The following is a 71,732-nucleotide window of genomic DNA, read 5'->3' on the forward strand; positions in this document are numbered from 1 at the left end:
CACAGAGGAAGCAACCTAGGCACAGGTTGGTTGGCCGCCAACCACCACTGCACACACCACCATGCGCCAGTGGGAGTTAGAGAGATGACCTGTGTGGATCGATGGTTTCTCTCAACACTTATATTATTGGATAGATCGGCTCAATGTGATACCAACCCTATGCTCGCCAAAGAAAACGAAGGTCGTTAAAACCGTCATTGAAACCGTGCACGTAAACTTGGGAGCAAGGTTCACCAAACAAAATCTTCCAGAGACAGTGGGTCTACCAAACCAACACGATTTTTATAAAGACTCTAGATACCATGCAAAACTATAAGAAATAGAGAGGCATTGAACTAAACCGTGCATTTCTGAGACAGCATGAGGCTTTAATTATATTGAGAAAACAAAATCAGTAAATAGAGGAGATATGGTATCCTATAATAATTAAGATATGATACGGGAATAAATAAAATGTTCCTAATAGTACATATATAATCTTAATATTTCTAATTATAAAAGATACGCACCTAACCTAAGGCCTTGTATATCCCATACCAAAATCTCATGCTTCCACCATGTGTCTTCAAATCTTAATATTTTAGAGTACCTTAGATAATCTCTTAGGATTTATTCTTCTTTAATATTTGAGTTGTTTCCTTATTTAATTAGGATCTTTGTATTAAAATATAATTTATAGGTATATCATATCAAGTATTTATTGCCATTAGCTCATATAAAATGGACTCTGTTGTGTAGTCCATACACAGCTTTCAGCATTTCCTCCATCTTTTTTTCTCTTTCAACATTAAGAATGGCAAGTATGTGTTTAATGATCACCACATGCAGTGAGTGTAGATGTCACTCCCCCCCACCCCCTCTGCAGATATCATGTGAAACTAGAAGGGAAAGGAGAAACCATTAAAGAGGGGAAGTGTGACATGCCAATACTTCTGACATTTTTATGAAAGCAAGAAAGCTTGTTCAAGAAGCTTAAATAAATGTTCAAACATTTAAAAAAAAAGGAGGCTAACATCACTATTGATCTATCAGTGTAATGAACTTAAAAAGCCTTCTAAATGTATACCTGTGCTGAAATTGTTACAATTCTAGACTGCAACTCAGATGCAACATTTGTAACATCCTTGACAAAATTATTGTTTGCAGGATCTGCAAGATCAGTTTCTGCAACATTTGCCACATATATAATAGGTTTCATGGTGAGTAAGCAGAGATGTTTTACAGCATCACTTTCAAAATCTGTTAAGGTCACAGATCGTGCAGGCTTTCCATCCATAAGCACCTGTTGAATCTTTTCCAATGCAGACTTTTCTGCCTCTTCCTACAATCAAAATTTTCAAAATCAAGTTGAAGGATGCATTTCAACTAATAAACACAAATTGATGACATGTGGTAGCAGTTAAAGACTATAACCTTGAGTTTAGATTGTGAATCCCTTGCCTTGCCCTTCTTTAGCTTTTCAATTCTTTTCTCAATCTGCATTGCTTAAAAAAGGAATATCTTAGCGTATCAGTCAAGTTTGTCATATAATTTCATAGCAAGTGTTTGTGCATGCACAGATAGAGTTCAAAAACCCAGAAGCACAAGGAAAATAATATAATATCATCCAAACAAATTAATAGATCTGACAAATATCATAAAAAGTCAAATGTTCAACACATTTAGAATGATAAATAAGCAGTAAAATGATGTAGAATGATAGTTAGTAAGCTGACCTGATCCAAATCTGAGAAAACGAGCTCCAAATTGATAACATCGATATCAGACTTGGGGTCAACTTTCCCACTCACATGAACAATGTCATTGTCTTCAAAACATCGTACAACCTGATTTGATTATTGAAAAGCAATAGATCCATGAATATTTTAAACAAGTAAAGGGAATAAAAACTACCCTGTATTTTTTACCACATCAAATGTTTCCAAACTCCAATTTAAGATTGGCAGTGTACATAGCTACTAAATTAGTTCATAAAAAAGGAAACAACTACAGAGAACAAAAAAATTAGATGTAATACTTGAGGCTGAAAATATGATAAAAAGAGATTAAGAGATTATCTCTTAGTTTATCCTAGTTATTTATAGAAAAAATTACATCAGGAATACCAAGAGGTACAAGAAAATGCTATATCTAGGCAATTAATGCTAATAAGCAAAACAGCTTTTTGGGACAGACTACTTATCCTATCTAAACAAGCAATATAACAAAGATAAATTATTCCAACAGTAATCATCTAAGGCCATGATAACAAGGAAATGACGATAGATACACACCTGAAGTATAGAATCCACCTCACGGATATGCGACAAAAACTTGTTACCCAACCCCTGCAACAGTTGAAAAGAGAATTGAGGTCAATGCAATGCAAATGCCAATTTACTACAAAACATATGAGAATTTATTGAAAGTAAGATAAAAACAACTGTTTGTTGAGACCAAAAACAAAGAGAAGAGAAATTAAAAAAACCTCGCCTTGACTTGCACCCTTGACAAGCCCAGCAATATCCACAAATTCTATAGATGCTGGAACAGATCGTTGAGATTTGCTGAGATCAGAGAGTACATGAAGACGAGAATCGGGAACAGCAACAATCCCTACATTTGGCTCTATTGTACAAAATGGAAAATTAGCAGCTTGGGCCTTTCCGTTTTCCACCTAGATAAACAAGACCATTATATTAATTAATAATTGATAAATTATGATAAGCTTTGGAACTAGGGTCACACACAAAACATCAATAAAACAATCAGCACAAACATTGAACAGAAATTAAACAAACTAGATAAAACAATCCTCACAATATTTTGCTAGTTAGTTGATTACAAAGAAGCATAAGTAGTTACTGCAAACTCAATTCTAATATAATAATGACATTTGTATTTTTGAAAAGTAGCCATTCACAAGTTCATATTTGTCCATTGCTATTTCATGGAGAAAACTTAAGAATTGATTCAAGGGTTGACTATCCACTTACCAGGAATAACAAATCCAAGCCATCATTTCAAAAACTGTAATTTCAAAATCTCATAACATGTATTCTGCTGTTTGGTATGATTCAATCATTTTGAAATACAAGTCACCCCATTACAAGAAAGCTCACTCTGAAGTATATAAGTACGACTTTTGAAACAGTGCACTTAGATTCAACCTCGATGTCAGACTTCTCAAACTTCTAAGGGATCTACTAAGCAATTCCACAAAAATCTGTTGCACACTGATAGTGAACTGTAGATTTTGTGTGCATTTTTAAAAGGATTCATTGACATATTTATAGATTACTTTGGTACTCTACAAATATGTGGACAATTAGAAAGGAATTTAAACAAATATGCACATCTATTTCCCTTTGCAATAGCTACAGTTAAGCATATCTTCACTATTTAATATTCATAAGCAGAGAATTCATGTCAAAATGTTTACTAAGTATATGCAGTCTATTTTTGCCATAGAAAGTTGAATCTCTAGTCTTAAATCAAGCCAAGTGGCAATTTGTGATCCTTGTAGCCAACCTCATAGGGATAAGGCTTTTGTTTTTGTTGTTGTAAAGTACGTATTTCAAAATATCAAGGAAAGCTTGAAATTCTTACACATTGAGCACTTCTCATCCACTTTAGTCAAACATTCTTGCATTCTTACAAAAAAACAGTTCTTCTTTTATGGTTAAAGCAGTAATGCAATATCAGATGCTTTTTGTTCATTACTAAGAACAATAATCTTCATGTCCTCATTTCCCTCCCCCCCCCCTACCAAAAACCCACAATTGAAAACTTATTGAATTCAATTTTAGATATGTTGCCAACTAGAATTGAGTCTAGTGGAAGGAACTAGTCCCTCAGAATGTGGTGAAAAAGGTTTGAATTTCCAGGATATGTGTCCTGCACTACATAGGAACACCCCCATAAACTCAACTTGTTAAAAGCATCTCAAATAAATACCCATCAAAGAAATTTACACCCAAATGAGTTTATGACCAATACGTAAACCCCCCAAATGCCCATAAACTGCATGGATGAAAAACAAAGAGCATAAAGACTCTTCCTTTGCCGACTAGAATTTGATCAAGCAGAAGGGGCTAATCAACGTGGCAACACAAAGGTTCAAATCCCAGCTTAAAAAAGCTTCCACATTTAGTGTCCCACAATGCCTCAAATAGGGTCACAGGATACATGAGGGGGTAAATTTTCATTTCAAGGAATACCCAGAGAGAGATAGAGGGAGTGGCTTACAACGGCATTGAAGAGAGTGGATTTGCCAACGTTGGGGAGGCCAACGATACCAGCCTTGAGGCTCATGCTTATCTTGGATGAAGAAGAAGAGAACCTTCGCTGAATGTCATAGAAGCGAGTCCGTGTGGTGGTAGAAAGAGTGTGATTTGTGAAGAGGGTTGACTTCAATGGATGAACTAAACTTGGAACCAAGTGAAGATGGTTGCAAGCTGCTCGAGCCATCACTTGCAAGAACACACACACGCAGAGAAGATACAATGCAGTGTGTTTCTGTTATCTGTTCTTCTTCTGCTGCCTTGTATTATTATGGTGGGTGCTTTCTATGCCCTTCGTTTCTGATTAGGTTTTTCTGCAAAATTCTAAAGCATATTTTAGGGTAAAGTTTTTATTATTATCTATTTTTATTCCCTGAAAATTGAAGAAACCTCGTTTTGATGTCTAGATTTTTAAGAAAAAAAATTGAGAAAATGATATTTTTTAGTTACATTTGTTTATATAAACTGAAAATGGTTTTGAAATAATTATTTATCTCTTAAATTTAGTGTTTAAGAGCTATACACTTCTACTAAAAAAACTACAAACTCTTTTAATTTAAATATTTTTTTTTAAAATTTGAGATATGAATATTGTCTCCACTTTGAAAAAAAAAAGACAAATATAAGAGTAGAGTAATATGATTAATTAAAAAAAAATCTCAAAATTAATCGAAGAATAATAAAATATCTATTAATATTAACATTTTTATCTAAATTATCTTAAATCTATAAATTATTGGTATAACTTTGAGAATAATTAATCTTTCACACTAAATTTGATGATATCTTAAATATAAAGTATGATTAAGTAAGATGTTCTTGATAATGGAATTTATAAAGGAACAAACTTCCAATTATTTTGGTTATTTTTTATAACATCTCATATATTTCATTGCATTGTGATTTAGTTAAACTATATCAATATTTAGTTTGACCTAAAGAGATGAGAGGTTAATACTATTTGTCGATTGATTTTGTGCAACATTGATTTGTTTTTCGTTTTTTTTTTTTTAAAAAATTGCTCATTAAATAGGATTAACATCTTTCGATATATATAAGATTTATGTTCTCTCTTTTAGTTTGCTAGATGAATAGGAACAATGTTATCTTTGAAGTTTTTTGGACACAAAATATTTGGACATAATTTCAGCACCATGTAGCATTGTCTGTGTCCGTTCTTTTTCTTGGCGAACGATTTTAAATAGGCGCTGAAAAATATAGTCGTTGCAATTTCGCTTTTGGTCGTTGAGCAACTTCAATTCACTTGAGTGTTGTTCTTGCGTCTGACAAGCTTGATAATTAATGGTGTATTAAATGAACTTCATACAACATTAATTGTTTTTTCTTCCTTACACAACCTCTCAATAACTTGATGTATTTATCTCTTATTGGACAACATGCATTTACTTTAATTTGTGTAAAGCGTATGGTTGTATGAAGCATATAGTCTTTTCAAAGTTGACAATTCTAACATTAGAGAGTTGTTAAATAAAGCACTTTTACATCTCCATTAAGGAGATCATTCAAGTGACTTGTGCTTGAACAAATCTTATTGGCAAACGAAAGCAATTAACATTTTCCTACAACATAGAATAAGCATGTAAATGTTCAAGTAGTACAAGGTTAGGTTAAAATATGTGAGCATCGTTTGAGAATATTAAATGTTTATCAAATGTAGAATAAGATTGTACAACGTTATATCATCTAACAAATGAAACACTTGTCTCTTACAAGATCTATTGTTAAATGAATATTATTGTCTTACATACGAAACATTATCATGTTTTATATTTAGTTGTTTTTAGCACTTAATCAAAATCATGAGTATTGGACTTTTCACTAACACAATCCTTAAACAATAGTATGAAGTTTGAATGAAAAGGTCTACTCCAATTCCAAACCAAAGGGGCCTAATAATGGCATCTCAAGTTCAAGTATTTAGAAAAACTATTAAGTAGAGAAATAAATATATTCTCAAACTAGTATTATTAAATAGGAAACTTTGGGAAATCAACTTCAAGGATAATTAGAGAAAGAAGCCTTAAAGAAAATTGATTCCGTAAAAAATGAAGTTGAAGGATCAAAGAAAGAAAACGTTGTAGAAAAAAAAAACTATTAAAATGTATCCAACTATGCCACTTAGTGAGAATATTAATTAGAATGATCAATAATACATGAAACATGAAACAAGTGATGAGAAAAATGCACGCGGAAGCAACACACACAATCACGAATCAACTGCAAAAAATAAACAACACAAGATTCAACGTGGTTTGATCGCCAACTGCAACCTACATCCACACGGGCAACTATTAGGTTTACATTATATCCTGTTGCACACCAATTACAAGTACAATGATCTCTTTAATTAGAGATAAATAGAGATAATAAAGGGACATAGTGATTAAACTCACTCACTAAAACATGGTGTCTACTCAGCCCAACCCAATTGGTCCTGACTTCATACCCAACAACAAGGCGAATGTCAACTATGATAGTGATAAAATTGGAAAACTTGATGATAAGAATTCAAAAGGTAACATCAATAATTTTTTTCATTTTTACTCATTAGTGTTTTAGTCAACTTTGTTTACTTTTGTCCAATTTTTTAAAAAAAGTGAAAGTTTCGTACTATTTATCTTTTTTTATTCTTAATTAGGGGAACCAAAAATGAGGAAATGAGAAAAAACATTATGTCTTGATATTGTTGGTAAATCTTAAACATCAATAATTAAAAATCTTAAACAAGAAATACAATTATTAAAAGAAAATGATATCTTATTAGAATACAAATTACTAGAACTAGAAGGAAAAGAAATAATAAGATATAAAAAAAAGGTACTGATTCAAATAAAAATTATATAGAAGAGAATAATACGAAAACTTATATTAGTATCTTAAGTCTAATTACCACTCATAAATGACATACTGAAGTAACCTTAATAACCAAAGAATAAACTTTTAAGATGATAGCCTTAATAAATTCAGGAACAAATATTAAATTCAAGAAGGAATAATACCTACTCAATATTATGAAAAAATCGTAGAGAAAGTAACTAGTGCTAATGGGAAAAAAAAATAATATTCAATACAAATTATCTAATGTCAAAATATGTAAGAATACAATTTGTTATAACACTTTGTATTAATAAAAAATATGAATACCATAATGATTTTGGGAACTCTCTTTTTAACTTTATTATATCATTTTCAAGTAACAGAAAAAAGATTAATAACTTAGACCTTTGGAAAAGAAATATGCTTTGAATTTATAAAACCTCCTAGAACAAAAGAGTTAAATTTATTAAGAGAAACTTCAATATCTCCTATAGAAAGTGAGAAAAAACAGATAAATTTATTAAATAAAGAAATCATATTTAGAAGAATAGAGGAACAACTAAAAACACGTAATCTTAAAAACCTTATTAAAGATTACGAAGATAAACTAAAAAATGAATTATGTGAAAATAATCCTTAGCCTTTTGGCACAGGAAAAAATATACCGTCTCATTACCATATATATAATTTTGATGAAAAAGAAATACCTAAAAAACCAGACTGATATAATTAATTACAAACCATTAAATAAAGTATTAAAATGGATTAGATGTCTATTACCTAATAAAAATAATACATGATGCCACAATATTCTCAAAATTTGTTTTAAAATCAAGATGTTATCAAATCTCTATAGAAGAAAAAGATAAGTATAAAACTGCTTTTGTAGTACCCTTTGGACATTACTAATGGAATGTAATGTCCTAGGGACTAAAAAACGTGCCTAGTGAATTTCAAAATATTGAATAATATATTTTAGCCTTATATGAAAATTTCTATAGTATATTTAGATGATGTTTTAATATTCTCAAAAAAAATATTAATGAACATAAAAACATTTGGAAGAATTTATAAAAATAATTAAAGAAAAATGAATTAGTGATTTCAGAGAAGAAGATAAAAATATTTCAGACAAAGATCAGATTTTAGGATATGAAACATATCAATGTACTATCATAGAAAGAACATTATAATTTACAAATAAATTTCCAGAAGAAATAAAGGAAAAACATCAGTTGTAAAGATTTTTAGGATGTGTAAATTATATAGCATATTTTATTTCCAATATTAGAATAATGTATGCACCATTATATGCAAGAATAAGAAAAAACCCTCCAGCCTAAAATGATGATATGACCAAAGCCATAAAACAAATAAAAGAAATAGTTAAAAAAATTACTCTGTCTAGGAATACCTGATCCGAAAGCCTTTCTTATTGTAGAAACTGATGCCTCTAATTTAGGATATGGGAGAATTTTAAGACAAAAAATTTCAGAAGAATTAAAAGAGCAAGTAGTCATATATTATTCAGGAATTTGACCTTTTTCTCAACAAAAATATTCTATTATAAAAAAAGAAATACTTTCAATAGCTTTGTGTTTGCAAAAATTTAAAGATGATTTATTTAATATATTTTTTTTAATTCGTACTGATTATAAAACAACTCCAAGTGTTTTAACCAAAGACGTTCAAAATCTGGTTTCTAAACATATTTTTGCAAGATGGTTGACTTTATTATCTTGTTTTGATTTTGAAATAGAACATATTAAGGGAAAAAATTTAGGGTTTAGGGTTTAGGGTTAATTTTTTGCCAAACTTTTTAACAAGAGAATTTTTACAGGCTTCAATATGAATATCAAGCCAAAAGGAAAAAGATGATTATGATCCCCCACTGGGATCAAATAAAACATCTAGTTCAATAAATAAAGCCCAATATGGTTCCTCACTGAAATCCAATAAAGTCTCTTCATCAATATCATTAAGACCATCTTCTTCATTATCTTTAAGACCATCAACACCCATAAAACCAACATCTACCTTAGCAGAAATTATAAGAACTCATCCTCAAATATTGAATACATTAATCCCTTCAAACATATTTACCCCCACTATATTACCAAAAATGTATTAGTCAACCCAAAAGACTTTACCAACAAAACTCCTATCCCAACAGATTCTCCAAAATCAATACCTTCAGATGAATATCTAGAAAAATCCGAAAGTATGTCAATATTGATATTAGAGAAAGCATGGATTACTCCAAACCCCAGACAGATAGTTGAAAACCTGTTTCCCCAAGACTTCCATTATTTACCCATAGACTTATGCAACCAATAATTTTTTATGAATTTATATTGGTGGATACAAAATCCGTAGAGATATCTCACCAAAAGGATGATGAAGAAAATATTAAATTTTCCAAAATAAAAATTCTGCAAGTCTTAACCCCTTAAGAGTGGAACCAACCTCTCCACAATAAAAAATCGTTTTCAAGGATGTTTGATCCACAACAATACAGTTATTATGATTATATGGATGCATGGACCAACGTGTTTTTGTTTCTCTAGAGAAACATTCTTGGTTCATCTGGTTTAAAAAGGGAATATCTTTAAAATTTTCAAGATGGTTTATAAAAGGATTTGTTGACTTTGGACCATTACCCTCACTATTTCCAACAAAAATAAATGAAGTGTATTCGTATTTTTGACAAAAACTCTACTTTTGTACCAAGATATATGCTTATATCTTTCACAGCCTTTCAATCTACTACTTGGATAGTAGCTTGGAATTATACTATGGTACAACCATATGAAGGGGGCGAAATCAAGATGTTATCAAGAAAGATAAAGATAAAATGGAGGGAAAAGTTCAATAATAAACTTGTGTGTAAGCACAAGATTCAAGAATGGATAAAGCATAATGCTGGTAGTAAAGATAACCCTGCACTTAAACAAGATGTATTATTCTTAGTAGAGAAGCAACAATTAATGGAAACCTTAGCGTCAACAACCTCAAAAGAAGAGTTTGAAAGAGCTCTTTAGAAAGCCACCTCATCAAAAGGCTCAGACAAAGCCAATACCGACAACGAGTCATCACAGTCCAATCCTTATATCGACAATAAAGACATGTACTAATGAAGATTCTATTTAGGGATGGCAAAGCGGGACGGGCCATGCGGGCTGGCCCGCGACCTGTAGGTAAAAAACGCGGGGCGGGCTAACCTTTTCAACCTGCTAACCCGCATTAGCCCGCGGCCCGCGCGGGCCAGCAGCGGGGCGGGACGGGCTGGCCCGCTAACCCGCAAGAAAAAAAAATGTCATTGTTTTAATGTGTGCAGATGACGGAGAAAATTATAATTATGAAAAAATGAATGAAATTTCTTCTAAGGCGACATCCAATGTTATTGAAATGGAAGAATGACAATAATGTTTATGTTTAATGTTTTTTAATTAATGTTTATGTTTATGTTTAATGTTTTGGAATTAGGTAAGTTTAATGTTTTGGAAGCGGAAGAATAGTGATATTTGATATTTATCTTAATGTTTAATTTTTTTATGTTTGACTATGTTTGAAAAGGAAGAAAAAAAATGGATTTGATAATAACAAATATATAGGTTTAATTTGACAATTTTTTAAGAACAAAATGTAAAAAAAAAAATTATTTAATTTAAAAAAAAACGCAGGCTGGACCGCAAACCCGCGGGCCAGCTCTTATGCGGGGCGAGTCGGGAATTCTAACCCGCAATAACTTTGTGGACGGGCCAACCCGCCCCGTATTTTTGCGGGTCAAGTGCGGGGCGGGCCAATGCGGGGCGGGCTGGCCCGCTTTGCCACCCCTAATTCTATTACCTGTAAAGTGTCAAGACAAATTAAAGAGAATCCAAAAACAATAGAAGGAGCATCTGACAACCGTAGACGTGACCAATGTCAAAAGATTTTTAAGCAAAACATTAAAAGCCAGAAGATTCTTCAAGATAATAATAATTTGAAATTTGAATATCATTATAAATTTGTTTGAACAATAATGTAACACACTAGATGTCGTATGTAATAATATAGTATGTCGATATAAAGAAGCTTTTCCAAACAAGAAGGACGAAGTTGAGTTATGAATACTATCACAAGCTTGTTTGAAAATTTTATAAAATAACTTGTTTACAACTCTCTTCATGGTTTTTGTAAGTCTTTTACAATCTTCTCCTTTTAGTTTTTCCAATACAATATATCTTATTCTTTTATTAAGCTCTTCCATTACATGCTTTATACTTATTTCTTTTATTACCTCTTTTATTATGATTCCTAAGATCCTGAATATTTTTGTTTTATGTAAGGAAATATAATTAGAACAAAATTTACGTCTTGATTCAGTACAAAATGTTTAAAATTATTTCTCAAAACTTAAATTTTTTGAAAAGATAAATTAACTTAAATTATAAAGTTAAAGGACAAAAATATTAAAAAAGAGAGAATAAAAGACCGAAATGAATCTTAAAAAGTAAACAAAAGACAAAAATGTATAATTTAACCTTTTTTTATATGAATAGAAAATGATAATTTATTTCTATAATTGTAAAGTACATAAAAAGTATAAATTTTGGACGCACGTATTTTTATACTTTATTACTACATTCTAAGAATAAACTGCTTCTATTATATTTATGGAGAAATTGTACTCACATAAGTTTCACATTTTCTAATTTTAAGACAACAATCCACATTTATTTTATTAATAAATAATATGCATAAATTTTCTAATTTATAATAAATATTCATATCTCTTAAATTTACAGTCAATTCTCATATTTCATTTAAAATAACATGTTAATTAAAAATAAATAAAAATTATAAAAAGTAAAGTTTTTAAATTTAAAATACTAAAAAATTATAAAAAATATAGCGATTTAATTATAAAAAGTTCAACTCAACTTTTAAATGGTCTTCTTAACTCATTTATATTTAACTTTTATTCAAGTCTTGATCTATATAATATTTTAAATAAAATAAAAAAATAAAATTACATATCTATGATCTATAACAATGAGTATTCTCCCTTTGTCTACATACTTTTTTTTTTATAATTTAAAAAATGACAAATTTAAATTTTTAAAAAATAGAAAACATAATTTTAGAATTTTAAACTAAAAATTAAAATTTAAAAAGAAAATTAATAAAAAAAGAGGATTACTTAAAGCGTAAAACAGTAAAATTTTATATACACAGGAAAGAATAAATACTATATATTATATTATATAAAGACATCACTTCTTTAGAATAAATACTATAAAGACATCACTTCTTAGAATAAGAGAATAAGTATTTTTATGACAAAATATTATATAAGAAAATAATATTTAAAATTTATCTATACTATATATATATAAAGGATTTTTCCTGTACACAATTTTTTTTCGATTCTACATTTATTTAATATATTTTTTTATTAATATAATGAAGTATTTTGTCATTTTATACAAATTATTTAAAAAATAAAATTATTTTTAAATTTTTTAAATTAATATTAATGTATAATTTTTAAGACAACAAAAGAAAGTATACTCTCACACAGACCAAATCTCACATATAAAATAAAATAATCTTTACTTTCAATCACTTTCTACATTTTATTTTTTGTTTTTTAATTTTTATTCATCTAAAATTATTTTTATACGTATATACATTTCTATCTTCGTAAAAATTAAGTAAAAAAAAATGGTGTCTCTCTTTTCACTATTAATAATAATAAAGTGAATTTCAAATAATTGCAATTTCACCTATTTTTTAAACCATAGAACCAATAAAAACAATAAAATAACTTTGTAGGTTTTGGTATCTTCGTTAGAACACACAATCCCACCAAAAATGTTCCCTCAGTTAAATTAAAAAAAAATTAGGTACGCTATCTCAACCATAACACACACTCTCTCTCTCTCTCTGGTAGGGTTCTTCTCCATTTTCCTCTCTCAACCCAAACCCATTTCCTTCAATCTCTCGCATGACCTAATTCACAATAACTCTTCCTTCCAGAAGCGCGTTCAACTTCGCTTCTTCCTTCGCGTTTCTCTCTTCCTTCATGGCTGGGTTTGGTGCCGCTGCTACCACCACCCGTGATCACAGACCATTGGGACACACTTCCAAAGGTTCCTTTCTTTCTCATTATTTTCTTTTATTCTGTGCTGTGTTTACTTCCCCTGCGTTTTTATTTGTTTTTCTTACGCGCTTCCTGTAATTGCTTCTTTCTTGTTTTGCGTTCTTTGATTCTGCTTCTGCATGTAGATCTGGTTCTACTTAGGAGTTTGATCGCGAGAAAAAGACGGGGATTAAACTATCTGCTCTGCGTTTCAATTTCTTTTTTCTCAACATGTTTAGTTCACTGCAGCACAATGAGTTCTTGTAATGTCTGAACTGAGGTTTAAAGTTTTGCTAGTTTTGAAAAGAACTTATTGTAAAGTCCGAATTGATGTTCTTTTCTTGATGTCTTTGGTTATGCTGTTGTTGGTCCCTTTAGTAGGTAAGTGTAGTGTATGTCAGTGTTTATTGAGTGCAGAACTGCCAAGATTGCAAATATGCGATTTCATTAGTTGTTCTATTTGAGAGCCTTGTTTTTGTATGCTCATTGAAGATCGTGTGGCGTTTCATCATCGGTACTTTTGTTTCAGAAGGTGTTTGGTTTGTCTTTTTTATTGGTGGGCTTTTAGATGTGTGAACTGCAAACTGTGTTTTGTATGTTAAAACTGTTGAAATGTCTTTGATTTGAGTTTCTTCTCTTTTGCAGAAGGTGAAGTATTTGATGCATCACAGTATGCATTCTTTGGTAAAAATGTTGCTGAGGAAGTTGAGTTGGGGGGGTTAGAAGATCAGGATGAGTATAAGGCCATGCTTGCTGTGGAGTTCAACGAGGAAGATTTATTTCTCAATAAAGAAGAGGTATTATTCAGTCTAATTATCTTACTTTTTCTAAAATTTAAAGTTTGTGCAACAATGCCTGTAGCTTTTTACAAAGATAACTTATCCGAGACTTATAATTCAGTGAAAACATCTATCACACTGCATCATTTGAATTGCCAAACCTGATATTGATGCATGAAAATTGAGTGCTTTCTTTAAAAAATGATATCTTAAGTAGTTACCAAACTAGAGTCATTTGCATGATCTCCAAGCTTTCTGAGTAGTTGATGTATTCAAATGAGGTGGTTGTGAATCGATATTCCATTTCAGCACTTGACTTTATAGTTGCTGTCATTCATGACCATTTTAAAATTTTTGTTGTGTTGTCTTGGAATTTTTAGTTGTGGTTTACTTAGTCTTTGCTAAAACATTATATTTGACTTTTATCTAGTTAATCTCAATTCCTAGTCAATGTGGGACATAACAAATTAATATTTGCAAATAAGATGCTAGAATTTCCTCCAACTAACTGACATTTCCACATTGCAGGCAGAGGATATAAGATCACTTTCTGATATTGATGATCTCACCACCACTTTTTTAAAGGTAAGGTTCTGAAACTGTGATATATCATGCTTTCTTTGGATGCTGGGGAGTGTTTGATAAAACTCTACATATAGGTTTACTTAATGAAAGATTGGTCTTAATGAAACATATCTCCATTCCTTAATGAAATCAAGAATCAATTTGGCCAAGTGATCAAGATCTTAAGGAATGATAATGCCAAAAAATACTTTTCTTTTTGGTTTTCCTACTCTTTTAATTTTGAACTCACATGGCATTTTACACCAGTCCATGTGTCCTCATACACCTCATCTTAATGTAATGGTATAGCAGAGAGAAAGAATATACATTTAGATGAAATTTCTCTTACCTTAATACTTGGTGACATTGTTCCTTTAATCACTGGGGTGATGCCATTCTTAGTGCCTATTATCTTATTAGTAGAATGCCTTCTTCTTTGGACAATACAGTTCCATATTCCATTGTGTTTCCAAATGGACCTCAATTTCACATTTCTCCTCGTGTCCTTGGTTGTGTTTTGTACATGACGTCTCCAGGTTTGGATAAAGTTTCAACCCGAGCTATCAAATGTGTCGTTTAAGGATATTCTAATCTAAAAAAATTATCAATGTTATTCACCTGACACTAAAAGATATTACATGTTTACAAGTGTCATATTTTTTTGAAGAAATTCCTTTCTTCACTTCTTCCCTACATGTCCAATAGGTCTTGCCTACACCTTTAGTTGAGCCTTTGGTGTATCCTACTCCTTACGTTGTTCCAATATCTCCAAATAATTTAAATTCTTCTCATCAACCCAATTTACTTGCACCATCTCCTCCTCCTCTTATCACCTCCCAACAACTTAGTCCAATGACCGGTTCAAAGCCACATGGTAAATCCTTTTCATCAAGTCGTTCACCATCGTTGTTCCGTACTACTTCTCTTGATAATGAAGATTCCATTTGGCCTATTGCAATTAAAAAGGTACTCATTTTACCCGCAATTCTCATCCTGTTTACAATTTTTTAAGCTATCATTGTTTGTACTCTCCTAATTGTTCTTTTATCTCCTTTGCATCTTCCATTACCCATTCCTAAAAATGTGAAACACTTGATCATCATGGATGGCGACAAGCCATGATTGATGAAATTCAAGCTCTTGAACATAATGATACGTGAGACTTAGTTCCTCTTCCACTTGGAAAGAAGGTTGTTGGTTGTTGTTGGGTTTACACCATTAAAGTTGGGCCAAATGGTGAAGTTGATCACCTCGGAGCTAGATTGGTGGCCAAAGAATATACTCAAATCTATGACCTTGATTATGGTTGTACATTTTCTCCCATTGCCAAAATGACTATTTTGCGTATTTTCTTTGCAATGGCAACTATAGTCGTTGGCATCTCCAACAATTAAATATTAAATATGCTTTCCTTCATAGTGATCTAGAAGGGGGGATTTACATGGAGAAACTTCTTGATTTTGTTGCTCACGAGGAGTCTGACATTTATTGAATTTTGACATGTATTTTGAAATGTTTAAATCTTGTGTCTGTCAAACAAAGTATACTTAGTGTCTGTTCAAGCAAAAACGTATTTAACTAGGTATACTTGCTTGTGGCTGTTCAAACAAAACTTATCTGACAATGCATCTGAACAATACTTGCGTCTGTTAGACATAACATATATTAAAAACGCTTACATTTGTCTAGTCACACAACTTGCTACATTGGATACGTTATGTTTGACATGATTTGACATAAAAGTTATTGTTTATACTTGGTTGTTTAACCACACAATCAAAACTAAACACATGGTCTCTTCAACTTGGATCTAACAATTTGAATTTCATCTTCGTCATCCCTGCACCATCATTTTCCACATTTCTAAAAATCTTCTTGGAATTTTCCTCTAATCTAGCCATTTGTTTACCCAAATTTTCTATTCTGGTTCTGATGTCATCTACTTTAATGTCTCTCTTAAAAAGTGAACTTTAAGCTTAACTCAACCTCATAAAGTCTGTTTGTAAGGTTAGGTTTGCTCTTACTTATATACTATAATTTAAATTCCATTCTCTATATGATTTCAATCACTAATTGATTTTGTGTTCAGTTTAATGTTTTGAAAATAATTCCATTCTCCTTTAGTTTAATGGATATTAAGCTTTTTTTTAAAATTTATTTCAGTTGAACAAGGTTGTTACTGGACCAAGAAGCCCAGGAGTTATTGGTGAACGGGGATCAAGAGAAAGTGAGTAAGCAATTGAAATGAATTTGGTACTTTTTAACATTTATCATTTTGTTATAATATATATTTTTTAACACGTTTTGATTGGATTTCAATATGTTTAAACACGACACTATCATCTATTTGTGGCTTTAAATTGTGATAGCAAATGATAATATTGTGGTGTCAAAGTAAGAAAATGTTTGTTACGTCCTATCATTCTTCTTTTAGACATATGATGATCAGTGGCCCTAACAAAGTACAGTAGAATTTTTTTATTGGAATGTATATTAAGAACATAAAATCCTATCCCATTTAATTTAATACATTTTTTAAGTAATTAGAAGCTTTTAGCGTATTTATTATATATTTAAAGTGCAAAATCCTATCACTTGTAATACACATTTCTAGGGACATTTTGTTTACAAGGCCAGTTCTAATAATTTCTGCGAAGTGTGTCTTACACTTACTTGATGTCAATATACTGTACACAACAAAGTTGGAAGAAAGAAATTGACAACGTCACTTAAAGAGACTATTTAGAAGTATCAATATAATGTAGTTGAAAGAAAAATAATTTGTATATTAATTATGTAGGATGTACAATCACTTGTCTCCCTTCTCAAGGGTAAAGATTAAAAAAGGGAAATAACAGGAAAAGGGAAACAAAAAATCCCATGATATCCTAAAAATAAGTATCCCATTATATCTTAAAGACAGATGTGGAAATAGAGATTTACGTTAATTAGATGGAGCATGTCCAAAACACTTGTAATGAAGCTATATTTGGAAAGCTGCTGATGTTTCTGAGGTAGCCTGATGACTGGAAGGCATCTCCTTTATTCTGGTGCTATCATCAATTGTATTATGTTGCAAGTATAACACATCTTGCTTTTATTAGCATTTAAATTCGTCCTCCTTGAGTGAAGGTCTTGAAATACACAATAAAAATGAAAAAGTTTCTGAATAGTCCAAGACTTGCGTAAGCTTATTTCTAGAAATCAAATTATTAGCCAATTTAATACATAAATAATTAAAACAAAATAGTCACAACTATGAATAAAGGAGAAAAATGTGAAGCCATGAGTGCTGTGTCTGCACAGCTTCACTTTTGGCATGGTTGAGCAATTGGAACAACCACAACTGATCAGGTTTTTTGTTGGGGAAGGAAGTTGCTTGGTGGATAGGAAGGTAGGAGAAATGTAACATTTATTACATAGTTATTTGAAACCAATTGTGCATGAAGGAGAACAGTTTATTGGGCTTGGGTTTTAACCTAAAGCCCATTGACCCAAGAAGAGTTTTGTGTGACAGAACCCAAAATCACGGTATGTGACGCAACAAAACACAATGATTCCACTGTTTCCGTTATCTTCAACGACAATCCCACTGATCCCACTTTGGCATGATCTTTGGGCTCTAATCGGATATGGTTGGTGGAACCATTAAATCGTGCTATTTCATGTTTTTAATCGCGATTTTGACTACAGTGCTGCTACTCCTTTGGGGGTGTATGGTCTTCAAAGTAACAAATTGGTATCAAAATTATTATCTGAAAAATTTTACAAACACTAGAAGGAAAACCAGGAACAAGATGTATACTGTTTTTCATTTTTGTCTTGTTGTGAGGTTCAATCAGGGTTATATTTGTATTGGTAAGAACAAAATTAAATTAAATAAAATAGATCTGGATATATTAATTGTGTAGGTAGGATGTACAATGATTAATCTCCCTATTGAAGGATAAAGATTAAAAAAGAAAATGACAGGAAACTGGGAGATAGAAAATACCACGATTTCTTAGAGATAACAAATATCTCATGATATCTTAAAGATATATCACACGCATCTCAGCAAATTTTAAGATGATTTCTTCAAGTGGAAATCCATAAATAAAAAAGATATGTAAAATTGTCTTAAATGTTTGTTCTTTGGCAATTTTGTGTCTTCTCTTTAATCTTGGACACACACAACCTTGGTTACCAAGTGAAATATTATTACAAGTCTGTTCAAATTAGTGTAAATCAAAAGAAATTTGGGTTATGGTGATAATTACCTGATACTTGAGAACATGATGTTCTAAATAATCTAAAGGTTTTGTGGTAGTTTTTTTTTTCTGGGTGCTTGTGCTGTGTACCTACGCTCTATAGAGCTTTGTCAATGAGAAACTTGTTAGTTAACATGCATTGTCATTTAGAAATATTAAGTTGTTTACATGCGTTGATTTATATGCGGATCTGTTGGCTTCTGCTGCAAGCTATTAGTATGACGATCTTTTAAGTGGGTAAAGTTCCACCAATTATAGAAGGGGCCTGTGAAATGTTAGGTCAGTAACATTTTGGTTGAGATTCAACTGTGGTTTTCTTGGCTCTTTCAGTAGTAATCACACTAATAAATACAAAGTTGTGCAGTATGTATTTATAGAGGAGGTTTCTCTGGTTTTGTGATAATGCAAGAGGTGTGTAGTGTGTGTGTGTGTGCGTAAAATCCATTTGCATTTTGACAATGGTGTAAAAAACACAAAGCAATGCATCAGTAAGGTTCTTGAGAATTTATTTGGTTGATAGCTTCATAACGTTTTCATTTCCATGAGATGAGGCAGATCTAGCTTCACAACGTACTCATCATGCATATTTTCAATTGACTGAATTATTTCTTTTCCTATATTTGACAGATTCCTCTGCTTCTGAATGGTCACAAAGGGATGACATTCCCTACTGGTTTGATCAGCATAGCTATGACAGTGAAGGGCAAGGATCTCAGGATGGCAATAGATGGTCATCACACCCCCATTCTTCTGTAGCTCAGCTACATGACTCAAAGCCCTTGTACAGAACATCTTCATATCCTGAGCAGCAGCGACAGCTGCAACACCAACTCCAACATTGCTCTAGTGAACCTGTTCCTAACTGGTTTGATCAGCATTTTTATGATAGTGAAAATACTGAGGATGGAAACCGATGGTCATCACATCCACATTCCTCCACTGCCCAATTACAAGAATCAAAGACCTTGTATAGAACATCTTCTTATCCTGACAAGAGACAGGAACTTACTCGGTTTTCTAGTGAACCTATTTTGGCACCAAAATCTTCATTTACTTCGTATCCTCCACCTGGTGGTAGGTCCCAACAGTCTTCCCCAAATCACAGTACAGGTCACTTGAACATTCCTTTTCATGCTGGTGGAGCTCATGTGGCTTTGCCGTCACAAAATCGTTCTCATTATTTCAATTCTGCACTACAGTTGAGTGGATCAAAACATGAGTCACATTTTAGTGGAAATGTGCGGCCATTTACAACTGGCTCCCCACTAAATTATCGAATGCAGAATCCCTGGGTCAACCAATCTGGGTTGTATTCTGGAGATCATCCAAACCTCAGTAGTATGTTGCAGCAACAATTACACCATCAGAGTGGATCATTATCACCTCATCTATTGACCCAATTGCAGCAGCAACAGCAGCATAGACTGCTTCATCCCATTCAGAAATCAGGACGCTACATGTCAGGTTTCCAATCCCATTTATTTAACCCTCAGCTTTGTTCTGGATCATCCATGGTTAGCAAATATGATCATATGCTTGGTCTTGCTGATACCAGAGAACACAGGCCAAAGTCAACAAATAAGGGTAAACAGAGTCATCGTTTTTTGCAACAAGGTTCTGATGCCAGTAGCCAGAAGAATGAAAGTGGTTCAGTACAGTTTAGGTCCAAGTATATGACTAGTGATGAAATTGAGAGTATTCTTAGAATGCAGCAAGCTGTGACTCATTGCAATGATCCCTATCTTGATGACTATTATCACCAAGCTTGTCTTGCTAAAAAAGCTGGGGCTAAGTTGAAACATTCATTTAGCCCAACACAAATAAAGGAACTTCCTCCACGAGCCCGTGCCAATCTGGACTCCCATGGTTTTCTTCAGGTTGATACTTTAGGGAGGGTTTCATTCCTGTCTATTCGTCGACCTCAGGCTCTTCTTGAAGTTGAATCATCAAACTCTTCAACTAGTGGTAGTTCTGAACGTAATATTTCAGAGAAGCCCCTTGAACAGGAGCCTCTGTTTGCAGCCAGAGTCACAATTGAGGATGGTCTTTGTCTTCTTCTTGATGTAGAGGATATTGATCGTTTTCTACAGTGTAATCAACTACAAGATGGTGGGGCTCAATTAAGACGAAGACGGAAGGTCCTTTTGGAAGGACTAGCAACATCTCTCCAACTTGTTGATCCACTGGGAAAGAATGGAAACAAAGTTGGGCTTGGTGCTAAGGATGATGTTGTTTTCTTACGATTAGTATCTATACCCAAAGGTCGTAAACTCATTTCAAAGTATCTTCAGCTACTTGTTTCTGGTAGTGAGCTTATGCGGATAGTCTGCATGACCATCTTTCGTCATTTGAGATTTTTATTTGGTAGTCTACCATCTGAACCTGAAGCTGCCATGACTACAAGTGACCTTTCTAAGATTGTTTGTAACTGTGTTCAGGGAATGGATCTTGGTGCCCTAGGTGCTTGTCTTGCAGCTGTGGTTTGTTCCTCAGAGCAACCTCCTCTACGTCCCCTTGGAAGCACAGCTGGAGATGGTGCCTCCCTCATTTTAGTATCTGTTCTTGAGAGGGCCACTGAACTTCTTACAGATCCCCATGGTGGTTGCAGCTATATAGCCAATCGTTCATTTTGGCAGGCCTCATTTGACGAATTTTTTGGCCTTCTCACAATGTATTGCATGAATAAGTACCAGAGTATCATGCAATCACTGCTTGTACAAGGGACGCCAAATGTGTCTGTAATTGGATCAGATGCTGCTAAAGCAATTAGTAGGGAAATGCCTGTTGAACTCTTAAGGGTAAGTCTTCCTCACACCAATGACCACCAGAGGAAATTGTTACTAGATTTTGCTCAGCGCTCGGTGCCTGTGGTTGGATTTAACAATTATACCGGGAGCAGTGGTGGTCATGTTAACTCAGAGACTGTGCTAAGTTGATAGATGATTGGAGATAAGTTCTCCAAACATAATAGCTGTGCTGAAGGTCTCATCAACTGTACAACCTTGCATCTGTACTTGTTGAGTATATATGGAGCAATCTGAAGTGGAAGTGCAAGTTGCTTCTATGGCAAAGTTTCTGCCCCTTCTGTATATTTATCATAATGCCATGACAATGTAGTAGCATTGTGATATATTTGCAATCAGGCTCTCCGTGTATCATGATATACTCAGCTTGATCTCTTCCCTCTTGTCTTTTCTTTTTCTCATGACAGGGGAGCTTACTTTGTTACTTTGTGGCTGGTATAAACTTTTAGTGGTTAGCCTGTACAGGTTTAGGCACATTTGATTCCCAAGTTCCCTTTCTACTATATATACAAGGCGTGGGGTGGGGTGTATTCAAATTTACTTGTCACCATTCTACTGGAAGTGGCACTGGGTGCCATAAACTGTACTGGGAAAACATGTTTACAAGTTGGTGGTGTACTGAAAAACATAGGAACTAATGTGGAATAAATTATGCTGATGCATAATTTTCTCTCATCATTTCCTAAATTGTCAACTTGCGTATATCTTTTCTTATAGCCTCCCTCCATTTAATTTCTGATTTTTGGTTTAAGTTTCTTTGGAAATTTAGAGATTCGTTATATGTTCCTGTTTGAGGAAAATGTGACTTTATCTCTGCCGATGCCCGTTTATAATGAGATAAGAAAGGTTAAGACTTTTTTAGGTTTTTGTATGGTGGCTGGATGCTCTCTTTTTAAGGACAAAGAGGGCTTTTGTTTTCCGGTATCATTTTTTATGGCTAATTCTCCCTGCATCAGATCAATTGTGATCTGCACCCAACATTTATTTTAAAACCCTAAACTGCCTTTGTCACAAGAATAAGGCAAATAGTAGTAAACTTTGCCACAAGAGAGAATATACGAATAAAATTATGACCCTAAAAAGATGAACTTTGTATCCTCAATTGAACCATCTGAGTTATATTTAACCTTGTAAACCTGGTAAATTAAATGAAAATTTTGTGAGGAGGAAGACCGTGGATACCAAGCGTTATTTGTTTTTAAGGGTAGTGATTTTGACATGCATGGGTTTAATAAAGGAATTGGGTTTCTTAATAGATGAAATGGAGAAAATAAAATGGCAAAAAGATTTTTGAAGATATTTTCTCTTTATGTTTTATCAAAATGTTTTTGAACTTTACCTAGAAAGTGCCTAACAATAAGAAAATTACCCTCATGGGGTATTTTAACCTCACTATCACTAGAAGAAGGAGATGAAGATGATGAACTAGAAGAGGAGGAGGATTAAAATCTTCACTTTTCAGTTGTCCCACATCTCTTAAAATCATGGTTTCCTTGTTTGGGTACTTAAAATCTTTATGACCATGGCCCAAACATCTAAACAATTTAACGAACTTGAGTTTTGAGAAGTGGAAGGTGTGGAAGTTTTATGGTCCAGAATTACTATATTAAGCAGAATCTTTATATAATAAGGAAGAATTTTTATCATACTTATTTTGATTTGTATCCTTGTTTTTACAATATAAGAGACCGAATATCCTCTATTTTCTGTCTCCTCCCGTTGTCAGTTCGTTTGATCCGAGGGATAGGGTACCTGCCAATAATATGTAATTCGTTCATTACGTCTCCGTCTTTCCTAAGCATTTGAGTATAGATGTTGAGAATCCCCGCTTGTACAAGTCTTGTCGATTGACATAAATCTTGATACTTTTCGTCTCAAACATGGATCCGGTATGTCCCTTCCGGCATCTCGGTCTTGCACTGCTCTCTTCACAGTGGACAACCAGTCTTGTGGCGCTGCATCTGTGTTTAGGCATAACTTTGTTACCACTGTAGGTCCGGGGAGTATTTGCTGTATAACTGTGTCGAGTCCTTTTTTCTTTCCACCACTAGATTAAACAACATGTCTACATGGGTGTTTTCCTCCATTCGAATATGATGGATTACTATTTCTTCGAATTCACCCATGAGAGCTAATACTCGATGGAAATACTTTAAAAGTAGGGGTTTTTTTACTTGGTATTCTCTTTGGACTTGGCTAACCGTTAGTTGCTAGTCGCTTCGGCATCGGACCTTGCGTGCCTCAATGTCCTTGGCTAATAGAAGACTGACCACCAATGCCTTGTACTCGACTTGGTTGTTTGACGCTCTGAATAAGTTCAAAGATTGTTTGCTCTTTATGTGTCCTGGTCCTTTGAGAACTATCCTGGCTCCACTTCTGGATGTGTTTGACGACCTGTATACGTACAACGTCCACCATTTGTCAACTTTCGGAGTATCTTGTAATTCCGAGATAAAGTTTGCTAAGCATTGGGACTTTATAGGTCTCCTAGGTTCGTATTTGATCCCAAATTTGGATTGCTCCACAGACCATGCTATCATCCTTCCCATGAGTTCTGGCTTCCTAAGCACCTTACTTATCGGACAATCGATTTTTACTATCACCTCGTGGCTTTGGAAGTAATGTTGGAGCCTTCGGGCACCAGTGCCAGTGCAACTTTTTTAATAATTTGATATCGTGTTTTCGAGTCTTGGAGGACGCGACTTACGATCTTGGAGGGTGGCGTTGCTAGTCCTTGTTGGACCGAGAGAATGTAACTTCACACACCTCATTCCAATTGAATTTATTTGCCTTCCTTAACTTGAGAATGGGCTTTATCTTTTCTGTCACTAGGGACGAATCTAGATAGCGTTGTCAGTTGGTCGATAAGCCTTTGTACCTCTTTCAAGTTCTGGGGACTCCTCATCTGTTCCAAGGCCTTGTATTTGTCCGAGTTGGCCTCTGTCCCACTACTTGTGAGTAAAAAATCGAGAAACTTTCCTCCTTCAACCCCAAAAACGCACTTCGTGGAATTACATCTCATATCAAACTTTCAAAGCCGACCAAAAATCTCTGCTAAGTCCAAGGCGTGCTGTGCCGGTGTATCGAACTTTACGATCATATCATTAACGTAGACCTCCACGTTTTGCCCGATTTGTTCTCGGAATACTTGGTCCATCATTCTCTGGTATGTGGCTATGTTGTTTTTCAAATCGAATGGCATCACCTCGTAACAAAAGTTGAATTTTCAATCATGAAGGCTGTCTTGGGCTTGTTGGCTTCATGCATATGAATTTGGTTGTACTCGAAATGTGTCTAGAAAACTCATGATTTCGTGGCCTGCGACGCAATCCACCAATCTGTTTATGTTTGGGAGGGGGTAGGCATCTTTTGGACACGTTTTGTTAAGGTCAGTATAATTCGTACACATGCGCCATTGGCCGTTGCTTTTCTTTACCAGAACTATGTTTGCTAGCCTGGTGGTATATTGTATTTCATGGATGAACCCGGCTGCCTGGGCAACGAGTCTTCTTTCTTCTCCCAATCTTCTTTTATTTTAGGATATCGGCTTGGCCTCTTGGCAGATAGATAACCTATGGGACATCACTTGCAGATCTGTCCCCGACATGTCTGTCGCCGTCCATGCGAAAAGATCTTTATTGTCAGCAAAGACATGAATAATCCTCTACTTATCCTTTTCTTGAAGATTTGCGTTGATCTGCGTGTCTTGTCTAAGTTTCTTGATCTACTAGGGAATGATTTCGTCTCTCGATTCCACCTGTGGCTCGTAATTCGGTGTCGGGTCAAAGTCGATGTTTCCTGCTATTGCATTTACTTCTTTCTTTCGAAACCTGTACCTTAGTGAAATTTTTAAATTGGCTGCGTAGCATTCTTGCACGATCATTTGGTGCACCCCTAGCGTCGCAATACTTCCATTTTCTGTCGGAAATTTCATGATAGACCAATAGAGAGAAGTGTCTATATTTTCTAAAATAGATATAAGGTCAAGATATCCCCATATTAGAATAAAATCAGAAGATGTACAGAAAACCGCTTTTCAAACAAGATATCAACATTATGAATATCAAGTGTTGCCTTTTGGTATGACTAATGCTCCTACATTATTAATAAGTTACATGAATATGATTTTTCCATCTTAGATCATTTTATAATTATAGTCATAGATAATAACATTGTCTATTATGAGACGCATGAGGAACATTTTCTAATTGTTTTTCCAACTTTAAAGGATAAAAAATTGTAAGCCAAATTTTATAAACATCGCCAAAGAAGGTATATTAATGGATCCAAGTTTTATGAATATGATTGTTTTGTCTTGTCTTAAATTATTTTAAAATTATATTCATAGATGATATCATTGCCTATCTTGGGACTCATTTGGAACATCTTAGAATTTTTCTTCCAACTTTAAAGGACAAACAATTTGATTTTTTCTTCCACTTAGTGAGGGTCTAGCCTACGCTATTAGCTTCAAGTTAGAAAGGGCTCAAGCCACAATATTAATGTCAGTCTTTGCAAAGAATGAGCACACTCTATTAGCCACAAGTCGAGGCAAAAAAAAAATTAGCTTCCACGTTCAAAGCGTTCATTTTAAAACCCACCCATGGTTGACTCAAAAATACAATTAGAGTCGATTTTTTTATCCTTTGAGACGATTAGTTACCCACTCTATGTTTTCTTGTAATGCATCCTTATGTAATTATATAGAAGTAGGTAATTATATACGAATTTAGTTTGTAGGTAACTCATATGGATTTAGTCCAGGTTAATTTGCAAATTCAAATTTAGTTTATTGGTAGTTAAATATTAATGTAGTATGTAACTAAGTACATGTGTACATTATATATGAATATCGTATATGAAATTATTTTTAAATTTCTAAAATTCGTAGGTAATAGCTTTTTAAGAGGGAGTTACAGATAACTCTTAATGTTTTAGTATTTTTCTAGATTAATTGCGTTTTCTTGAGGTTTCTTCTGTTTTTATTTTTTATTTTTAAAATAAATTTTCATTTTCATAAAAAATATAGACTTTTTAAAAAATGTCTTTTTTTAGCTTATATATTGTTTGATTAGTCTAATGTAAATTTTTTACCTTTTGTATATGACTTTGAACTGAAACTGACTTAGGAAGCATGACCAAAGCCATTTAAGAAGGGAACTTAAAGACCAACAGCTTAACTGAAGAAAACGTATTGGAAACCTACAATATAAGGTCCATGAAAAGCATTGACTTACGTTAGACAGTCAACAACAATTGAAAAGGAAAAGTCAACAACAATTGAAAAGGAAAATTTACAAAGTTATTTAAGAAAAGCATTGACTTACGTTAGACAGTCAACAACAATTGAAAAGGAAAAGTCAACAACAATTGAAAAGGAAAATTTACAAAGTTATTTAAGAATGTAACTTGGAATTTGAGGTTGTTGACTGTTAAATCTGAAACTCCTTCCAAAATAGAAACTCTATAAAAGAGCATAAAGAAGAGACAGAAAAAAATCACACAACGAGGGAGACTAGAGTCAAAGTAGATTAGTTTAGTTCCTTTGCTTTTAGTTATCTTCTTTCCTATGCGTTCTATGTTTTGTAATTGTTTTTTGAAGTTAACTTAGTTTTGAAAACGGGTAACAATAAAACAAGAATCGTGTCAAATGATGTACTCTATTAGTATTTTTCTTCTTAAAAATCTATTTGGGAACTCTATTTTCGATTGAAAAGTAGTTTCTCTAAGAATATTCGAATCTATTGGCTTCATTTTCTTTAGTGACAAGGATTCCACATTTGAGTCTCTTGCAAATTGAAGATGAAGATTACTAACCATGATTTTCAATTCGTTTTAATTCTTTTTTGTTTACATTAATGCAGTTTACAATTCCAATTTATAATTTCTTTTCATTTCAATTACATTTTAATTCAATACCCTTTACATTTCTCACAATATCCTATTTTAAGTTCATACACTACAAGAAAATCATGAAATAGAAACCAATATTTAGAGATCAATATACAGAAGCTTAGGGAAATGAAATGGTAGAGAGTAATGAAAAGTGTTATAAAAAATGGGAGGTTGATAAGTAGGAAGAAAGAAGATAAGGAAGGCGAAAGTGGAAAGCATAAACATAGCAGCAAAATATGATTTTCTGGAGATGAAATACAACTACTGTCAAACCTATAACCACTGCCTCAAACTGGAAACACCTTGGTTTCACTCACTACTAAGAAAAACCTAATGAAGGGATAGAGGTTAATATTGTAATATAGCAACATTGTTCACAATTTTTTTTTTAAAATAAACTAAAGTTAAAAATATACTTAATATTATAATTAATTAAAATTAAATAAAGTTTCTATAGAGGATAGAGAAAATAAAAAATTATGTTTTATAATGACTGTCAGTATTATAAGTAGATAGATAACTTCTTATTTATTCTTTATTTTTTTCAAGTAATTGTTTTTAATTTTAAAAATAAAGAAGTTTTATTCAATTAATCTATGACGTAAAAGGGAAAATATTGGGTTTTTTGACCATGATGGGGTTTTTTTTTTGTTTTTACCAAAATGGGGTCCGTTTAAAAAAAAATTACAAATTTAGGCAAGTCGTGCCAATTCGATACGACTTCATATGCAGAAGTCGTCCCAATTAGGCACGACTTCTGCCATGTCATACTAAAGTCGTGCCAACTTGGCACGACTTCAACCCTGTCATACTGAAGTCGTGCCAACTTGACACGACTTCTGCCCTGTCATATTGAAGTCGTGCCAACTTGGCACGACTTCTGCCACATCATAATTTTTTTTTAATTTTATTGTTTATATATTGGGTAGTAAGTTATGTAATGTTAAAAACTAATGATACATCATTTTCTAAGAGTGTTAGTTTTAAGGAACAAAAAATTGGATAATCATGTATGGATCATATTAGACGGTAATGTAATACAATAACTTGATTATTTGATTAATTAAAAAAATGAAGAAAATTGTTATTGAATTTGGAAATAAATACATAAATGAAAATTTATTGTATTTGAAAAATAAATAGAGAATTATTGTTGTGAATCTGTAAAATAAATAGCTTGAGAAGTAATGATTTTACAGAACACGTAATAATGAGAAGAGATTAATTAGAACTAAACAAATTAGTAAGATTCATTACAAGATATAAAATAAAACTATAAAGTTGAACTAGAAGTAAATTATTTATGGGAAGACGTGACACAATGTGGTCTTCGTATTTGTCGTCGAGGTCTTCGTGGAAGAGGATCATCAACAACATGTTCATCATCGTTGTTATTGGCTTCATTATGAGATGCTGGTGAGGGCATTGTGGGTCGATAGTGCATGGATGATGTTGGATTATATGCAAAACGAGGGGTGAATGCCAAAATTCCAAATATATTTGGTGGAGTGGAAAAAGTACCTGAAGGAGAAGGTAAAAAGTTATACGTGTAAGGAATCTGATGGTGTGGAGAATGAAGTTACAGGGTAGAAGTCGTGTCAACTTGGCACGACTTTAGTATAACAGGGCAGAAGTCGTGCCAACTTGGCACGACTTCAGTATGATAGGACAGAAGTCGTGCCTAATTGGGACGACTTCTACATATGAAATCGTACCGAATTGGCACGACTTGCCTAAATTTGTAATTTTTTTTAAATGGACCCCATTTTGGTAAAAACAAAAAAAATAACCCTATCATGGTCAAAAAACCAAAATATTGTCATCACAAAAACTACAAAAATATATACGATTTAGACCAAATTAATGTTAAAGATATCATGTTAAATACCAGTTGGATCTCTTTCCGTGCAAAAGCAAAGTTAAAGTTAAAGTTATCTGAAAACACGTTTCTACAAAAGAACAGCCAACGAAGATCCCTTCCAATCGTCATATTAATGGTTGCTAACATGCCACATATATTTTTGGTTAGATTTTACTTTCTAGTTTAAACTTATTTTTTGCTCACTTTTATTTATTAACTTTTTTTTTAAATGTCCATCGTAGTCTTTTAAATTTTTGAAACAATTCATCGCATATTGGTTAAGTTAAATCTTACTAACATTCCTAAACTATGTGATACAATAATTCATATGATAGTTCAAGAATGTATGGTGCTACAAGACTCTCTTTATTGACTAGTTCGTCTATCTTCTTCAATGCGCCCATCTTTAGGGTTTGATAGTATTAGATAGTCTATCCTATGATGGTAATTTTCTTTGTCTCTCATCCTTCGTAACGTTTCGAGTTTATGTGTGAAAGTATTGTTCAGGTGACTTTTTCACTAGTTTATGTGTAATTTATGAAAACTAATTATATAATATTTATTTTTGTATAAATAAGGTGTTGTATTAACAGTTTCAATTAGTTGAGAATTATGAGTTCTTCAAGAGAAACTTTGAGTTATAATATACGTTAATAGTGAATTTCTAACCATAGATGTAGATTGAAGTTTGTTAACACTTCAATTGAGCCATGTTAATTTCTTCCTATGTTTTCAACCTTATTCCTTTTTATTAACAATCTAGCTGTTCTGGCAAGTTTCTCCGTTATGATTTTATTTTATTTTATTAGTAGATGATCTAGTTAATTTGTTTTAACTATTTCCACATCATTTCATTTTATCCTTTTCTGTCACATTGTCTATGAAAGATAAAACTATAAATATTAATGATATGACATAGGGTGCATGAAGCTTCCCTCCCATTTCATCCTAATATGTTTTAGTAGATTCAATTTTTCATGGTTTTTAGTAAGTTCCATTTAGTCCTTTACATAGTAATCCAATCAATCTCAATACACACTTACTAAAACCAAATCTCCCTTTCATATTAATCCCAATTTTGATCTGAGCAACTCAAACTCAAACTCACATACAAAGTATGTTAATGGAGGTATGATAAGTGTGATAACTTGGTTTATCGTGTTAATTGAATCTCTTGTTTCATGCAAAAAAAAAAATAAGGCTTTAGCACTTTCTTTTGGATATAAAATTGATTAATAATAAGTGTCATAATTCAGTAATATTTCAAACAAAAAGATAGACATTTATGGACTTTAATTGTTAATAAAGTTATAATTCAAACTTTAATTTAGGAATTTGAACCCTTTTACATATTTTTAGATTATAAGATGAATATGAACGATTTATTCTCAAGTTTGTGCTAATTTTAGAAATCTAGGGGAAGATGGAGATAAAAGAACTAAGGAGTATGAAAAAGTTTAAGACAAGATGAAAAGACAAAGTTGGAGATTTAAAACTCGCCCAAGGCTCGCTTAAGCGAGTTCACTCTAGTAAAGTTGGACTTTTTCTTGTGAAACTTGTTTATGCAAGCAATATTTCGCTTGACCGAGATGTCACTTAATCGTTGTTTCACCCAGTGAGAAAGACGTTTTCTCAGTGAAAGGATAAAGTTACAACTGTTTAAAAAGTTGTTTCTCATCCAATGAGTGGTTATTTTCTTCTAGCGAGAAGTCACTTTCTTGGAGTGGTTGAAAAGGAGAAATCAAAACGAGAAAGAGAACTTTTTGGAAATAAAGATAGAAGAAGACTGTGGAAGAGCTATTGGAGGAAGAAGGAGCTCTAGGAAGACTTTCACCTCAATCTTTCCACTCTCTTTGCCAATTTTGAGCTCTAAATGTATAGGAGTAGCTAACTCCCCATTTCGTTGGGGTTGGATGTAATGAATCTCAATTTTCTGTAGTTTTCTCTTTGCATTAGAAATCTAGACATGACTCTTATGTTGTTTTTTAGTGTTTCCTATTGTGTTTTTTTATGTTTCTAGATATTGAAAAATGTTTTTAATTAAAACTTGATTTTAAGATTAAACAACTTAGAGATGTGATTTTAGACATAGTTTATATCTTTTGGTCATTCTCAACTCTCATTCTTGATGCAAAAATTGTGTAAAAAGAACTAAGAGATTGATATTTTCACATTAAGATTTAGAACTTGTCTCTAAAACATTAGGACTAATGAGCTTATGGTGTGAATGCTAGAGTTATTAGAGATATATTGATAAGAGGAATTGCATTTAGTTGAGTTCATGAAACCCAACCCCAATGAACCTTTGTCATGATCAGATAGTACCAATCTATTTTAGTTGCTTTTGAATGCAATAAATTTAGATTTATTATAACACTTTAATTTTGAATGAACCAATGTCTTTTTGACTTTGTAGTCCCAATTAGTAAAAATACATATCGACTAACTTCTATGATTCGGTACACTTGTCAAATAGTTAACAATGTATACACTACAATTTGTAGCTGAATAGGATGTCTAGCTTATGCAGCAAACATTATCTATCTATTGCTTCTGGGGTGTTTGTTCATCTCTTTATTCTTGGAGATTCTTAATGTGATTTGGTTTATGTAAAAGGGTTGGGATACCCCTTTTGTATCCCTCTTAATTTAATTTCATTCTTTGCTAATAAAAAAAAAACATAACCTAATACAACATCTTATTCAACCTTATAAAATGTATATATTTTATACTTTAAAATATAAGTAAATTGAAGAATGTTCAAAATAGGTAATTTAAATAACTTGAACATACCATTTACATTTTTGTATAACATTACACAACAAAAGATAATCCACACTTGAAACATTTCTTAAAACATTTTAATTTATACAAAATACCATTAGAAAAATCACTACCACAATTTCATCCCTTTTACACAATTAAAAATGGTTAAAAATATAAAAGGAAATTTTACTTATGAACGACTAATTAATCAATCATATAAGTAAAATTTACAGCATTCTAAATCCAAAATATTAAGGTATTAGGTTTATAATTTTTTCTTGTCCAACTTTTCCATTTCTCAAAATTTTATGAAATTAACAACGTATTAGGCACAAACCTTATCTCATAGGATGTCAAAGCTACATTACTTTACAAAACCATTAAAATATTAATCCTTTTTCATTTATGATTTATAAGTAAGAAGAATACACTTTTATAACACTAGTGTCATCATATAACCTTTTAGATATACATTCAAAGAACATAAAATCCTTTAGTTACTTAAATTTTTCTTTTTGTGGGATCAATAGTCCATTTACTTCAATAATTGCAATAAAGTATACTGCTTTTTTTCTTCTCTCCTAGCTTGTGCTGACTGGCCATTCATTTTTGCTGCAGAATTCCATAGCCAAAGTTGGAGTGTTAAGCTCTGAAGCTTGTAATTAATAAGATTTGGAATGACCCTCTTTCACATGTTGTGAGTATATGCTTCTGACATATTCAATGCGTGTCTGGTTTTAATCTCAGAACTTAGTTTTATGTTGTCATACTTTTTTTTTTCTGTATCAGAAAGAATAACTCTCAGCTAATCACTTTGTAAACCGTCATGCAGCTTATTATTTCCATGTTTGAAGCATGCTATGAGGCATAAGCTACAGAAGGTGCTTGCTTTCATGTGCTTGTGCTTGTGGTGGAGTACTTGCATTCATGTTGAAGCAGCAAATGACAGTTTAAAGCCTGGTGATACATTGAACTTAGATACAGGACCAGTATATTCAAAAAAGGGCAACTATTATCTATGTTTTGGTTGGCTTGATGTTGGTTACAACCAGTATTTGTTTTTATCAGATATAAATAATAATTATGTAGTTTGGATGAGTGATAGAAACCAACCTGTTGCCGGGGATTCTGCAGTTCTGTCACTTAACCTCTCAGGTGTGCTGAAAATTGAATATCAACGTGGGAAGCCAACAATCCTGTATTCTCCACCTCAACCTATCAACAACACTAAGGCCACCTTGTTGGACACAGGCAATTTTGTCCTTCAACAACTTCACCCCAATGGGACAAACACTCTCTTGTGGCAGACTTTTGATTATCCCATGGACACTTTGATCCCCACCATGAAGTTAGGTGTTAATCACAAAACAGGCCATCATTGGTTACTGGTTTCATCTTTGACCAAAACACTTGTCAATTCTGGTGCCTTTAGCCTTGAATGGGAACCTGTGGGACAAGAATTGATCATAAGGAGACGGGGAAAAGTTTGTTGGAAAAGTGGGAAACTGAGGAACAATAGATTTGAGAACATTCCAGAAGATGCACAAGGCGTGTTGAAGTACAGTATAGTGTCGAATGGGGATGAAGAGACCTTCTCTTTCACATCTACAAATGAAAACATTACACATTTCTGGTCCTTATCGGATACTGGGCGGTTATATTACAATGACAAAGAGGGTTATGTTGCAACGGCTGATCTGTGTTATGGGTACAACACAGATGGAGGGTGCCAAAGATGGCAGGATATACCCAAGTGTAGGAATCCTGGTGATGTGTTCCAGAAAAAGACTGGTTACATCAGTTATCAGAATGTAAGTCTTGAAGGAAATATAAGTTATGGTTTCAGTGATTGTAAGGCCAGTTGCTGGAGCAATTGTCATTGCAGTGCATTCAGAAAAATGTATTCTAATGGAACTGGATGCATATTCTTTCACCGGATTTCCGCGGAAAATTATACTTTTGATAGTGCTGGTGAAAACTTTTACTTGCTGGAGAACATGTTAACTAATCATAAGGGTAAGTCTACTTAATTGTTTGATTAATTTCTTTAATTGATATTACTGTGTACTATATGTACGATTTTCATAATTTTCTAATTCAATCATGTTTTTTATAGCTTAGTCAGATACAGTCAGGAACCAGTTATTGCTTTGGTTGTTGAAAAATTGTAATACCAAAATATTAATTGTTATTTATGAAAACATTCTATACAGGTACAAAAAAGTGGATATGGATAGGTGCAGTAGCAGCAACTGCTCTACTTGCAATTTTCCTATTCACTATTTGCCTAGCCTTAAAGAAACGAAAATTCGTGTTTCAAGGTAGTTACCTACTTTAAAATCAATGCAGTACTCTGAGCACAATCTTTTGATAATTTATCTCTGCTTTACTCTTTCTGATATTCATCAAACAGGGAAGAAAAGGCAAAGGATGGTGATGAAGATGGTACATTTGGCAACTTGTAGTCGGTCATCTGCAATTGAAGATTTTGAAGTTGATTTGAAAAAGGGAAATGGCCTAAAACTGTTTAATTATACATCAATTATGGCAGCAACAAATGAATTTTCATCTGAGAATAAGTTAGGACAAGGAGGCTTTGGACCCGTTTATAAGGTGACTTGAAACCAGTGAAGTTATGCATTTACAAGTTTGTGTCAATTAGAGTACTGAATATTTATTATTTTACTGTCATTTTAGGGAATTCTTCCAACAGGCCAAGAGATTGCTGTAAAAAGACTTTCAAAAACATCTGGACAGGGAATTGTGGAGTTTAAGAATGAACTAACACTAATATGTGAACTTCAGCATATGAATCTTGTGCAACTACTTGGTTGTTGCATTGACGAAGAAGAGAGAATTCTAATTTATGAGTATCTGCCAAATAAAAGTTTGGATTTCTATCTATTCGGTGAGTAATATACAAGAGTACATTTAACTATGTGTTCTTTCGTATGAGAAACACAAAATATTGTTTTCACTATTATGTATCAATTAGAATACATATATAGGGAAGCTTCTAGTTTTCTTAACTATGGTTTTTCAGTGATGATTGAGGACACTCAACAATCACACTACAAAAGTTGTTTTTCTTTTACTCAAATACTAACCATCACTATATATTGACATTTGGAAGATTGTACAAGAGGCAAATTACTAGATTGGAAGAAGCGGTTCAAAATAATAGAAGGAATTTCTCAAGGATTACTCTATCTTCATAAGTACTCAAGACTCAAAATCATCCATAGGGACTTGAAAGCTAGCAATATTCTTTTAGATGAAAATATGAGTCCAAAAATATCAGATTTTGGGATGGCAAGAATATTCACACAAGAATCAGTCGCAAATACCAACAGAATTGTTGGGACACAGTTAGTTTAATAGACTCTTTTGTTCCCTATTCCATGAATATATAAAAATTATTTCATCATGTTACAAATTAGTTTTTCTTGCAGTGGTTACATGTCTCCAGAATATATGATGGAAGGAGTTTTCTCTCCAAAGTCTGACGTTTATAGTTTTGGAGTGTTGCTACTTGAAATTGTTAGTGGAAGAAGAAGCCTTGGTTGCTATGGTGCTGATCGCCCATTAAATTTGATAGGACATGTATGTAAAATTAGTCATATTGAGTTATTTTTTCTTATTGTTCTCTTTGTCTAATTTAACTAAAATATTCACAGACATGGGAGTTATGGAAAGATGGTGCATCTTCAGAGTTAGTGGATCCATCAATAAACGAGTCATTTGATTCTGATGAAGTACAAAGATGCATTCATATTGGTCTCTTGTGTGTACAACATTATGCAGATGATCGACCAACCATGTCTAACATCGTATCAATGTTGACAAACAAAAGTGAAATAGTTCCCTTACCTGAAAGACCAGCATTCTACGTTGGAAGAAAGATCATTCATGATGAATTATCTTCAAAGGGGTTTTGTACTGAGTCTACAATAGAAATTACAACATCTACAATCGATATGACTGATTCCTAAGAAATATAATCAAGGTGAATAATTTACTTAATAGTTGGAATATAAATAAAATGCTTTTAATGTTGTTTGAAGTGTTGGATAATGGTAGATATGATATAATTTTTGTTGCTTTATATTTTAACTAAAGGTGTATTTAAGTTTCTTCCTGGACAAAGACTTTTAAGAAAAAAAACAGAAGAAAAATTATAATTTATATTGAAATGTTTTTTCAATCTAGTAATTTGCTTCTTGTACACTCCAACAAATTCTAACAATTTATGTATATACTAACTTCTTATTTTATAATATGTTTGGTTCCTCTTCAAATAAAATTTTATGTTGGAACTTTATGTTTCTACTAAGTGCACTAAAACTTGGTTGATATTCTTAATTTACGGGGTGATATCTAGACACTATACCCACTAATAGACTAATAGATATGTACTTGACAAACAAATAAATTAATATTTTAATTATATTTAATTTGTTTTTTAATTTAAAATATTATTATATTATTATAATGGTTTATCAATTATATGTAATTTACTTTTTGATGTCATCTAAATCTTTTCCCTTAATTTAAGTAACAAAAATTGCATTCATAAATGACATACATTATTTAGCAACTTCACTTAGAGCTATACTGCATTAGTAAAAACAAGGTTTGAAAAAAAATTTGAAAAAAAAATAGTAAAATGTAAAAATTAAGAGATTAGAGAAGGAGGCACATTATGAAATTTTCATTCCACTGTAATAAAGTAGACTGATATTTTTTTTTTCTTTTTTTCTTGACACGTGCAGATACAAGCCATGCATGTTACCTGCAGAATTCCAAAGCTGAATTTGAAGCTTGAAATAAGATTTATTAGGATGTCTTTCTTTCAAGTTTTGTGAGTTTGGTTTTAATTTCAGAGCATAATTTAACTTTATTTTACATTTATTTTTCTAGTGTTCCAAAATTTAAAGCATGGTGATACTTATTTTCATGTACATGTTGTTGTAGAGGGGTACTTATATTCACGTTAAAGTAGAATGATAGTTTAAAGCATGGTGATAAATTGATTTATGCAGAAACATAAACACTGTTTTGAAAAAGAAAAATATTATCTATATTTTGGTGGATCGATTTCTGGTGATGAGAACACTTGGTTTTATGCACTACAAATAAGGATATTGCAGCGTGGAACAGTGAAAGAAACCAACCTATTGAGCAAAATTCTGCAGATTCTATCAGCAGATCTCTCTGAAGTGTTGAAAATAGAATCTCAACGTGGGAAACCAATGGACACAAGCCACCTTAAGCTATCACCACCTCGTTGGAATATCTAACCAATGAATCTCAAACACGCTTATTTAATTATGTGTTCGTGTGTTTGAAATATACTGCACTCTGTGTACAACACTCACAATACATATTTACAAAATGTCCAATTTAAAATACATCTTTTTAGTTTTTGACATAACTGAAACACAACATTAATCAAAGTAGATAAGGTGATTTTTAAGCTAAGAATTCATAAACTTGTTGATGCGATCCAAGTTCTTGATTGTTGATTGGAATGGAGTGAGGTAGCGGAAGGCTTTGAAGAGGAAGAGAACCGAATGGAATTGAGAGAGTTAGGGTTCGATAGTGGTGAATGCAAGGGAATGAGGTTTGACTAACCTTCCAAGGTTCACAAGGCTAAAGGAGGCTCACTAGCAAATAGAGATCTAGGAGAGAATGAGCTTCTATTTCAGAATACTTCATTCAATATATATCAAATATGAATACAAGAGGTTCATGTGAGGTATTTATAGATGAAAAAGGTGAGGGTAACTTGCTCCTTAAGCTACCATAACCCTAGTATGGTGAGGTTTGGTGGCTTAATGAGGGGCGTGTATGTCCTTTTAAGACGCTCTAGAGACACTTTGTGTGACATATGAGGCTTTCTAGAGTGTCTTTGATTCATCTACAAAATACTCTTGAAAGTAAATGAAAATACAAGTCCTATACAAGAGTATTCTACTATTTATACATTTGTATGACTAGAAGATATAATGGAGCACATAAGGAATGGTCACTCCAAGCCTCAAAGTGTAGCACAACTCACAATACATTAAAATTCCAAGAAGGTCAATCTTTGTGGTTTTCTAGGTTGTTTTTGGATAGAATAGTTTGGGTTGCCCAAGTTTGAAGGGATAAAAGATATCGAGGTTCAAGGTAGTTTTATGGTAGCTTTTGAAGAGTCATAGAAAGAACAAAGGTTAAGAGTTTGAGGAAGTTATAGAAATGAAAGGTGGCGGTTATCAGTTGTCTTTGAATTGTTTGGAAGTTTGTTTGTGAGGCTTTGTTGCAAACCTTTTTAGGAAGTGTTAGAACAAGGATTCATGATTTTGATAGGTGATTTTTTATGGTTAAAAGGTTTAAGGTTGTGATCTCTAGTTGGGAGAAGGAAGGTGAGGTTTCTTGATTTTCTTAGAGAAACGCAAGGGTGTGGCTGGGGTTATGGGGTGTTACCGAGTTGATCCTTTTGATTTTTGGTGATTCTTGTCAAGCTTAAAAGGTGGAAGAGGTACATGGAAGCTTTGGAAGAACACAAATAACATGAAAAAAATGGAATAGAAAAAGACAATAGAAGATAGGGAATATGAAAAAGTAAATGGAATAGGGGTGTTGGAAAGAAACTCCATGGTTTTGGAGAGAAGGTTTGCAGAAGCATGTGTTTCAATGTAAAAACCAAAAACATGTAAAGAAATGAAAGAAAAAATGGATTGAGACAACACAATGGGGAAACACATGTCACGTTCAATGGCTAAGTGCCTGAAGATTCACCACTTGAGAAAACTTCTCAAGATAAGAACCAAAGCAAAAGAAAATAACTTTTGAGACTCAAAATATCAACTCACAAAGATATTTTCATTCAATATTCACGAGTGAGTTTACAAATGGAAGAGAATCCCTTTTATGATGGGGGAACTTGTCTAAAGAGTGGAAAAGACAACAAAATTGAGTTAACTTTTCTAATCAAGAGTTAACTCCACTATGCATGATTAACACATGATAATTTCCTAAACTTAGAGAGTGCAAATGGGTAGTTCCTTCAATTTAGAGATATGTAATGATTAAACTAAGAAAATCAATGATGACTTGAGGAAAAGTCTCATGGGTGGCGCCTAAGATAGCTCCAATCGATACAAAGAAGACTCTTGAAAGGTTGAAGGGTCAAGTGGAAGAGTCAAACTACCCCATGTCATATGAAAATGATATGTAGTAGTTTAGAAGCTCCACAAGACACTTCTAACTCTATAGAATTTGTCCAAGGTGTTGCAAGTTCAAAGCATAAGGTTCTAACTTCTCTCAAGTTCATCTAATGATTAGGCAACTACTCATGCACAAAGTTCTCTAATCTCTTCTTCGAAATCATAGTCTTCCTTTTATTATCCATCCTTGGAATCTCCCTTATATTCCTTCTTCTTTGGCATACTTCTTGTCTTTATTCCTCTTAGCTTATCTTCTCTTTTTTACACAGACTCTTCTCCATCCTTATTTATATCACAGCTCCCTGAAAAGGGTAAAAATTTTAAGTGGGCAGAAAAATTTGAGAATAGTTTTCAAGAGCCTAAGAAGAGATTAACATCTACCCTTGTGTTAGCCTTTCCAAATCCTAATGGAAAATTTGTAATTTTGTTATGTCTTTAAAATGTGATTAAGGTGCATTCTTATGCAATATAGGAAAGTAGTAGCATATGTTTCTGGGAAATTAAGAGAACATGAAAGAAATTGCCCAACCTGAGATATGTCGTGAGTCTTAAATATCATGGTCTATTGTTAATCCTTGGTATCATCCCTAAGGACATACATTTTGATCATCAACATGCCCTATTAATCATGACAAGAGAAGAGGTGCATAGTCAAAACATAAGAAACGTAGGTAGTTTGACTATAAATGACAAACCACTTCATTACACAAGGGTTCACATGTTGTATCCTCGGGCGAGCAACTTCTCATAATTGGTTTATGAAGATGTTTTCATGTTATGGTTCCTGAAAAGTAATATAATGATTAATTGACCCCATTACATGATGCAACACATGATGAAATGTCGCGACAAGGATATGCCTCTTTTGTATGACCGTTTAATAATGTTGAACCAAGTGGTGTTCAAGCTTTGAAGAATCTAAAACCCTTTGAAGGATGTTGAAGGTTGTGCTTGCTGTTCCTGAGTTGTCTTAGTTAGGATCTGGGGTAGATTGTGTTTTGTAATCCACTCTTGATTGAATCCAAAACATAGGCAGTCTCAATCTTTTTAAAGAAAAGTGTTTTTCAAACTAAGTGAAAAACAACCGATTGTTTTGTCGAAACAACCGATTGTTTTATACTTAGGTGTTTTTAGAAAAGGTTGAAAACTGTTTTTCAAGTGGTTGAGCTGTCAAAACCAAAACAACCGATTGATTTGTGGAAACAACCGATTGTTTGTTTTGGTACCATAACAAAAAAACTATTTTGTGCTTTGACTGAGCATTAAATGTTTTCTAACTGTTTACGCTCCAGTTTTTAATGCTTTGACCAATCTTTAAATGCAATGAATAGTTTGTTATGATTTGATAACAAACAACAACTTTGTTTTACAAATAGAAAAACAGATTTGGATTTTTCACAACTTACTGATTTTGAAAGAGTTGAGATTGCTTAGAGATTGAGTTTGATCAAAGAGTGTGAGATAGGATTTTCTCTTGTATTCATTTCAGATTTGCTTCTGTAACAAGTGTAATCCTTGTATCTGTTGAAAGAAACCTTTGTGTGTTTGCTGAGAAGTGTTGTGTGTTCTTGAGGGGATCAAGATCAACATTCTTAGTGTTGGTGTGTTGGCCAAGAGAAGTGTGTGTCTTGAGGGGATCAATGTCACTTTCTTGGTTGTGTTGTAAGTGATCTAGGTTTGATTGCTTAGTGGAATTTCTCAGTGGTTTCTAAGAAGACTGGATGTAGCTCTGGGTTTAGAATGAACCAGTATAAACATCTGTGTGCATTCTCTCTATCCTTAATCTCTTTAAATTTAGTTTTAATATTTGCAAACTGGTATAAACAACCGATTGTTTTTCTGATGCTGTTATTTTTGCTTTGTGTTTTGGCAAACTGAATTTCTTATCATTTGTTTCTTGAAGTAATTTCATTCTTGCCTTAAAAGTTTGCGAAAACCCTCTTTAAACAATTCACCCCCTCTAGTTTAAAGCCATCCTTTCTAACAAATAACACACCTCATGTTGTATGGCATGAACTTGATGGGAGAGTCAAGATTCATGTTAGTGTGGAATAACTTGTTGGAAAAAAAACCTTGAAGAAAATGAATATCTTTAATTTAAATGGTGTGTTACATCTTGAAAGGTTTGACAACAAACATGAACAAGAAGACGAAGAAATTCCATTGCCACAAGAACATCTTGCAGGTAGTCATCCTTAGCCCGAAATCTTCCTTGAGTTGGCGATCTTAACACAAATTTAGGGGAATTCAAAATATACAGGAAAATATGCCGAGCATTGTTAGAATGTATGGCCAAAACAAAAGGAGGGCGAATTGTTTCACAAGATTTTCGCAAAGATTGAAAATCGAGTGAAAAGATCTGTAAAATTAATCAATTGATTTTTTTGTTCAATCGGATTAATTATCAGATTATCAGTTCTTTATGAAAAGAAACCATCTGTTTTATCAAAACAACTAACTATTTAATGTAGCAAAAAACAAAGAACGGAATTTAAAGTAGTATATTAGAGTAAGGAAAGAGAGATTCACACAGAGAGATTTATAATGGTTCACTTTTAACCAAGAGTTACATCCAGTCCTCAGCTAACCACTAAGAATTAACTGTGCAGTCAAAACTAGATTACAAAATACTTCAAGAATGTTGATCTTGGACCCCTCAAGAACACACAACACTTCTTAGTTACACCACAGATTCCAAAAACCCTTTCTGAAAATAATAGAAAATCCAGATTCCTACTTTACACAAGCAATTATCCAAAAGCTCTTGATATTCTCTTGAAAAGGTTTTTGATAAAACTCTCTTGTTTTTCAAATGATCATAAAATAGTATCTATATAGACTTAATAAAAAGGTTAAAACAGTTATATCATTAATTAAAAACAGTTAAAATCATTTAAAAGCAGTTTGAAATTCATAACGGAATTATGGTAAAAACACTTGATTTATTTTTAAAACAAACTGATTGATTTCTTTTTTTGTTAAGGACAACACATAAAACAATCAGTTCTTTTGTCGAAATAACCAACTGATTTTGCCTCACAGAAAAGACAAACGAAAACTAAGTGCAATTCAATCGGTTGTTATGATAAATCAAATGGATGAAAAACTTGTCGTAGTCATCAGACTTTGAACAAAAGTTTTTTCAACTAATTGAAAGCACGAAACAACTGACTAAAATTAATAGAGATTTTAGAAAACACTTCTTTTAAAAGAGATTTAAGAACACACACATTAGCCGATTCTTTAAGTCCTCAAAACAGATTTGGAAACCTCAAAACACCTTGTTCAACAAACATGAGGTTGGATATCAACACTATCAACACACATTTGGGTCGAATCAAAGATATACTTCATGAGCTTGAAGGCAATGAAGAACATTGTATTTTTATTGTGTTATTCTTATTCTTAGTTAAATATAATGTGTTATTAGACATTATTATGTTTGTAATTTGTTTTAAATTCTCATGACATTAACACGTCTCTCCATTTAGGATTCTAATATAGTGACTTCATCTATTGTGTATTGTAGTCACTGCCTATTTCATGTTCATCCCATGTTTACCAGTGATAAGTGAAAGTTGTTATTTTGTTTTCTTTGTTTTATTGGATATAAATTTAAAAAAAAAACAATACGTTAAAAATAAAATAAAATTTTTTAATTTTGTCAATTCATATTTCATAATATTTATGAAAATATGCGGATTTTATTATACCAATATGTTTAAATAGTACACTATTTTTAAAGTATATTAATTATTCAAACTATTAATAATATTAATTATTTTTATTACTATTATAATTATTAATATAACTATATATATACAATGTATAATATACAAAATTAATATATTAAATATTAGATAAATTTATGTAACAAAAATATTTAATTATATTATTAATAACAACATATAATTATAAATAATAAAAATAAAATTATAATATAAAAAAATATAGTTATGTAACAAATGTATATAATAATAACTATTATTTTTATAAATTTTAATATATTTAATAATATTATTTCAATTTAATAAAAACTTATTTTGTATTATATTTTTTAGTTTTTTATAAAAAAATATTGAAAATTATGGATATTATATATTACAAAAACTTAATTAACTCAAATCTAAAAAAATATATATCATAATTTATTATTCAAATATTTTTTAATAATAAGAGTAAATTTGTAAACTTACATTTTACAAATTTAAAATAATTTTTAAATTTTCTCTTAACTATCATATCTCTCACAAACTTTAATAAATCATCTTCACTAATTCAATTTAATATTCTTCAATTAAAACAACCTCACACATTCTCGTACATCTTCTTCCCACAAATCTCATTCCCAGTCCAAACACAACAGTCCAAACACATCTGAAACATTTTTTTCGGAGGGCACCACATATATATATATATATATATATATATAATAATAATAATAATAATAATAATAATAATAATAATAATCTGGCTTATTTGTGATAACTTCATTTCAATTTTTTATATATTTTAAAATGTGGATAACTTTCACATGGCATAATGATTGGATAACAAATGTCGATTGAAATTCTTTGCACTTATGGTGCACACTAAAGACCTTCATCCATGATTAAATAAATATTATAAACACATTATTCTTTTAATTATTTATTTTTCTTGTAACAATTGCATAAAGGTGTACGTAACTAAATGCTCTCTTTTATTTTTTTAATTATTGCTATTAGTTTTAATATACCGAAAAATTATATAAGCTTTAGCTTTCACCTTTTCTTTTGGTGAAGTTGGCTTGATGTACATGTCGTGGTTAAGTTTAATTCTACTTAAATTCGCATTAGAATATATCAATGATTTCAAGGAGCAATGTTGTTCTTCAATTTACCATGAGCATGAATAAGTGTCTCAACAAACTGTAAGACACCTCTTCAATATACCTAATTAAAATAGATTGTTTAAATTAATTTATTTCCTTGTCATTCCATAATTAGAGCAGACTAAAATTATAAATCACTAATATGTTTCTTGCTATTACATAATTTGAAATAGTATTCAAATACTTTTCTCCTTTTGTATAAAATGAAACTAAACTTTTCCATGCTTTTCAAAAAATGTTTGTACAACTTCTACTTTTACATAGAAGAGAAGCCCAAAAGAAGTCAGCCAAACACAACCTAGTTACAACACCTATTTCAGTATGCTACTTCTGTTATATTTTACCTAGAAATTATAGTATACTAATTCACAAAATGCATGTAATCCTATTTAGGTTCCGAAGTTTGTCTGACCACAGGCATTAACTTTTCAAAAGTTCATGAATCATATTCCTTGCCTCAGCCAGAGTGTGTGGGTAAGAGACTTCTTCGGCCCATATATTCCGCATGTTATGCACATTCAGCATTTCTGTAAGGTATTCCTCTCCCAACTGGCTTGTTTCCTCTGCATCCATCCCACTAGCAACAACATTCTGCTCATATCAGGTTAAACACCTTAATTAGACAAATATGTAAGAGCCAAAGAAACTGAAATGAGATGAGGCCAGATGGAAAATGTATTATTAACTTATAAACAAGGGGAGCAAGCAGTGAGCAACAAATCACACAAGAATCACGACCAAACGTACTATTATTAACAAACGAAGTTTTTCGTTTACTTTTGCCTGTGAAGAATGTAGTTTTGATAAAATTGACACAATATACCAGTCTCAATATTTCTCTACTCTCCAAAATCTTCATGATAAACTAATTTTGTCTGACTATTTCCAATCAATATATGTTAACTCACCCATATTCCACCGATGCATGCATTGAATATTATCAACTTGAGGAGGTTTTCATCGGAACTGCAAAGAGCATTACCAGAAGTAACAGAAAAAATATGATCTTGGTGAGGAGAATCAACATATAATCCCTGGTTTTTCACAATAATTTTTTTGTGCTTTTTCAAAATTCTCCCTAGATGATGAGATGTGGTGAGTTCTTCATTTAGTCTCAACAGAGTTGCTGCCCTTTCTGCACTAGCCCAGCAACAACACGATGATGATCCATCTTCTGCAAGAATAAAGAAATGCGGGGGGAAATATCATAAAAAATGGTCACAGAGAAGCTTAGCATAAAGTGGAGATCCAAAACATGAGAAAAAGTGATGACGAGTCTTCTTTGTAGATTCTGCACATCAAGTATCATGTAAGAAGGGGCTGCTTTTTTTTATGACAAAAATTGTCGTAGGTGAAGTATTGCTTTAATGTGATAGGAGAAAGCACATGCTAACCACATTAATATCTTAGAATCCTTACAATTAGCCTTTGTTAAAATAGTGTAATTCTATAGTCTAAAAGAAGTTTGTTTCCTACAAGATTTGCTACAACCCAACATCTAAATACAACTTATTGACAGCAGGAAAAAATTGACATAATTGATAACAAAGCTCAGGTGTAAGAATGCTGGCAAGTGAATACTAATAGATATAGGCATAACACAAATAATTGAACAAGGAGTCCATGTCAGAAACGAAAGAGCAACACAAACTAAATAATAGAAGATAGGAAATAGAAACTGGGCCAAGCCAAAAAATGTGGACATAAATTATGTGGAATTATTTATAAAATATTTAAAAGATGTTTATAATGTATATAACACTAAGTAAAACAACTGTCAGTTAAACCACATTTGACAAACAATACACGCACTTGCACAGGCAAGACAATGAAAGTGATTATAGCTGACTTTTCGTGAGTAACACTTAAAATGAGCTTACTTTTTAACACAAATAACTTACCCAGCAAAAAACAAGCAAGTGGAATGTCCAAAAGTGTCCCCTGAGCATTAATTTTTGTTTCTGCAATAAAATTTGTAGTCTTTCTCTCTATAACTAAAACAAAGACCGCAACTACCTGTTCACAAAAGACAGCACAAAAAATAATGTTCTCTGAGAATGAGAGCACAAATATTTCATGGATAAATGTCAAATTAATTTACCCTGCATCGAAGCACTATTTTCTTGTGGCTCAAGCTCCTAGGCAATTGGGAGATCAAACAAGAGATATAATTTCGAGATGCATCGTCAGCATCTTTGGTAGAGTTTAAAAAAGAGGACCTGTCACCGCATTGTTTGTCACATACTTTCATGGATTTTATTACAATAAATGACACAGGCAGCAACATTAATTTATTTGGTGCCCTGCAGAGCAGAAGACAAGGAATCAATTATGTTGCAAATTAAAGACATTTCACATAATAAATGTGAGGATACTCCTTGATATAAGTGCATGTGGAAAAATGGAAGAGTAAAACTAAGTATACAAAACAGATTGACATACAAGAATACATGCAACACAGTCGTCAAGGAAATTTTGTTTTCACAGAGCAGTTCACCACTGACATTACTATTTTTTCTTTAACAGTGCAGTGAAACAAAATCTGGATTCCAATTATTTCTTGTTGGATAATCCAATGCATACCTTGCGTTGAGAATTCGATGAAATACTGCAGTTACACCAGGTCCAAATCCAGTAGGAAAAGTATGTTTATTTACAGAACCACAAATATTAACCTAATAAGAAATAAATGAACAAGATTATGCTGCAAAATAAGCACAGAATGAATATAAATATAGAGTGAGATGGGATTGCAATTACAATATGGTGATGCACTAAAACATGAATGCAGAAATTGCTTCTTGTCCCAATGAGGCCTTTCAACTGAAGAGCATCAACGTTTGCACCACTTGAGCATGAACTAAAGGAACCAGAGCCAATTTTATGAATTTCAATCACATTTCCCTCAAGAGACATCAAATTGCCCTCAGGGAACAGGCTGTTTGATCTCTGAGTTCCGAAACAAGATTTAGGTCTATCCTCTAAAGTCCCAGTACCTAAAGAAAGGTTAGCACTATCTTCTGATATTGCAAACTGCAAGCTTAGACTATCTTCCAATTCCATAACATTATCCTCCAAGACATCTGCAAGAGTGATGGGGAGATATAGGTTAACATCTGAACTGACACTTGAAGGTTCACCATAGGACCTCGGCAGAAGATTTTGATGATTAGGTGAAACTCCACCAATTGTAGGAGATGAAGAATCTTTTGCAGATGTATATTCTGATAGATGATCAGAAAGGTTCTCATCGTAAATAACTGAAAGGCTCCAAATATGTTTTCCAGAATCAACAAGTAATTTACCACTGCCACTGCTCCCACAGTTGGCATCTTTTGTACTTCCAAAGCAGTTCTTTATGTTATGATCTATGATGTAATAATCACCAATCTGCAACAACTGAAATGTAGTAGAGAGTAAATTAATACTTGGGTTTTCCCTAATATATAAAATCAGCTAATACCTACTATCCTTTGTAGGCAGGCCAAAGATAACAAGATACCTGGTACTTTAAAAATCTATCTGCTGAGAACTCTAGCAAAATTTTCCTTGAAGAAGGTTTTGAATTAAAACTTGTATCTTTCATAGGTGACATAGAGCGCAAGATAGCTGGGCAAACCTCATTCTCATTTTGAAGGCTTTTAAAAGTAACCAGACAAGATAAATCAGGAGAAGATCTCATGTTGACACAATATTTGTTCTCTTCTGGTTTCCTGGAAGAATTAGAACAAGCACTGAGCTCATAGATGGAAGTCTGAAATTCATCCTTTGATGAACTTACTGATTCCTTAATAAGTTTCTGCCTCTTATTGGAAAATTTATCTTCATTATTACCACTCAGACAAGATTTCGATAGTTCCTTTGTCTTGTCCCAAGAAGCATTGTGTGGATGAACAATTCTACTCTTCCCAGCAAACAATAAAATGAATGGAAAAAGTATGGCTTCAACAAAAGTACTTGACTTGCTACATCCTGCTTTATTAGAATACTGCAATAATTGAAACAGGGCCATTAGCAGAGTAGAATTGTTGAAAAAGAATGTGGAGATTTTACAACCATGGAACATTTTAAGATGAGTAATGCTACAAATGTAAAGATTAATAAAAAAAGCACCTCCTTTATCACATCAAAATACTTCAGCAAAATTTTACATGGATCTGCAAGCAACTAAAAGGCTGCACACCAAAAGTGGTTATGCTTTTTTGAAGGGTTAAATACAGTCTTAAGCATACGTAACATAATCTGAAAGGGTTAATTACATTAGTCTAAGCTGATACTTCACAATCTTTAACTCTACACTTCCTTTTTTACCATGCAACTGTTCTAATGAAGATTTGATAGCAGTTCATCAATGAAATTAATGACTATAATTTCTGACTAAATATAACACTAAAACAAACCTTTTCTTGAAGAGGAAATTTGTGAGATACTCTAAGCAAATGGTAGGATCCAGGCTCTAATGTCTCATTTTCATTCTTACTATTTATGCATGAGTAAAGGGGAATCTTTCTGCATTTAGCATTCTTCCAATGACAGCAAACAAAAAATGGTGTACATAATTCTCTTTCTGCTTTGGAGCAATTAAAGATAGTGCTACATGATAATGACTCACTCCCAAGACTTTCAATCTGATCCACAAGTTCGTCTATGCTGTCCATTAAAACTTCATAGTCCGTCACCTAAAAATCCAAAATGACTGTTTAAACACATAATTCTGAGGACAACCTAATTACCTAATACTATGTGATCAAGTTAGGAATTTATAAACACTACTTTCAGACTGTCAAGAAAAATAATTACTAAACCCAACTCAACCTCACAAAAATCAGCTTGGAAAAGAAATCAAATACTTGGCTACAAGTACTCACAAAATTATGAAATCAGTTGAACCCTCAATTGAGTCCACAAAACAAACCCACTTTCCAGAACTGCAGAACCTCTTCACTAATAAATTTATAAGGGTTAAAAATGTTTAGTCTGCAAAAGGCAGTGTTTAATTTTAGTCCTTCAAAAATAAATAGTCTCATTTTAGTCCCTCTTTAAGAAAATATGGATAACATGGGACAACAAACCTCATAAATTTCGTTGGGATTCCAAGTTAAGGGAATGTCTGGTATAAGAATATCAACACGACCAGTTGCATCAACCATCTGCAGTCTTCTAGTTGATGGATTAATCTGAACAGGAAAAGCAAAAAGCCATAAATATGAGAACCAAATTATTAGTAGTTATCAACAATATCCAAGATTCATTTAAATTTTTTCCAGTGAAATCATGTCACATTAAAAAGAATAAAATATATGTAACAACCATTGACAACTATGGTTTATTCGCAAGCATGGAAATGACAAATTCATTGAACCACTAACCTTAAGGTATCCAAGCAAAACAACACCTATATCTTCACTTCGAAGGATCCTCCTAAATGACCTGCCATTATATCTTGCTTCACGTGATAAAATACTGAAATGGTTGCCAATAGGCAATAATTTACAGTGATTTTCTGACTTCATAATTCTTAGCAAGGTGTGTATACAGTGACAAATGAAGATAGACATCGGTATTACCTGTAATAAAACAGATGAAGTAATTTATATCCTTCAGTGGTTAAAAACAAATTCCTTCTATGAAAACATAACGAAATTCTTTTTTTTTGGATGAAATAAAACCTGTATGCTATATATAGATCATGTTAAATCAAAACTTTACAAAGTATCAGAAGAAAATTAAATATAAACACAGATAACATACCAATTTCAGAAAACTGCAATGCAGTACTCTACCACAACCATTATAGTCATGTGTGCACAGCCCCATGAGAGCGCCTTGCTAGCAAAGGGAAACATTATTACCAAACTAAAGCAGCAAAAAATTGGTACACACGAAATTTTCCCAGCTGTCAATTTGTTGACAAACCTGAGTTTGAAATATTGATGAAGGGAAAAGTGCACTAGCATACATCTGAACTAGCCCTTCTTTCTGGTAAAACCTTGCATAATTAAATTCATTAGAAATGGAACAGAACAAAGAGCTACAGCCCAACTAAGAACACCTTCAACCCAAAGGAAGAAAATTACATGCTTTGATCCCAAAATCTCCTTGTCAGATAAGATACCAGCAAACTTTTTCCGGAAGCTTGAGACAAGAAGTAATACCCTACCACGAAAAAGGAATAACATATATTCCAGCAATCTTTAAAACTCTCAAGTTCCAAATCAATTGCAATAAAAGTAAATCAAACTAGTCAATACCAGAGTCTTGCAGAAAATGGTAACGACTGAATGAACTTCCCTAGCATCCCGGAAGATGGAAAAACTACATTACACCTGCAATACTGAACTGAATGATCACTTTTCTGCAAAGAATATGAATAGGCGACTTCAAATAGGTCAGAAACATTTAAGGAACAACTAGTGCATAATTGTTGAGGAAATCAATTGCTTTTCTCTCGGCTGCCTTCTTGAGAGACCCTTAGAAAAATATGCAGCTAATATTGTATCGTGCAAAGCGTACAACAATTCAGAACATGACCATGCATATTTCAGTCACATGCAGTTGCTTGCATTAGCCCAAGTTCAACGTCTACAGACTGTGTACTTTAAGCATTTATGTGATGACAATTTGAACAGAAGCAAGCAGTTATAGTAGCGATACATACACAGTTTGGCAAGGGGAGAAGGATTGCACAATAATGCTGGTCTTGATGCAGGCCCCAAGAATAATAATTTTTGTCCACGAAAACTTCGGATCCACAATATGCACATTTCTTACAGATAACTGCAAACGGTAATGACTTTTGGAGTCAAAACTTAAAACTCAAAATGGGTTGCAGATTATATAACTCACGAGATTAATTTGTAAGCACTGTTAAGTAAAACATTTTTACATGGACATCTAACATTAATTTACCCTATTGCCACATCATGCTAATGAATGAGATATTGTGATAAATGAGAACATCCTATTGGAAGTCCGTCGAAAGAAATGTGATCTTCAACATGGTGCTACATTTACAACCCAACAGATATCTCAGGAGGTGAAATCTATCCTGACAGCGCAAAAAGAACTGTGTTCTTCAATATGGTGCTACATTCACAATCCAAAAGATATCTCAGGTCAAGAAAACAGCAAATTTGCTTCACTTACAATGGAGCCAACTCTCAGACCATGCATCGAGGTATGCAGTTGATCAGTTAAAAGAAGCCACACATCATGGTCCAACTCCAGAACCATCCCTTGCATGTAAGCACCTTTAACTACACCAGTATAAGCACCACATTCACCCTTTCCCTTGATCCCACTCTTCAAGCTTGGCATGCATTTCTCCGAAGAAGACCCAACATGCAGAACCGACTCATCTACAGTTACATACATCACTTGAGACTCCTCCTTCGTAAAGTAAACCACCTTCTTCTTCAAACCAGACACCACAACGCGGTTGTCAATCAGTTTGGTGATTGCAGGGTGCCAAGAGGAAGCACTGTCACGAAAATACACAATCTCCATTTTGGTAAAAGAATGCCCCTTCCTACTCTCACTCAATTTGTCAATTAAAACGTCCTTGGAACAACAAAGCCTACAGTCACAACAAACTAATTGCACTAAAAACCCTGGCAGGTTCACCTTAGGGCCTGAGTTCAAGTCAGAGGTACTAGCCGCCATGGTGCACGGCACGACAGAGAGGGGACCAACGGACTCCACCACCCCGTGAAAGCTTCTCATTCTGGCGCCGGATCCTCGGGTACAATTCGGCGCCAGTGGAAGCGAATGCACAGCGTTGGAGCCGTGGTTGGGGTCGGAGAAGCGCCAATTGATGATCTCTAATAGGCCGTGGGCGACATCGCGGTCATGGCGCTTGAAGGGGATGAAATTCCAGACGGTGACGCGTATTTCCCTGTTCAGAGCGTCTGGGCGAAAGTGGAGGAGGTCGCAGCAGAGGGTGGCGGAGGCGTCGGAGAAGCGGAGGCAGGAGCACGGAGGGGAGAGGGAGAGGGCGGGGAGGGTTAGGGTTAGGGTTCCGACGAGGACGGTTGAGCAGGGAAGGGCGGTAAGGACGTGGCGGGAGGTGGAACGGTGCAGCGGGGGAGTGGAAGAGAAGAGGGAAGAGGCGGCGGCGGTTAGAGGGCGAGGAGAGTGAAGGAGTTCTGCTAGACTCATCACCGTAGCGTTTGCGTCGTCCATTGTGTTGATGAAACCGGTGGCACGCCTAGTGTTGGCGGCTTTGAACACCGGCGGAAACCAGGTTTTCGAATTGGATGAAACTTATAAGAAGCGTTTTTGGGAGGGAAACTTTTTTAGAGTGGTGATTCACGGAACTACTCTTTTATTTAAAACAACCAAGCCAAACATACTTTCGTACAATATTATTTTATTTTAAAATAAAGAGTAGTGATATATGTAACACAAATCCGAAGATACGTATAATCTCTAAAATGTAGGACACGGAACACGGATCTATATATTATATAATTTTGAATTATATAAATTGAAAATAAATATTTATATACAAAAATATGTTTCAGATTCTTTGGGAGCAGAAGATATTTCTCATGACTGGTTCAAAAGAACTTGTTCCTTATTTTTATAATCATAATAAAAATTTATACAATAAATTTGAGTTTTTAGAAAATTATTGTATTTATACCGTTTAAAATGGTGTTAGAACTGTGTTAGAATTTTAAAAAATCCAACAAATATTTTTTGAATTGAACACTTCACTAATAAGTGTCCTACGAGTGTCGACACCGATACGTGTGTCCGACACGGATACGCCCATTTAAGAGAAGTGTCTGAGCCTCATAGACCTATGAAGCTCGGACACTCCTCTTAAATGGTGTGTCGTATCAGATACCGACATTCGTGTGACACCTGTAGGACACATATCCGTAAAGTGTCTAATTCAAAAAATATTTGTTAGATTTATGACAATTTTTGTACGGTTTTAACATAATTTAAAAAAAATATTAATTTTCTAAAAAATCAAACTTTATTGTATAAATTGTTATTATGATTATAAAAATAAGAAACAAATCTTTGTGAACCAGTAATGAAAGAACATTTTTCTACTCTAAAAAAAAAATCTGGAACATACTTGTTCACATAAGTCTTTATTGTCAATTTATATAATTCATAATTATATAATATATAGATTTGTGTCTTTTTATCCTACATTTTAAAGATTTTATGTATCTCTATGTCCGGGTAAATGTCTAACATCTCTATTAATATAAAAAAATAATATTATGTTTTATGTACTTAATTTTTACGATTTTATTTTTACAATAATATCATTATATTGTTTTTTTTTTATTTTGATTATGATGATAACGTATTTGTTATTTGTAAGAGTGTTTCTTCTGCACCCCATTATTCTGAATTGAGTATCTTTTAAAAATTCTAGAATAGCACAAACCTCACTTTTTTTTGTTAGCATTATGGAGAGAAACGGTGGTGTGATTCATTCCCATTATTGATGATTTTGCCGATGGCATTGTGGTAGTTACGAGATAGTTTTAGAAGCATTGTTTGTTAGAGAAGAAAAGTAAGTTTTGTTCTTTTTACTTTTCGTAATTGTAATCTGAAATATTTGCAAAATTGAAAATCTTGAATGTATTCCCGAAACTTAATTTCCAGAAACCATCACACCCAATTACCATAAAAAAATGTCAAAAATAATTTTGATATTTTGAAAAATATAAAAGTGCAGGAGGAAGCAAAATGTAGGGATATGGGAAGAAACACCATATTTGTAATTATGTTGAGTTTGTTCTGTTTTACCTCAATAAAAACTTATATGATATATGTACTGGACAGGAATGCTTCATACCTCGGTCCAAGCATTTAGGTATGGTCGGCTCGGCTTTGGATCCAACAGGCGGGTCATAAACTCGACCCAGTTTTAATGGTAAGCCCAATAAGGAATAATTAAAGTAGAGAAAATATTAAGTTTATTCATATGTTAATATAAAAGTCGTTAATTGAATATATATGTTAATATATGTAGAAGTTGTTAGAATATATGAATAAAGTTGTTAAATGAGTAGCGAGTACCCGTGAATAAATGTGCACGTGATTCTCTTTTGCTGTTAGCACTGTGGGAGAAGGTGCCCGTAGGCAGAATATCTTTATGTTACACATGCTTTCAGTTGAGATTATATTCTCGTGAGTGAAAGTTGTTAAAGGGATAACTATAAAAGGGGCTTGAGACCCCCGGTAAAGGTACACTGATTCTGAGTACTTTAGATTGAAACTGATTACTTATTTTGAATGCTCTTACATACTTGATTGTCGGAGTCATTTGGCACCCACCGTGGGGCACGCTAAAACCTGATCCCATCCACATTCTTGGTTGAGCCTTCTGACGTAATGAGAAACACAAGGCAATGACCGCTAGGATCTGAAGGAAGTGATGCCCCCACCTTACAGCAACTCATGGATGTCATGAGGGCCCTCCAGGAGGCCAACTAGAAGCACAAACGAGAACAAGAGAGGTTACGAGCGAAAGCCAGAGTTGAGCAAGGGCTTTTGCAGGATCTCCTGATGGTAGAAGTCGAGGCCTCTTGAGTAGCTCTGGAGGAGCAAGCACAAGCTAATGAGGAGTTGCACAAAATCAATGAGGACTTACGTAAAAGCCTGCACCAATGTGACCGACGTTCCACCAGGGAACAATGTCTGAACTTGCCCTCGAGAGATAGTCTCAAGCAATTTTCGCGAGAGATCATGGATGAGCTCGTGCCACCTTATTACATCACACCCAAGATCGCTTTTTTCAAGGGGATAGAAGACCTTGAGAGTCATCTCATGGCATTCAATGCTCAAATGATTGTTTCTGGAGGAACGGATGTCATCCCGTGCAAGATGTTCATGAGCACTTTCACGGGTACAACCCTACAATGGTTCAGTGGGATCCCGGATGGTCAGATCACTTCTTTCTCCCAGTTCTCCAAGATGTTTAGAGAGCAGTTCTCTGTCAACAAGGTCAAGCCCCTGAGGCTGTACGACCTTTTCAGTGTCAGACAAAGGGAGGGAGAGGCATTAAAAGACTATCTAAATAGATTTTGGGCAGTCACGGTGTGACTTTAGACCCATGATGAGGAGATGATGATCGCCGCTTTCAATCAAGGGATCGCAACGGGACAATTCAGTGATTCGATAATTAGAAATCCAGCAGAGACGTTTTCGAAGGTACATGAATAAGTTGTCGCCCACATTGAAGCGGAAGAGATCGTGATCAAGAAGAATGATAGCTTGCATTCAAGACAACCTAGGACTAAGGAGAAAACCTAAAGAATAAGAAATGAAAAAGACAATCAAGAAAAATAAGGCACTCAATGAAAAGATAGCACACAAAGGGAACCTAAAGAATAGTACTAGAATAAGATGAAGAAAACCAAAAAATAGTACTATTGGAATATTTGTATAAAATTTGCATGATTTTAAAGATTTATTCTAAACTGAATAATACAAACTGGAAGTTGAAATTTAAACCACTGAAAGTTCAAGATCTTATCTCAAATTAGACACTGGAATCACACAAAAACAGTGCGCCAATTAATTGTGATAAATTTTTTAAAATCACTGTCACTCACTGAAAGTCATAATTTTGTACTCTGTACGTATTTGATTTATCATTTTTTTTATTTGGAATTTTGATACACTTCTTTTTTTCACTCTTTTATAACACTTCAAACTACTAAAATCCAGAGTTTCAAAATTTTTTCTGCAACAGAATTAGTTTTCATAAGCAATTTCAGTCACCACAAAAACTGGAAAACAGAGAAAACCTATGCTGGAATTAAAAAAACATAATTAAGAAACTTCAAATACACAAAAGAATTGATGTATATGAACTTGTATAGATCTAATACACAAGCATGAACTCAAATCTAAAAATAAAATACACCAAAGGATCAAAAATAGAATTAGAAAACTGCACTCAAGTAAAAAATCGACCAACCAAAATTAGCAAGAAAAGTACTACATAGAAGTGATGACATTATAAGAGAAACATGACATGACAAAACATATATGGATTCAAAAATTAAAATGACTTAAACACAATGAATTTGTACCAATTAAAATAGCAAGAAAGACTCAATTAAAGCAAAAACATAATAGCTAACACAAAAACAGAATTAAAGTGCCAATCAACTCAAAATTTTTTTTGCACACAACCATAACTCTAGATACCACATGATGTGAGTTGAATCAAGCATAGACACTTTCAAGAATTTATAACACAAATATATGTAAAGAAGGATGACAAAAAGAAGTTGCAAACAAAGGTAAACAATTCGGTATAAGTGGAGGAACTTAAGGAAACATCATTGGAGTTCAATGCCTTCCAAATCATGAACCAAACTCAAGATTGAGTGCCATTCCACAAGAACCGATTCACAAACCCCATACAAAATGGAACCGAATTCAAATACAAGAAATTAATCACAATTACCGAATAGAATCAAGTTGTAAGTGCAGAAATGAAAAGGAAACACAAGATGAACAAGATTAACCGATTGAAATGAAAGAACAATGCAAAGAGCACAAACTACCGATTGGAATTACTAAAACATGATTCGAAAATGGACATGGAGATGGAATAAGAAAGACTTATGTGATTGTAGTCTATGGAGGGGAAGAACACGCCACTTGGAGGTGATTGATCCAAGATAAGTGCATGAATGCCGCCACTTGGAGCTTCCCAAACACTCAAAAGATGAGACAAGATGAAGGAGAGCAAGTCTCACACAATTCTCTCTCAATTCGAGTAGAGTTACAATACTTCAAATTCCAATTCTGCATTTACATGAGCATGGCCTCTCTATTTATAGTAGAAGAGGGTTGGAAATGAAAAGGCACAAATTCAAAACAAGGTTATTCAAAATCGGCACCAAATCAAGTCACATGAGAAGTGTGACTTGCTTTCCTACTTCGGCACCTCCTAAAACTACATGTCACCTACTCTTTATGTCACATGGAAGGTATGACTTGTCTTTGTACATAAGCACCCCTTATATCTATATCTATATCTACATCTCCCTTTATGTTCTACTAACAAACTACTCAAAAGTAATTACAAAAAGAGACATCCAATGATGCTCATCTCCCAAAGTCTTGGCCTTGCTTCTAGTAATCCTTTGAGACATGAAGGATGTTGAGCTCATGGGTTGGGCTTCTTGGGCTTGGGCCTCAAGCACCTCCTCTACTTGGTTTTCATCGGCAACCTAGCTTGACCCTTGCGGGAAAACAAAACCTCTACCGAGAAGAGAACGAACTCGAGGTACATACCATATGTAGCCAGGAAAGATGAGCCCAAGATGAGGGTTAGGGAAGAGTCAACTGCTTGACCCAAGTTTCGAGTATCTATTTGGAGCTCTTAAGCAAGCCAGAGGTAGCGGAAAAGCTGAAGTTTACCCAGAAGACAAGTTGGAACTTAGGATCGCGAATGGACACCTGGTGTGAGTTCCATAGAGAATTTGGGCACAATGTCGAACGATGCATAGCCTTGGGTCACCAATTGACTAGCTTGGTCAAAGAAGGTTTCTTGAAGGAGTACCTCGAGGTTGACTAGGAAGAACTAAGGGGAGAGATTGCTATCAGGGACCAGACACATGAGGCACCGATCCATGGAGAGTTGAATACCATCTCAGGAGGATTTGCCGGAGGAGGAAGCTCGGCCTCCAAACGTAAACGTTATGCACGAGCGGTGATGTCCTTAGATACGAAGAGACCTGATCATCCTCGGGAGCCCAATCTTTGTTTCACGAGTTCTGACCTAGAGGACGTGATTCCTCATGAAGATGACCAAGTGGTGATATCAGTCGTCACTGTAGGTCGAAAGGTGCACAGGATTTTGGTCGATCAAGGAAGCTCGACTGATTTGATGTTCTGGGGAACCTTCACCAACTTGCAGTTATCCCCTAACCAACTGATGCCATACGATGGGTGTTTGGTCGGCTTTGCGCAAGATCGAGTAGAAGTACGAGGGTACGTTGAGCTGAGAACAACCTTCTCCGATGAAAGCACGACCAAGACATCAGGTACATTATTGTTAACGCGCCTTCTGCTTACAACTTGTTTTTAGGGTGACCCTCCCTGAACAAGTTGGGCGTAGTAGCCTCAACGACCCATATGAAAATGAAGTTGCTTTCTACTAAGGGAGGAGTGATCACCATAAAGGTCGATCAAAGGACAACACGAAAGTGCTACAAGAGTAGCTAGAAGAATAAAAAAGGAACTTACACGATTGCTATCCAGTCAGGAAAGCCAAAGTGGATTGCAGAGGCGGATGCCATCAATGAGAGACGACCTGAACCTGTTGGAGAGGTTCAGGAAAGGGAAATCAAGGGGAAGAAGTTTAAGCTTGACACCTCATTATGCAAAGAATTAGAAGATAAGATAGCCGAGGTGATATCTGAGCACATGAATGCTTTCGCATGGTCATCCGCGAAGATGCCTGGGATAGACCCAGACTTTCTATGCCATCGACTTACCATGGATGAAAGGGTTAAAACCGTGGTCCAGAGGAGGAGAAAGTTTAACGAGGATAAGTGCCTCGTCATCCGAGAATAGGCTCATAAGCTTTTGAATGCTGACCACATAAGGTAAATCCAATACCCTGAGTAGCAGGAAAATGTTGTGTTGGTAAAGAAGGCCATCGGAAAGTGGAGGATGTGTGTCAACTTCACTAACCTGAACAAGGCTTGTCCCAAGGATTTGTACCCGCTACCGAGCATAGATTCCTTGGTGAAAAACGCCTCAGGTTGTCGGTTGTTAAGCTTTTTGGATGCGTTCTCAGGGTACAATCAAATTCGTATGTACCCGAGGGATGAGAGTAAGACAACCTTTATAGCCGGGATCGTCATCTATTGCTACAAGGTCATGCCCTTTGGCTTTAAGAACGCTGGTGCCACCTATAAAAGGATGATGGATCGAATCCTCGCCCCAATGCTTAGGCAGAACATACAAGCATATGTAGACGACATGGTCGTCACATCAAAACAGAAAGACCAGCACATTGCCGACCTGGAAGAGCTATTTGCAACAATAGCAAAGTACAATTTGAAGCTTTGTCCATAAAAGTGTGTGTTTAGGATAGTAGTAGGGAGGTTCTTTGGTTTCTTGTTAACTGAAAGGGGCATAGAGCCAAACCTCGACAAATGTGCTGCAATCATAGGAATGAAACGCCCGACCAATGTCAAAGAGGTCCAATAGTTAACTAGGCGCATGACCGCTCGGTCTCATTTCCTATCAGCCAGTGGCGATAAGGGGTATCCTTATTTCCAATGCCTCATGAAGAACAATCGTTTTTTTTGGACCAAAGAATGCAAGGAAGCCTTCACCAAGTTGAAAGAGTACTTGGCCGCATCTCCCTTTCCTATTTTGTCCCACGCTCATTCTTCTCAATATCACTTCTCTCACTCTAACTCTTACACACTCATCTCTCTGCCACCACACTCCAGCCGCGACCTCCACCACACCACGAAACCGCCATCGTGCAACTCACTGTCCCGCAACCTCTATTACTCCAACCGCGTGACACCACAACCTCCATTACTCCAACTGCGCGACACCGCAACCTCCATTACTCTAACTGCGCGACCCTGCCTCAGCTGCATTGTATCATAAAAGCATCAACTCACGTGACACCCTAACCTTCACCCTCAACCCCAGTCGCACCGTACCGAAAATGTGCTAGCTTCGCGCTTCAGCTTTGCGTGACACCGCCCCGATCGCGACCTCCGTGTCCCGCCGCCCCTCACTGGTGTTCCTCCCTCTGTTTTCGCGCTAGAATTTTATTTTTTATTTTATTTATCATTTGTTGAATTAACGATGGTTCTAGAACCATCGTTATAAATTCTTGATTTATAACTACACCTAAATTAACGACGGTTTTTGAACCTTCTTTAAATGCTTTTTTTAATCGTCGTTAATGTTGTTTTCTGCACTAATGATATTTATTCCTGATGGTAAATTTGTTTAACTATCAATGATCTATACAAAATCTAAAGGCATTATTTTGTTAGTTAAGAGAAAGATGAAAGCTCTAGGATACAAACAAAGCTTTATTTTGAGAACTAGAAAATGAAGTATTGAATAAAAGAAGAAATTGGAGAAGACAACTCAAGAAGACAAATTAAAGAATATAAACATGTAATAAATATAGAAGAAAGTCTCCCACATGAAAACAATAGCTTGAGAAGAGGCATATGTTAGAATAACTTGTTTGAATGTTATAATATGTTATTCTAATCTAGAATAAGATATTCTAGGTTAGAATAAAAGACCATAAATACATTTATGTGTTAAGAGAAGTTTCACATTCCTTTTTAGTCCCACACCTTTGACGTAGAAATCAATTTGAGCTTTGAAAGTCTTTTGTGAGAGTGTGCTTGTTTAGTTGAGTGTTCCTAACTAGCCTCTCATTCTCTTGCATTCTTGCATCACCAAGAAGAGTTTCAAGAGCTCCTCTAAGAGTCTTAGCCATCCATCTTTGGGTATTACCCTTCCTAAGGTAATCACCATCCTAACTTACTCCTATTCCATTTACTTTTTCATATTCACTATCTTCCATTATCTTTTTCTATTCCATTTTTTTTCATGTTATTTGTGTTCTTTCTAAGCTTCCATATACATCTTCGACCTCCTAAACCCGAAAAGAATCACAAAAAATCAAAAGCATCAACTCGGCCACACCCCCACAATCCCAGTCACACTCTTGTGTTTCTCCAAGAAAATCAAGAAACCTCACCCTCCTTCTCCCAACTACAAGTCACAACCTTAAACCTTTTAACCATAAAAAATACCTGTCAAATTTATGAAGCCTTGTTCCAGCACTTCCTTAAAAGGTTTGCAACAAAGCCCCACAAAGAAACCTCCAAAAAATTCAAAGACAACCCATAACCACCACCTTTCATTTCCATAACTTCCTAAAACTCTATTTTCAACACCTCAATAGAGATCTGGTGATAGAATCTGCAGAATTCTGCTCAACAAGTTGGTTTCTTTCACTGCTCCAAGATGCAATGCAATATCTTATTTGTAATGCATAAAACCAAGTGTTCTCATCACCAGAAATCGATCGACCAAAATTTAGATAAGATTTTTCTTTTCAGAACAATGTTTTTGTTTCTGCGTAAATCAATTTATCTCCACGCATTAAACTATCATTCTACTTTAACGTGAATATAAGTACCCCTCTACAACAACATGTACATAAAAATAAGTATCACCATGTTTTAAATTTTGGTACACCAGAAAAATAAAGCTAAATTAATGCTCTGAAATTAAAACCAAACTCAGAAAACATGAAAGAAAGCCATCCTCAATCTTATTTCAAGCTTCAACTTCAGGTTTGGAGTTCTGCAGGTAACATGCATGGCTTGTGTTTGCACGTGTCAAGAAAAAAAAGAAAAAAAAGATCAGTGTACATTATTACACTGGAATGAAAATTTCATAACATGCCTCCCTCTCTTATCTCTTCTTAAGCTTTTACTTTTTACTATTTTTTTCATACTAATTGCAGTATAGCTCTAAGTGAAGTTGCTAAATAATGTATGTTGTTTATGAATGCAATTTTTGTTACATAAATTAAGAATATCAACCAAGTTTTACTGCACTTAGTAAAAATATAAAGTCCCAACATAAAATCTTATTTGAAGAGGAACCAAACATACTATAAAATCAGAAGTTAGAATATACATAAATTTTTAGAATTTGTTTGGTTCTCTTGGACTGTACAAGAAGCAAATTACTAGATTGAAAGATACATCGCAACATAAATTATAATTTTTCTTCTGATTGTTTTCTTAAAAGTGTTTATGCAGAAACTTAAATAGAGCTTTAGCTAAATCATAAAACAACACAAATTATATCATATCTACCATTATCTAACACTTCAAACAAGATTAAAAGTTCACTGTATTTATATTTCAACTATTAAGTAAATTATTCACCTTGATTCTATTTCTTAGGAATCAGTCATGTCTATTGTAGATGATGTAATTTCTACAGTTGATGCTGCGATCTCTATTGTAGAATCAGTACAGAACCCCTTTGAAGATAATTCATCATGAATGATCTTTCTTCCAACATAGAATGCTGGTCTTTCAGGTAAGGAAACTATTGCACTTTTGTTTGTCAACATTGATACAATGTCAGACATGGTTGGTCGATCATCTGCATAATGTTGTACACACAAGAGACCAATATGAATGCATCTTTGCACTTCTTCAGGATCAAATGACTTGTTTATTGATGGATCCACTAACTCTAAAGATGCACCATCTTTCCATAACTCCCATGTCTGTGAATATTTTAGTCAAATTAGACAGAGGGAACAATAAGAAAACAATAAAGTAACTTAGTATGACTAATTTTACATACATGTCCTATCAGATTTAATGGCCGATCAACACCATAACAACCAAGGCTTCTTCTTCCACTAACAATTTCAAGTAGCAACACTCCAAAACTATAAACGTCAGACTTTGTAGAGAAAACTCCTTCCATCATATATTCTGGAGACATGTAACCACTGCAAGAAAAACTAATTTGTAACACGGTGAAATAATTTTTATCTATTCATGGAAAAGGGAACGAAAGAGAGTTTATTAAACTCACTGTGTCCCAACAATTCTATTGGTATTTGAGACAGATTCTTGTGTGAATATTCTTGCCATCCCAAAATCTGATATTTTTGGATTCATATTTTCATCTAAAAGAATATTGCTAGCTTTCAAGTCCCTATGGATGATTTTGAGTCTTGAGTACTTATGAAGATAAAGTAATCCTTGGGAAATTCCTTCTATTATTTTGAACCGCTTCTTCCAATCTAGTAATTTGCCTCTTGTACAATCTTCCAAATGTCAATATATATATAGTGATGGTTAGTATTTGAGTCAAACAAAAACAACTTTTACAGTGTGATTGTTGAGTGTCCTCAATTATAGTAAGAAATATTCAGTTTAAAAACCATATATAGTTAAGAAAACTAGAAGCTTCCCTATATATGTATTCTAATTGATACATAATAATGAAAACGATATTTTGTTTTCAAAAGAACACATAATTAACTGTACTTTTGCATATCACTCACCGAATAGATAGAAATCCAAACTTTTATTTGACATATACTCATAAATTAGAATCCTCTCTTCTTCGTCAATGCAACAACCAAGTAGTTGCACAAGATTCATATGCTGAAGTTCACATATTAGTGTTAGTTCATTCTTAAACTCCACAATTCCTTGTCCAGATGTTTTTGAAAGTCTTTTTACAGCAATCTCTTGGCCGGTTGGAAGAATTCCCTAAAATTACAGTAAAGTAACAAATATTGAGTACTCTAATTGACACAAACTTGTAAATGCATAACTTCATTGGTTTCAAGTCACCTTATAAACGGGTCCAAAGCCTCCTTGTCCTAACTTATTCTCAGGTGAAAATCCATTTGTTGCTGCCATAACTGATGTATAATTAAACAATTTTAGGCCATTTCCTTTTTTTAAATCAACTTCAAAATCTTCCATTGCAGATGACCGACTACAAGTTGCCAAATGTACCATCTTCATCACCATCCTTTGCCTTTTCTTCTCTGTTTGATGAGTATCAGAAAGATTAAAGCATAGATAAATTATCAAAAGATTGTGTTTAGTGATGTACTACATTGATTTTGAAGTAGGTAACTACCTTGAAACACGAATTTTCGTTTCTTTAAGGCTAGGCAAATAGTGAATAGGCAAATTGCAAGTAGAGCAGTTGCTGCTACTGCACCTATCCATATCCACTTTCTTGTACCTGTATAGAATGTTTTCATAAATAACCATTTTTCAACAACCAAAGGAATCATTGGTTTCTGTTAGGCCATACACAATCCTGACGGTATGTGACTAAGGTATAAAAAACCTAATTGAATTAGAAAATTATGAAAATTGTACATATAGTACACAGTTGTATAAACTAAAGAAATTAATCGAACAATTAAGTAGACTTACCCTTATGATTAGTTAACATGTTCACCAGCAAGTAAAAGTTTTCACCAGTACTATCAAAAGTATAATTATCCGCGGAAATCCAGTGAAAGAATATGCATCCAGTTCCATTAGAATACATTTCTCTGAATGCAGTGCAATTACAATTGCTCCAGCAATTGGCCTCACAATCACTGTAACCATAACTTATATTTCCTTCAATGCTTGTATTCTGATAATTGAAGTAACCAGTCTTTTTCTGGAACACATCACCAGGATTCCTACACTTGGGTATATCCTGCCATCTTTGGCACCCTCCATCTGTGTTATATCCATAACACAAATCAGCCCTTGCAACATATCCTTTACCATCAGATATCTGCCCAGTTTCTGAGAAAATCCACATTATGTCAGGCTCTTCATTTGTAGTTATGAAAGAGAAGGAGTTTTCATCCCCATTAGACACAATGGTATAATTCAACCTGCGTTGTGCATCCTCTGGAATGTGCTCAAATCTATTGTTCCTCAGTTTCCCACTTTTCCAGCAAACTTTTCCCCGTCTCCTTATGATCAATTCTTGTCCCACAGGTTTCCATTCAAGGCTAAAGGCACCGGGAGTGCCAAGTGTGTTGGCCAAAGATGAAACCAGTAACCAATGATGGCCTGTTTTGTGATTAACACCTAACTTCATGGTGGGGATCAAAGTGTCAATGGGATAATCAAAACTCTGCCACAAGAGAGTGTTTGTCCCATTGGGGTGAAGTTGTTGAAGTACAAAATTGCCTGTGTCCAACAAGGTGGCCTTAGTGTTGTTGATAGGTTGAGGTGGAGAATACAGGATTATTGGCTTCCCACGTTCAGATTCAATTTTCAGCACACCTGAGCGGTTAAGTGACAGAACTGCAGAATCTCCGTGAACAGGTTGGTTTACATCACTTGTCCAAACTACAATATTTTTATTTACAGTGGATACAACCAGATATTGGTTGTCATCAACATTCGACGAAGGAAGATCTAGACAATATTTGCTCTTTTTTGAACATAATGTTCCTGTATCTGAGTTCAGTGTATCACCAGGATTTAAACTGTCATTTGCTGCTTCAACATGAATACAAGTACTCCACCACAAGCACAAGCACATGAAAGCAAGCAGCTTCTGTAGCTTATGCCTCATAGCATGCTTGAAACATGGAAATAATAAGCTGCATGATGGTTTACCAAGTGATTAGCTGAGAGTTATTCTTTCTGATACAGAAAAAGAAATGTATAGCAACATAAAACTAAGTTCTGAAATTAAACCCAGACACATTGAATCTGTCAGAAGCATATACTCACAACATGTGAAGGAGGGTCATTCCAAATCTTATTAATTACAAGCTTCAGAGCTTAACACTCCAACTTTGGCTTTGGAATTCTGCACCAATTGAATGGCCTGCCAGCACAAGTCAAGAGAGAAGAAAAAAGCAGTATACTTTATTGCAATTATTGAAGTAAAGAAGATAATTATATGATGGATTGTTGATCCCACAAAAAAAAAAGTTAAGTTACTAAAGGAATTTATGTTATTTGAATATTTAAATAATATTTATAATATTATTTAATGTATATTTTAATTCCCTAAAAGTTATGTGATGACACTTGTGTTATAAAAGTGTATTCTTGAGAACCGATAATTTGACACCCCAATTAAGTGTTTGCGCCATATTACACCTGCTGATGTGGATAAAAATATAATAAAGTATTATGTGGGGCCAGTATTGTTGAGGTGGCAAAATTTTAAAATTTAGGGTTCTGTAGTAAAAGATTAGGTTTTAGAAAGGCAAAATCAGCCCCATTTTCTCAGTGCGATTTGGAGTGGTAGCGATTCTCATTCCGATTCCGGTGAAGTCTACGATCAGCACGATTTGTAGTGCGATATCGGTACCGCATTATATTGGATTTCGTTTTTGTTTGGATATTTTTGAAATTGCGATTCCGATTCTGGTAACGTGTGCGATTCTGATTCCAGTAACGTCTGTGATTCTGATTCCGGTGAGCTCTTTGACTTGGCATCTATTTTCATATAATTTTTCGCCAAGTTTTCATTGGTTTCGTTTTGATTTTTTAGGACTTAGTGTTTTTCGATTTCGTTTATTTGTTGGATGTTGGGCTTTTGGAGTGTTGGACACTGGGGTTTATTGGTGTTTTGATTTTCTATATGTTGAATGACCATTGTATTGGTTTGGATTTGACTTTTTAGGGTTTCCTAGCAATTGGTGAAGGAGGGAACTGCAGTGTTGGTTAACTCGTATGCGAGAGAGGGTTTTTCTTACAAACCTCGGGAGGTTAAGACTTTGGTCATAAAGGCGTTGGTGTCTGAAGCTGCAGCTGCATCTCAAGCCAATGAGTTCTTGTTGGCTAACCAGGCTTGCTTCTAAAACCTAATCCTATCCTAACTTAATATTTAAAATATATGCTTCTGGATTTTTGCTTATTTTTCTTAACTTAACTTAACATATAGCTTCTTCCATGTACAGTTTATGCAGCATGTGATGCACCTATAGAGACAGGAATTCGTCAAAGCATGTTCCTGGTAATCTACACTAGTTAGTTTGTCTCTTGGTTTATTTCTACATTTTAATTCTATTAATAGTAATTAATTGTCATCCTTGTCTGTTTGGTGCCAATATGTCGTTCTGTAACCGATAGTTATTGTATTATATTGGATCCGACCAAAGATGAAAAAGAGGTTAGTAGAATCAATTTTGGTTAAAATGTTATTTTATTTTCATCTAATTTCTTGGGAGTTTAGTTAGTTGAGTAAATTTGGTCTACATTTGACTCATTTGCATTCTACATTCGTTGTGAAAAATATTTGAAAATATCATTAAACCTTTGTTGCCCCAATTTAGTTATTGGTGTCTTGAAAAGCCTTACGTCATTGATGTTACAAGCCTTCCTGTTAGAGTGAAGATTCCACCATGTACCTTTTTAAATTAGTTTTAAATTATTTTGTTCTTTGGTTCTTAAATTGTAAATGTGTTGAAATAGTTATTTAGTTTTAAAATTTGCAACTATGTTGAAATTGCTATTTGGTTCCTAAATTTGCAATGGATGGGTGTGTGAGACACTAATGTAACAAACAACTATAGGACAATATTCTTTTATGTTAGTTATTGATGAAATTGTGGGACAATATTGTTTTATGTTCTCTCTAAATCCCTTTGTAGTTGCTAATGATGTGCCGCCACCTGGTGATGGAAAAGGCTTGGTTAATTGAAAATCTGATTGCTCCCATTTGTAAATGTATGTTGCCCTATTTGATGAGCTGAAGAGAAGTGCCAATTGATGCCACTTTTGTGATCATACTGCTTAGTAATTGCTTGGAATTAAATTGTAGTTTATAGTAATTCTGATCCTTAACTCTTCTTCCAATATTTAAAATTGATTACATGCATTATGTAATGTCCTCCAGACAATCTTTTTCAAATAATTTCTTACTAGTGAGATTCAAATAGAGATAGGATTCCCCTTTGTATGGAGAAAACTTTATTAGAAGTGTATGTTGGTTTGGTTCTGAACAGGAAACATTCACACAAATTATTTTTTGTTAATTTTAAATCAACGAAGATTAAATAGGTTTGGGGTATCATATATATATAGCTTTATATTATTGTTTTAATTATTTTAACACTGGGACTTCAACTGTGTCTATTTTACATTATTGACAAAAATATCAAAAGTGAGAGAATATGAACAACGTCATATTTACCCAGCAAGATAAAAATATAGTATAAGACCACAACTGAAATAAGTACGAGTAAGCTATTGGTAGTCCTTGAGATTATTTAGGTTGAGCAATTTAATCCCTATGATTTCAAAAGCCTTGTATTATTAGACACTGTAATCATGCTTCACTGCCCAATCCTCATGGGCCTTTCTTTGAAGGACCACCACTGCCACCAAAAAATATTCAAAACTGTTTGCATAGACCCAAATCTGCATGTAGAATAAAAAACTTATTTATTAATAGAAATGCAAATATATTTAAGAATTGAGGTATTAATAGAACTGCACAACAATTCATGTTGCTCTAAATTTACTGAATGTTCTATTATTGAAGCATAAGCATACTGATGTTATAAGAGTGTATGTTGGTTTCGTTCTCAACAGGAAACATTCACAAAATTGTTTGAGGATATAATGTCAATTAGCGGATGTTCAGATGAGGAGGTTCTTACGATTGATCGTCATCCTGAGGGTCAAGCTAAGGTTTCTTTGAAATGATGTTTTTTGTTTTTAAGTAGACATGACAATTACATTTATTTATCTTTAATTTTAATTATTATAGTGTATTTGTATTTGATTTTGATATACAGGTGTTTAGGCATAATTGCAGGTCAAAGCGTTTGGCTGTTGTGAACATGGTTATAACTTTGCAACAAAAGAGTATTATACAGTCCAGTTAAAATAAAAGGGGTCCCCACTTACATCAAAACACCAGAATTTGAGGTAGTCTTTCACCAATGAATGGCCTGAACCTCCAATGAGGTCCCTGGACTCCTATCTCAACCCTCTTTGCAGCAAAAAATCCAAAACTAATCACTCAATTGCAGGATTAAGTGACTGTGCAAAAAGTACAACATAGGTCCCCAGTTAAAATAAAAGGGGTCCCCACTTACATCAAAACACCAGAATTTGAGGTAGTCTTTCACCAATGAATGGCCTGAACCTCCAATGAGGTCCCTGGACTCCCATCTCAACCCTCTTTGCAGCCAAAAAATCCAAAACTAATCACTCAGTTGCAGGATTAAGTGACTGTGCAAAAAGTACAACATAGGTCCCTAGTTAAAATCAAAGGGGTCCCCACTTACATTAAAACACCAGAATTTGAGGTAGTCTTTTACCAATGAATGACCTGAACCTCCAATGAGGTCCCTGGACTCCCATCTCAACCCTCTTTGCAGACAAAAAATCCAAAACTAATCACTCAGTTGCAGGATTAAATTACTGTGCAAAAAGTACAACATAGGTCCCCAATTCAAATGAAAGGGGTCCCCACTTACATTAAAACACCAAAAAAACTGAGATGTTAATAATCGTCATTTAACATTATTTGACGTCACATACAAGTTCGAGCTACATAATATTCAAGATTGTCTAATTCCTTATTTTTTGATGGCCTTGAATAATAACTCCATCTTTTCTGCATCTGAAAATTGATGAGGAAGTCAAATGTTAGACAATATACATGGGCAACTTTCATTATAGTTTTTAAAGTGTTGTTCATTTCTTGTATTGTACCTAGAGTCGTGGGTGGAAGTCTTACTACTGGATGACAAGCACGAACTAAGTCGTTAGTGGGTGGACATATGTCAGAATTGAAAACCTACATGAATGACAATTTAATTTCAAGCATGTAATGTAATGTAAAGAAGACGATTATTATTTTAACCTATACAGTTGTATTACATTTATGTTGTTTGACTACATACCTTGACAATGTTGTTAAAAGTGATATTAAGGTAGAAGTTCCTTCGATTTGGAGTGAAAATGCCCACCTAAAAAACACACAAAAATACTTGTATGAATGACATGACATATGGAATTGTAAAAGAAAAGTTTGTTTTTCGTGCGTTAATACATTCTTTAAGACTAAGACAGAGCCAACTTCAATTAGAGAACCAAATTCTTCATTCTTTAAAACCTTCCCATGAACACTTGCACTTGCAGTCCCCGTCGGATCCTGTAAAGCAAGAAATTTAATATACAACTTCTTCTGCAAAATGTAAGAAAGACTACATAATAGGTATATTACCTTAATTGTTATTAACACGTCTCCTAGACCAGTGTGCTTGCATGATTTGATTAGACAACTTAAGAGTGGGAAAACATCTAATTCTTTCAAACTTCCCAAGAATGATCTCTGTTCAGAACCACGTCCTTCAATTTCTCCTTCGCAATAAAATGAAAACATCATTAGACATAAACTTTTGTTGTTCCATTCTAAAAAATGTGATTGAGTATTACCTTGGAATTGAAGGAATTTTTCTGCCCATTTCCATTGGTTGGATGTAAAATCACGGTCATAAGTTTGTTGACCTATACGGTTTATAAGTTCTTGAGTGTTTACTGGCTGCTCAGAGTTCCGATTAAGAATCATGGCTTGCACATTACCAGCTGGTCCCGGAATGACATTGGTAGTAGAGTTGCAACGTCGTACATAACTACCAATGTCATTGTCGTCGATATCAAGCCCTTCCCATGACTCCATTTGGAATGGATGTATAGTTCAACAAATTCATCCTATCGCATGCCATATATAGATGAACATTGGGCACATGTTATTGAAGGAAGGAAAAGGGATGAAAAAGCAAATGTATTGTCTAATTAATAACATATCATAAATGCAAGAATAATTTGTTTTTTTAAAATATTTTTTAAGGTGAGGTGCAGTTTAGGTGAGGTGCCATATAAAGATGAACGTTGGGCACATGTTGACGTTTGAAGCAAGGAAAAGAGATTTCTGTGAAAAAGCAAATGTATTGTCTAATTAATAACATATCATAAATGCAAGAATAATTTGTTTTTTTAAATATTTTTTAAGGTGAGGTGCAGTTTACGTGTGGTGCAGTTTAGGTGAGGTGCCATATAAAGATGAACATTGGGCACATGTTGACGTTTCAAGCAAGGAAAAGGGACTTGTGTGAAAAAGCAAATGTCTTGTCTAATTAATAACATAGCATAAATGCAACAATAATTTTATTTAAAATATCTTTTTAAGGTGAGGTGCAGTACGGCACTCTTCTTAAAATGGCAATAAATGCTGAATTTGCCATGAATGTTACGTGGAAGGATAGTTTTGCTCCAACTTTAACTTTACTTTTTTGCAGGTGGGGTTCATTCCTTAATGCTACAAATGCTGATTTTTCCATTCACACATTAAAGAGAAAGTGTGTGCCCTTCCTCAAAGTCCAACACCCCGTCCATCACCACGTCCAGCACCCCGTCCAGCACTGTCAGCATTCATTGATAGCAACAGTTCTTTTTCATTGTTCTTCATTGCATTAACTACAAATTCAAGAGCAGATGACGTCCAACACTATCAGCATTCATTGATAGCAATAGTTCTTCTTCATTGTTCTTCATTGCATTAACTACAAATTCAAGAGTAGATAACATCCAACACTGTCAGCATTCATTGATAGCAACAGTTCTTCTTCATTGTTCTTCTTTGCATTAACTACAAATTCAAGAGCAGATAACGTCCAACACTGTCAGCATTCATTGATAGCAACAGTTCTTCTTCATTGTTCTTCATTGCATTAACTACACATTCAAGTTAGCAGATAACCATTGAAGGTTCTATTGGTGAAGGTACTCTTGCATTCAATACATAGCTTATTTGTAACTTTGTGCAAATTGTTAAATAATGCATAAAACTAGTCATAGTTGTTTAATAATGTAGTAGATTTATTTTGTTCATTGTTTGAAATGTTTAAGTTAAGTTATATAAAGAAAATTGTATACATATGCATTCATATTTTTTGTCAATG

At 33.8% G+C, this 71,732-nt stretch overlaps 6 protein-coding genes across 10 annotated transcripts in view; 3 read left to right on the top strand and 3 right to left on the bottom strand.

Annotated features, from left to right (window-relative positions):
• LOC137820052 (GTP-binding protein-like protein) overlaps positions 1-4,588 on the bottom strand; it is a 10,312-nt gene extending 5,724 nt beyond the window's left edge. The window contains exons 1-6 of the mRNA XM_068623834.2: positions 4,228-4,588; positions 2,468-2,656; positions 2,274-2,327; positions 1,716-1,826; positions 1,414-1,476; positions 1,067-1,321 (exon numbers count right to left, since the gene is read on the bottom strand). Of these exons, the coding sequence (XP_068479935.1) occupies positions 1,067-1,321; positions 1,414-1,476; positions 1,716-1,826; positions 2,274-2,327; positions 2,468-2,656; positions 4,228-4,449 (894 nt within the window). The 5' untranslated portion in view covers positions 4,450-4,588. The remainder of the gene's footprint in view (positions 1-1,066; positions 1,322-1,413; positions 1,477-1,715; positions 1,827-2,273; positions 2,328-2,467; positions 2,657-4,227) is intronic.
• Positions 4,589-12,925: 8,337 nt separating this feature from the next.
• Positions 12,926-22,340, top strand: LOC137818274 (protein PAT1 homolog). The gene is made up of 5 exons (XM_068621589.2): positions 12,926-13,237; positions 13,873-14,024; positions 14,535-14,591; positions 16,734-16,797; positions 19,448-22,340. Exons 1-5 carry the CDS (start codon positions 13,171-13,173, stop codon positions 21,754-21,756), a joined length of 2,649 nt encoding a protein of 882 aa, XP_068477690.2. The 5' UTR covers positions 12,926-13,170; the 3' UTR covers positions 21,757-22,340.
• A 10,243-nt stretch (positions 22,341-32,583) lies between these two features.
• Positions 32,584-37,172, top strand: LOC137831937 (G-type lectin S-receptor-like serine/threonine-protein kinase At1g67520). The gene is made up of 9 exons (XM_068639852.2): positions 32,584-32,843; positions 32,979-34,162; positions 34,360-34,467; positions 34,560-34,759; positions 34,844-35,054; positions 35,280-35,514; positions 35,599-35,749; positions 35,824-36,152; positions 36,919-37,172. Exons 1-8 carry the CDS (start codon positions 32,824-32,826, stop codon positions 36,136-36,138), a joined length of 2,424 nt encoding a protein of 807 aa, XP_068495953.2. The 5' UTR covers positions 32,584-32,823; the 3' UTR covers positions 36,139-36,152; positions 36,919-37,172.
• A 7,218-nt stretch (positions 37,173-44,390) lies between these two features.
• CTC1 (conserved telomere maintenance component 1) lies at positions 44,391-52,508 on the bottom strand. Of its 4 annotated transcripts, none has more exons than XM_068635447.2 (16): positions 51,377-52,508; positions 50,889-51,007; positions 50,482-50,556; positions 50,308-50,386; positions 50,147-50,209; positions 49,982-50,059; positions 49,600-49,797; positions 49,303-49,407; positions 48,631-48,909; positions 47,733-48,218; positions 46,991-47,629; positions 46,814-46,905; positions 46,332-46,533; positions 46,132-46,246; positions 45,139-45,404; positions 44,391-44,821 (listed from the first exon to the last, which is right to left on the bottom strand). In XM_068635447.2, the coding sequence occupies exons 1-16, from the start codon at positions 52,409-52,411 to the stop codon at positions 44,651-44,653; spliced, it is 4,002 nt and encodes a 1,333-aa protein (XP_068491548.1). In that variant the 5' UTR covers positions 52,412-52,508; the 3' UTR covers positions 44,391-44,650. The 4 variants fall into 4 exon arrangements, with proteins under 4 accessions (XP_068491548.1, XP_090153771.1, XP_090153770.1 ...); XM_090297645.1 differs by having other exon boundaries at positions 50,147-50,219; positions 51,377-52,420; XM_090297644.1 differs by having other exon boundaries at positions 50,482-50,564; positions 51,377-51,691.
• Positions 52,509-57,938: 5,430 nt separating this feature from the next.
• On the top strand, positions 57,939-59,308 carry LOC137809190 (uncharacterized). Its single transcript, XM_068610330.2, has 3 exons — positions 57,939-58,269; positions 58,491-58,735; positions 58,856-59,308. The coding sequence occupies exons 1-3, from the start codon at positions 57,939-57,941 to the stop codon at positions 59,306-59,308; spliced, it is 1,029 nt and encodes a 342-aa protein (XP_068466431.2).
• Positions 59,309-61,441: 2,133 nt separating this feature from the next.
• On the bottom strand, positions 61,442-65,661 carry LOC137836707 (G-type lectin S-receptor-like serine/threonine-protein kinase At1g67520). Of its 2 annotated transcripts, XM_068645441.2 has the most exons (9): positions 65,533-65,661; positions 64,222-65,399; positions 63,917-64,024; positions 63,622-63,821; positions 63,327-63,537; positions 62,852-63,086; positions 62,615-62,765; positions 62,185-62,534; positions 61,442-61,610 (listed from the first exon to the last, which is right to left on the bottom strand). In XM_068645441.2, exons 1-8 carry the CDS (start codon positions 65,550-65,552, stop codon positions 62,199-62,201), a joined length of 2,439 nt encoding a protein of 812 aa, XP_068501542.2. In that variant the 5' UTR covers positions 65,553-65,661; the 3' UTR covers positions 61,442-61,610; positions 62,185-62,198. The 2 variants fall into 2 exon arrangements, 1 of the variants encoding a protein (XP_068501542.2); XR_016517771.1 differs by lacking the exons at positions 61,442-61,610; positions 62,852-63,086 and having other exon boundaries at positions 62,134-62,534.
• Between the last annotated feature and the right edge of the window lie 6,071 nt (positions 65,662-71,732).

Source organism: Phaseolus vulgaris, chromosome 11 (genome assembly GCF_051622355.1).
Source record: "Phaseolus vulgaris cultivar YP4 chromosome 11, ASM5162235v1, whole genome shotgun sequence".
Classification (NCBI taxonomy): Eukaryota; Viridiplantae; Streptophyta; class Magnoliopsida; order Fabales; family Fabaceae; genus Phaseolus; species Phaseolus vulgaris.

Coding starts and splice junctions, on each gene's coding strand:
- LOC137818274 (XM_068621589.2), top strand. CDS start 13,171: ATGGCTGGGTTTGGTGCCGCTGCTACCACCACCCGTGATCACAGACCA. Junction 14,025..14,534: donor TATTTCTCAATAAAGAAGAG/GTATTATTCAGT, acceptor TCCACATTGCAG/GCAGAGGATATAAGATCACT. Junction 14,592..16,733: donor TCACCACCACTTTTTTAAAG/GTAAGGTTCTGA, acceptor AATTTATTTCAG/TTGAACAAGGTTGTTACTGG.
- LOC137809190 (XM_068610330.2), top strand. CDS start 57,939: ATGTCCTTAGATACGAAGAGACCTGATCATCCTCGGGAGCCCAATCTT. Junction 58,270..58,490: donor AAGCACGACCAAGACATCAG/GTACATTATTGT, acceptor CTATCCAGTCAG/GAAAGCCAAAGTGGATTGCA. Junction 58,736..58,855: donor GACTTACCATGGATGAAAGG/GTTAAAACCGTG, acceptor TACCCTGAGTAG/CAGGAAAATGTTGTGTTGGT.
- LOC137836707 (XM_068645441.2), bottom strand. CDS start 65,552: ATGACCCTCCTTCACATGTT. Junction 63,538..63,621: donor GCTTTGGACCCGTTTATAAG/GTGACTTGAAAC, acceptor CTGTAATTTTAG/GGAATTCTTCCAACCGGCCA. Junction 62,535..62,614: donor CATTAAATCTGATAGGACAT/GTATGTAAAATT, acceptor AAATATTCACAG/ACATGGGAGTTATGGAAAGA.
- LOC137831937 (XM_068639852.2), top strand. CDS start 32,824: ATGACCCTCTTTCACATGTT. Junction 34,468..34,559: donor ACGAAAATTCGTGTTTCAAG/GTAGTTACCTAC, acceptor TTCATCAAACAG/GGAAGAAAAGGCAAAGGATG. Junction 35,055..35,279: donor TTTGGATTTCTATCTATTCG/GTGAGTAATATA, acceptor GACATTTGGAAG/ATTGTACAAGAGGCAAATTA.
- CTC1 (XM_068635447.2), bottom strand. CDS start 52,411: ATGGACGACGCAAACGCTACGGTGATGAGTCTAGCAGAACTCCTTCAC. Junction 50,210..50,307: donor AGATTTTGGGATCAAAGCAT/GTAATTTTCTTC, acceptor AGGTTTTACCAG/AAAGAAGGGCTAGTTCAGAT. Junction 50,060..50,146: donor CATCAATATTTCAAACTCAG/GTTTGTCAACAA, acceptor TCCCTTTGCTAG/CAAGGCGCTCTCATGGGGCT.